The sequence below is a fragment of the Populus nigra genome, chromosome 13, assembly GCF_951802175.1.
Source record: "Populus nigra chromosome 13, ddPopNigr1.1, whole genome shotgun sequence".
NCBI lineage: Eukaryota > Viridiplantae > Streptophyta > Magnoliopsida > Malpighiales > Salicaceae > Populus > Populus nigra.
The window spans coordinates 8,782,137-8,840,216 of NC_084864.1; the positions used below are offsets into that span (position 1 = coordinate 8,782,137).

The 58,080-nt window shown below is 32.2% G+C and overlaps 3 protein-coding genes and 1 pseudogene across 10 annotated transcripts; all 4 read left to right on the plus strand.

The window, feature by feature from the left end:
- The first annotated feature begins 946 nt into the window (after positions 1-946).
- On the plus strand, positions 947-3,409 carry LOC133670411 (uncharacterized). Its single transcript, XM_062090896.1, has 2 exons — positions 947-1,579; positions 2,404-3,409. The coding sequence occupies exons 1-2, from the start codon at positions 1,016-1,018 to the stop codon at positions 3,271-3,273; spliced, it is 1,434 nt and encodes a 477-aa protein (XP_061946880.1). The 5' UTR covers positions 947-1,015; the 3' UTR covers positions 3,274-3,409.
- An 11,073-nt stretch (positions 3,410-14,482) lies between these two features.
- Positions 14,483-21,466, plus strand: LOC133671251 (cleavage and polyadenylation specificity factor subunit 3-I). Of its 7 annotated transcripts, none has more exons than XM_062091959.1 (7): positions 14,483-14,678; positions 15,040-15,187; positions 16,302-16,513; positions 16,678-16,775; positions 18,230-18,275; positions 18,358-18,507; positions 19,712-21,466. In XM_062091959.1, the coding sequence occupies exons 3-7, from the start codon at positions 16,361-16,363 to the stop codon at positions 21,356-21,358; spliced, it is 2,094 nt and encodes a 697-aa protein (XP_061947943.1). In that variant the 5' UTR covers positions 14,483-14,678; positions 15,040-15,187; positions 16,302-16,360; the 3' UTR covers positions 21,359-21,466. The 7 variants fall into 7 exon arrangements, with proteins under 7 accessions (XP_061947943.1, XP_061947945.1, XP_061947942.1 ...); XM_062091961.1 differs by having other exon boundaries at positions 16,346-16,513; XM_062091958.1 differs by lacking the exon at positions 15,040-15,187.
- Positions 21,467-29,699: 8,233 nt separating this feature from the next.
- On the plus strand, positions 29,700-35,245 carry LOC133671426 (cleavage and polyadenylation specificity factor subunit 3-I-like). Of its 2 annotated transcripts, XM_062092197.1 has the most exons (6): positions 29,702-29,843; positions 29,955-30,122; positions 30,287-30,384; positions 31,805-31,850; positions 31,929-32,078; positions 33,487-35,245. In XM_062092197.1, the coding sequence occupies exons 2-6, from the start codon at positions 29,970-29,972 to the stop codon at positions 35,125-35,127; spliced, it is 2,088 nt and encodes a 695-aa protein (XP_061948181.1). In that variant the 5' UTR covers positions 29,702-29,843; positions 29,955-29,969; the 3' UTR covers positions 35,128-35,245. The 2 variants fall into 2 exon arrangements, with proteins under 2 accessions (XP_061948180.1, XP_061948181.1); XM_062092196.1 differs by having other exon boundaries at positions 29,700-30,122.
- Positions 35,246-55,879: 20,634 nt separating this feature from the next.
- Positions 55,880-58,080, plus strand: part of LOC133670955 (cleavage and polyadenylation specificity factor subunit 3-I-like) — an 8,959-nt pseudogene continuing 6,758 nt past the window's right edge.

A 58,080-nucleotide genomic window follows, 5' to 3' on the forward strand; every position in this document is an offset into this window, starting at 1 on the left:
AATCAACTATTGAAGGATAAAATTAAAAAATAAATTTTAATTATACAAAATAATTAAAAATAGCAATTAAAAAAATAACTATCAAAATTAAAATAAAAAAAATATGATTGAATGGTGAAATTGAAACAAAAAATTAATTTAGTAAAAGAACCAAAAAAATCAAAATAATGAGAGTCACAATTGATATAAAAAAAATATTTTGCATGAAGGGTAAAACTGAAAAGAATAATAATTTTAAAGGCAAAAAAAAATTAGAAATCAAAATAATGAGGATCAAATTAGAAATATAATATCATCAATTTGAATTGAATGATGAAATTAAAAACCAATAAAAATTTTACAAAAAAATCAAAGAAAGAAATTAGAAATTCAAAGAAGAAAAACTCAATTAAAGAATATAATATTTTATAAATTGAAATAAAATGAAGAAATTAAAAATAAATAAAATTTTCATAAAAACTCAAGATCAAAAATTAAAAATTAAAATAATAAAAACTAAAATTAAAATATCAACCAGATAGTTAAGCTTTAATTTTCAGGTTATAAAAAAGTTCACTAGTAATAAATAAAAAAATATTTTTAGATGATAAGAAACGCTGCACGGTACAACCGAAAGGCAAGGGTGGCTCCCCGGCGAATCCTCAAGATGCAATTCGGTCCCGATCCAAATCTAGAACACAAAGACGTTGACTATATGACCAACAAGAATATAACTAACTCAATAATTCCTTGAATACAAATCCTAGTCGTTTGTCCTATTAACGACGCGAGTTCGCCCTTCATTCATTCATGGTGTCAGACTCCTCTGATATGATCTTGGTCAGCAAAAACTGTAAAAGTCAAACTTTTTGTTCTTCCATTTTCGACGGCACTCAAGTAATTTAATTTGTAGTACTATATGTATTTAAAAAACCTCCTCTGATCACCCCTGCCCTTGATACTTGTACAGAAAAGAGGAGGCACCCATTTCGTTTTAATTAATCATTAATTTCTCATCTTGATCATAGAGTACGTTATGGAATTCTTCAACCAAGCCAAAGCAGTGAGACTCAAGAGTTACCACGACAAGTACCTTGTTGCAGATGAGGATGGAGAAACTGTTCGGCAGAGCCGCGACGGATCATCACGAAGAGCCCGTTGGACAGTAGAGTTGATTCAAGGCAATAACCATCATATCCGACTAAAAAGTTGTCGTGGAAAGTATCTTACAGCCTCGGAGGAGCCATTGTTGCTAGGCATGGCAGGGAAGAAAGTGGTACAAGACAATATGCCAGTATCTGTAAAGGATACTGCGATTGATTGGGAACCAAGAACTGAAGGGTTTCTTGTCAAGTTAAAGACAAGTAGAGGCAAGTTCTTGCTTGCTAACGGACGCATGCCACCATGGAGAAACTCGGTCACACACGACACCCCACGTAGGACTGTAACACACGATTGGGTACTTTGGGAAGTGGATGTGATGGACATTCTCGAAACTATATTGCCTGCTTCGCAGCTCTCCGGTGCTTCACCGCTTTCCGATATAGGCTCCCAGTTGGTCGTTAGTTTTTCTAGCAGCAGACTTTGTATTGCAAGAGAGGTATGGATTTTAACTATTCACCTTTTAATTTATCTATTTATGCACTATATTTACACCCATGTGTGTTTGAAATTATATAATCTAGTTATTTGATCTTTAAAATTGAATATTTGTTTCTCTCGGGCTTAGTTCTTGGATATTTAGGAAAAAATAACAAAACATGATTGTGTTAATTAAAACTCAAAAGTCAATGTCTTGACCCACTCAACTGATTCACGTAACCATCTATCTAGATGTGCTAATGGTAAACTTCATACGTGCGTGGCTTCTTCTAACTCTTCGGGCCGCCCTAGATGGGAACTTGCGCCTGGCAGCCGCTTGTCTTGTAAGAAAATATTGATATAGTTTCTAAATTACATTAATTTGATCCCTTGAAAACGAGTTTATATATCACTTCCATTCTATGAAGAATTTCCTAGAATATATTTACTGAGTGTTTATCTATATTTTCTAAAAGACAACTAGAAATTTTCTTTCATTCTTCTTTAAGCTGCGTACTCCAATATTAGCTTCCTAATTAATATATTTAGTGAACCTCCTAGTTTCTTGCTTCACTGATTACTAAATTAAGCTTTCCCAACACCTCGCAATCCTCCCAGAAACCGTTAAGAGTTGAGACATGGATTTAAAACCATTAGCTGCTTTGGGTCAGGCATGTATGAAATTAGAGAGAGATGCATGCGATGTTAATCGATTGTTTTCTTTCTTTTCTCTGTATATATGTGTTAAATTCCTTGTCAAATGCATGCATTTAATTTAGACATCTGATTGGCCTGTTTGATTCCACTATATAATGTGGTGATGTGCATGTTATATTGATCCAGAGTGCTATGTATATTTTTGAAAAGGCAACCTCTGTTCGTCTTCGGAGTCACCATGACAAGTATCTTACAGCAGATGATGATGAAGAAACCGTTAGCCAAGAGCGCAATGGGACAGTGAAGAATGCGAAATGGACTGTGGAGATTGTCGGCCATAGCAATGTTATATGTTTGAAAAGTTGTTTTGGCAGATACTTGACAGCCAGTAACTTGCCGTTCTTTCTAGGAATGACAGGCAAGAAAGTGCTGCAAACTTTGCCTGAACGATTGGATTCTTCTGTGGAATGGGAGCCCATCAGGGAAGGCGTCCAGGTTAGGCTCAGGACGCGTTACGGGCAATATTTACGCGCAAATGGAGGCGTGCCACCTTGGAGAAATCATATAACACATGACATTCCTCATAGAACTTTGACGCAGGATTGGATTCTATGGGATGTGGATGTTGTACAGATAAGAGTCCCAGATCCTGCAACTCCGCCAGTACAGCAACAACAACAACCACCTGGTGAACAAAGTCAAACGGCACCGAATTCCGAGGCTAGTTCACCAACGACGTCCCCCAGATTTTTGTGCATGCAGTCCGATGATTCTTTCGAAGGTTCGTCGGTGAAAAATGAAGGCAGGGCCATACATTACCGTGTGGCCATTAATGTAGAAGGTGATGTTGACGAAAATGAAGAACTTTCCTTCACATTTAAGGGAAGCATGGTGGAGGAATTGAAGAATAAGTTGGAAGAAGAGACAGGGCTCATTGATATCCAAGTTTGCTCCAGGAATCCATTGAATGGGAAGATCTATCCCCTTCGCTTACATCTTCCACCAAACAACACAGAAATGCATGTTGTTGTCGTTCCCTCTCCAGGGAGAGGTTAGTTTTATACATATCCTTAATATTTTGTGCTTCATGTACGTGATCAAATTACAATCTCCAGTGTTCATATTGCGATTACTGTATAAAACACAGATTTTAACTATATTTCCCCAAGACAAGCTTGAATTGATTCCTTAAGATTTTCTGCTGCGTTTCCTCTTGGTTGGTGGATGTAAAGTTTTCGGTTGGAGGCAATTCCAAGAGTTATATCAAATCATATTGGGCGACCATGAAGGTAGCAACCATGCGTCTAATGAGAATATAGCAATTTAATTTACCGTGTTTGGAATTGTAGTCTAAATGTATTTTAAAAAAATTATTATTTGTTTTTTATTGTTTTGTTGTCAAAATAATTTTTTAAAATAAATATTATTTTCAAAAAAAAAATTAATGTTGATGTTTAGTAATTTATCTGTGTATTAATTTGGTATGGAGACTGAAATAAGTCTCAGCCTCTCGGCTAAATTTGATATTGGGCCATTGAAAACTAAGCAGGAAGGATAGAGATGTTCAAGCGTGAAGCTCACTTGCCAATTAAAAGGTGCATGTTCTAAAATAGCTTAGACTAGTTACATGCCACGCGCGATACCGCGGGTTAATTATTTTTTATATTTTAAAAATAATCAAGATCTAAAAGTGTTAGGTTTTTTTGTAAAGTTATACCCAAGAGTCTCAAGTTTGGTTGCAACGCCTGACCCAAGAATAATGTTTATAATATTAATAATAACATTAAACTTGGGTTAACCCTTAGCATAAAAGTGTCTGGACCGCAATACCAGACCCAATAGCATTGGACGTCGGTCTGGTTGCAAGGTCGTGTTATAAAAGTGTGATAATTAAATAGATTGGTTAAAAAAAAACCAACAGAAAGAAAAAAAACTAATGAAGAAAAAGAAAAAAAATATGAATTAACTAGGTTAACCCTTCAAACCTGGTTAACTTGTCATACCTTGAATTCGTATCGTGAAAGTTTGATAATTAAAAAGGAAAAAACAAATTAATGGGTTAACCCAGAATTAACTAGGCTAACTTGTCAAACCAGGTTAGCCTGTCAAATCCAGAATCCGTGTCATGAAAGTTTGATAACTAAATAGAAAAAAATTTAACATTAACAATTTAAATTAAAAAAATTAATTAAAAAGAAAAAAACAAAAGGCATCAGCCTTTTCACTGTGCAGTCCATAGTCAAAGGCATAAAAACAACAAAAAAACAAAAAGAAAAACTAAAGGCATCAGTCGAGAACTACTTAGAAAAAAATTTAATATTAATAAACTAAATTAATTAAATAAAATTAATTAAAAAGAAAAAATATAAGAAAAAAACCTCTAAGAAGAAAAAAATACTAAACAGAAAGAAATTTAACATTAACAAACTAAACTAAATGAAAAAAAATAAAAAATAAAAAAAAAGCAAAAAACAAATTATAGGTTAACTCGTCAAATTAGGTTAACCCGTTAAACCCGGAATTCGTGTCATAAATGTCTGGTAACTAAATAAAAAAGTGAAAATTAACAAACTAAACCAAACAAAAAAAAATAATTAAAAAGAAAAAAATCCGGGTTAACTCGTCAAACCATGTTAACCCGTTAAACCCAGAATCTGTGTCATGAAAGTCTGATAACTAAATAAAAAAAAATTAAACATTAACAAACTAAATTAAACAAAAACAATTTATGAAAATAAAAAAAAACAAAAAAAATTGACAGTTAACCCATAATTAACTGGGTTCACCCATGAAATCAGGTTAACCCGTGAAACTCGAGATATGTGTCATGAAAGTTTGATAACTAAATAAAAAAAAATTAACATTAACAAACTAAACTAAATGAAAAAAATCAATTAAAAAGCAAAAAAAAAAATTCTGAGTTAACTTGTCAAACCAGGTTAACTCGTTAAATCCAAAAAACGTGTCATGAAAGTCTGATAACTAAATAAAAAAATTAATATTAATAAACTAAATTAAATTAAAAAAATTTAAAAGAAAAAAACAAAGAAAGAAGCAAAAAAATAATCCCGAAAGGCATAAAAAAAGCTAAAAAAAATGAGACAACTTAAAAAAAAAAACCTAAAGCATCAGTGTTTTACTGTGGACTGCACTGTGTAGTCCACAGTAAAACACTAATCCCTTTTAGTATATGTTACAATTAATTAAAAAGAAAAAAAAGCAAAAAAAAAATTCAGGTTAATTCGTCAAACCCGGAATCCGTGTCATGAAAATCTGATAACTAAATAAAAAAATTAACATTAACAAAAAAATTAAACAAAAAAAATTCATTAAAAGAAAAAAACACAAAGAAAAAAGCAAAAAAAAACTCATAAAAGCTAGAAAACGAAAAAAAAAAAAAAAAAAAGACAGCTCAGCGTTTCACTGTGGACTTGCACAGTGAAACACTGAACAATTTTAGTTTATTATCAATTAACAAACTAAACTAAACGAAAAAAATTAATTAAAAAGAAAAAAAAATTTCAGATTAACTCGCCAAACCAGGTTAACCCGTTAAACCCGGGATCCGTGTCATGAAAGTTTGATAACTAAATAAAAAAATTAACATTAACAAACTAAATTAAATAAAAAAAATTATTAAAACAAAAAATAAAAAAAAATTGACGACCTGTGAAACCAGGTTAACCCGTGAAACCTGAAATATATGTCATGAAAGTCTAATAACTAAATAGAAAAAAAAATTAACATTAACAAACTAAAGTAAACGAAAAAAATTAATTAAAAAGAAAAAAAAAAGCAAAAAAAATAATTTTTGGGTTAACTCGTCAAACCATGTTAACCTGTTAAACCTAGGATCCGTATCATGAAAGTCTGATAACTGAATAAAAAAATTTAACATTAACAAAAAAAATTATTAAAAGAAAAAAAATAAAACCCTAAAAGTGTAAAAAAAATAAAAAAATAAAAAAAATAAAAAAAACAGCTCATCTTTTACTGTGGACTGTACTGTGCAGTCATGTTAACCTGTTAAACCTGGGATCCGTGTCATGAAAATTTGATAACTGAATAAAAAAATTTAACATTAACAAAAAAAATTATTAGAAAAAGAATAAAACCCTAAAAATATATAAAAAAAGAAAACTCATCTTTTACTGTGGACTGCACTGTGCAATCTACAGTAAAAAAAACTGAGCACTTAGTTATAGCTTAATTTGGATCTTGAGCCCTGGTTTTGAATAATCTATCAAACTATAGAGATAAAATGTTAGCCCACAATACAATTACAACATAGGCCGTAGACCCTTATCCAAGACAAACGTAAGATTCCAAATTATAAAGAAGTAGTATAGAATTCTTTGATAGCTTCTATTGAAATCATGTTTTTTAAACATTTAAGAATTTTTTTTATATTTTTAAATTATTTTAATAGATTAATATTTAAAAAAATATTATTTTAATATATTTTCTAATTAAAAAAAATAAAAAGCAATCATTATTATTCTATTAAACATGTAATTTTGTACTTTGCCTTTGCTACTCTCTATTTGCTTTGTTTATGCTAGCTTCTCTCTTTATTTTTTCTTTTTTTCTTCTAAAGGTGTGTGTTTTATGTTAGTTGAGAGAAAATGAACTAGTTAGATTATAGATTTGTTTCTTATAAGTCACCAGTTTGAATTCCATAAATTTTAGGACTAATAGAGACTTATATGGTTGTTAACTTCAGAATCCATAAATTAGTCCAGGTACGCACAAGCTGGCTTGAATATCTATATTAACAAAAAAAAAAGATGCACCTAGTTCGATTAACTTGGAGTTTCTTATTTAATTTTTTTAATAAAAATAGATTGGACTGTAACCCTAGACAACACGCACCCAAGGCTAAGCTCCACTATGTTGATACTGTACAGTTTAAGTATCTGTTTATTTTTTGTATTTCAAAGGAATTTAAAAAAGAAATTATTTTAAATTAATTTTTTATTATTTTTAGATCATTTGATATGTTAATATTAAAAATAATATTTAAAAAATAAAAATATTATTTTGATATATTTTCTAAGTAAAAAGTACTTTAAAAATTATTTGTTACTGCATTTTCAAATACTCATAAACAATGGCTTTTTTAATTTTTCTTTTCATTTTTTGTGTGTTTCGTAAAAAAATTGGATGATGTAAAATAAATTGGCATTGCTAGCCAGTAATTGTACCGTGTGGTCGAAAATGTTGCTTGCTTTACTTGGTTTCGTCAATCCCATGCAATATTTCACTTGTTGTAAGAAGTTTGTGCTTAAGAATTCTCCGCATATATATATATATATTAGATTAGGGTTTACTTGTGAAAAAAAATTCAGTTTTCTAACATAAAAAATTTAATAACTAAAAATTATATATATATATATATATATAAAAGAACACATGTTTTTTAATTCTCTTACTTAGAATATTGGAAAAACACTAAAATGAATATTTTTCAAATTCTTTATTTGATTCATCTAATATTTTATCACAATTTCTTTCAATATTTTCAAATAAGATGTATCAATGCACAATTAAGAAAATAAAATAATAAAAGACAGATAACAATGTTGTTTGGCAACTATTCTTAATATTTTTCTTCGGTCCTGAAAAAAACTGCTCAAAAGCTTAGAGTAATTTCATGTCTCCCTCGAGAGGAAGAAAAAAACATGCATCTTCCCCACCTCCTATACTATTAAGAATAGTGCACTGAAACCATCTAGGTGGTGGCCCAGTGATAAGAGCTTGGGATTAAGGGGTTTGCTCCCTTTTAGGTCTCAGGTTCGAACCCTGTGGTTGCTCATATGATGGTCACTGGAGGCTTACATGGTCGTTAACTTCAGGGCCCGTGGGATTAGTCGAGGTGCGCGTAAGCTGGCCCGGACACCCACGATAATCCAAAAAAAAAAAAAGAATAGTGCACCGAGCCTTCTGGCCCAGCGGCAGAGGCAAGGTTTTCTTGCTTTTGTCACCTGGGTTCGAAACTCAGCGTGCATGTCTGTCATCCCCGCTGTATCTTACATGTCTACTGGGCTTGCAGGGTGTTCAGTGGGTCTGAGAATTAGTTGTGGTGCGTGTAATCTGGCCCGGACACCGCGGGTTACCAAAAAAAAAAGAATAGTGACCCGTTTAACCATCTAGGAGGTGGTCCAGTGGTAAGAGCTTGGGACTAAGAGGCTTGCTCCCTCTGTGGTCTCAGGTTCGAGTCCTGTGGTTGCTCATATGATGGCCACTGGAGGCTTACATGGTCGTTAACTTCAAGGCCCATGAGATTAGTCGAGGTGCGCGCAAGCTGGCCCGAACACCCACGTTAATCAAAAAACAAAAAGAAGAATAGTGACCCGTTAACCATCTAAGTGGTGATCTAGTGATAAAAGTTTGGGATCAAGAGGTTTGCTCCCTTTATGGTCTCAGGTTCGAACCCTATGATTGCTCATATGATGGCCACTGGAGGCTTACATGGTTGTTTACTTCAAGGTCCGTAGGATTAGTCGAAGTACGCGCAAGCTGACCTGAACACCTACATTAAACTAAAAAAAAAAAATTGTGACCCGTTCAATCCAAAAAGAGAGCGGAAAACAGAGAGGAGAAAAGAGGGAGAGAGGAAAGAACCGAAGGAAAGAAAAAAAACGCTGCACCAGCTTAACCACTCACAAAATTCAACCCGAAACACCGCTTTCCAGCCATATACCACCTCTATAACACCTTACACTACCCCCACTTTTCATTCCAGCCGAAAACAGCCACCAAAGACCACCACAAAAGCCATCACTGCCACTGTTTTCTCCCCCCGCCGCAGCTTCTTCATCTCCAGTAACCTCACTCGTGGCTCACCCTCAACAGCTCTCTATTTCTCAAAGCAAGGAAGTTTTTCTTACTGGTTTTGAAGAGCAGCAGCGGCCCTTCAACCTCTCAGCCACCATACTAACAGCTAGCACCAACAGCCTTCAGTTTTATATTTTCAACCGAGAGCATTCTAGGAGGATTTTCCAATAGCCTTTAACGTCTTCCTCAGCAGAAGCCTCCTCATCAATGCAGCCGTGAGCCTCCAGGTACGCTTCCAGCAGTGGCATCTTGTGGAATCAGCTCTGCTTTAGCACTGTGAGCAGCAAGTCTTCAGCTCAGCACCGTGCTCGAGCAGCAGTCCAGCGGCAGCTGCACTTCCTCTCCTCTGCACCAGCACCGTGAGCACAACCTGTCAACGGTGACATATCTATCAACAGCAGTGTATTTTCTTCCAGTAGCAGTGGTCCAGCAACAACAGCTAGTGTCCTCCTCCTCTGCACCAGCATCATGAGGCGGGAGAGCACAATATCACAGTGGCAGCTATCATCACTTCAAATTTTGTGAGGAAAATTTTTAGAAAACTTATGGGTTCCGTTTTTACATGATTTTCTGTCTATCTGCCATGTTTTTGGTTTGCTAAAGAAAAGAAGAAGAAAAATCTTTCCCCCTTTGTGTTTTTGATTGAATAAAAAAAAAGGAAAGAAACCTTGCTTTGTTTTGATTTTTACGCAGTGTTGGATTTCGGTGTAAGATTTCTACGTGAGCTATGGTTGTTGTTCTTTTTTTTTTTTTTTTCCATGCATGGATTCTGGGCACAAGTCACTGCAAGTATATTATATCTACTGCTTTGATCTTTCAAAAGCCAAAAGAGAGTATTAATTGTTGTTTGGGGGTCAAGGCTTGGCTTGGGTCATTTTCTTTTCCTGGGTTAAGTTTTTATTTTAAAGATAGATGGCCCATGCGTTTTTTTTTGCAAGAGGCTGCCATCAATTTTGGGTCGCGTTTGGGCTGAGCCCTTTTATTTCTTAAGGCAGCGTTTTGTTGTGTATGATTTTACAAAGATAAAATTGTATTTTTGAGTTTCCAAGAGCTTGTTTAACAAACATGTCCTAACAGATTTTTTATAGTTTTATTTTACTGATTTTTTTTTGTTTTGTCAAATAAGCTTTAAATTTTTTTAAAAAATCTAAAAAAATTCAAGATCATTTTAAAAAAAATTATGGGTCCATCATGTGTTTTTTTCAATAATTTCACTTAATATCGAGTTGTAAACTTACACTGTAAGATATGAATTTATTATTAAAAAATACATGTTTTTCTTTGAAATTTCAAAAAATTCAAAAAAGAATCAAAACAAGTTCCTCAATTTAAAAATATAAAAAATATATTTTTATTTTAATGCACACGGCCAAATTCTAAAAGTTTTCAATGCAAAATTTATAAAAAAATTACATTTTTATCATGTTTTAAAAAATAAAAAAATAGATATCATAACTAGTTTATGATTATCCATTAGGATTTGACTAAAATTTTAGAAATATCACGAAAAATAATTTGTTTAATATTCGTGATATGAATTTTACAGCATAATACATACTCTTAGTATTAAATATTAGAAATTAGCTGTAGATTTTATTATTTAAAATTACATTGTAAAGTATATCATCAGATATTAAAAATACAGAATAGAAAATAAATGTGATGTTAAAACTTGAATCCTAGAACGATTAGAATTTAACCTGATAATACAAACACTTCCTTGCGATGGAAGATCTGCCTTGAATCTTGGATATGACTAATAAATAGAAATATGAATTAGAAAAACAATCAATCAATAATGTAGCTTACCATGAGTAAGGTATATTGATGGTGATGTGTTTTTCTATTGTATAACTAGTTCGCTTACACAGACTTTCACATATCATTAGGTGTTTTTATAACTGTGATATTAGATTAAAACTCCAGAAAAAAAACTTGTCACTCAATGTCATCCATGCCACAATTGAGTCATCCATGCCACAATAATAACAATGACTCAAAAATTATAGATTGGGTTTACTTGTGAAAAAAAATTCAATTCTCTAAAATAAAAAAAATAAAAAAACAGAGAACATGTTTGCTAACTAGAAATGAATTCTTTATATGTGTGTATATATAAATATATAAAAACACATGTTTTTTAATTATCTTATTTAAATAATTGGAAAAACACTAAAATGAATAATTTTCAAATTCTTCAATAAGGTTCTTATTTGATTCATATAATATTTTATTATAATTTATTTTAATATTTTCAATTTAAGCCAAACAAGATTTGTATTTTATATCTTATATTTTGATTTTTTTTAATTAAATTTCACATTTCTTCATAAATATTAGGTAAGTGTTCTATTTTTATAGTTTTGGTTTCTTATTACATGTTATCATCATGTCGAGTTAAATTACAAAACTAAATGTAATTAAATAGTTAATTTAATTGTGGATTTTTAGATTTATATAACAACAAATACGACAATTCATAGTTGAATCTAAGATTGTTAAAATCGCGAGTTGACTCTTAAAATTTTACGATTTTACGAGTCAACATGTATATAACGTGTCAAATTGGGTTAAAACTTGAAATCGGTCAAACTCATAAAATCGGTCCTGATTTTACGAGTTTGATCGATTTTGATCGATTTCGAGTTTTAACCCGTAAAAGTTAAAACAATTTATTGTTTTCTTGTCTAAGTTCCCTGACACTCCACTACATAGTCTCCACTTTTTAGTCTCCTCTTTTTTTGTTGCTCAAATCTTAAATTTTTAATCTTAGTAGAGTAACACTATCATTAGATGATCTTGGCCTTGAATCTCATGATATATACAATATAATATAATATAATAATATAGTCATAGAACAACACAACAGAAATAGCATTCCGTATATTTACGTGAAAATGATTTTTTAGATATAGATAATGGTATTACGAAAAACTTGTAATTTGTGGTTTTTTCTATTTGAGTATCAACTTCATTGTTTATTTTTTTTTAATTTAAGCACCTCAAGTAACTTTTGTTAGCTTTGTTGTTGGAATGCTAACTTGACAATTAACTCCATGTCACGTGAGCCTACGTTGATTTTTTATTTTATTTTTAGGGGATAATAATATATAAAGTACTTGTATTTTATGATTTTTTTTATTTAAATACTTGTACTAATTTTATTTTATTTAAGTACTTGTACTAATTTTACTTGCACTTTTAATCAACCACGTGTTTATGAATTTATATTATAAAATAATTGATAGTCTATTTGATAGTGTGATTGCGGCTGCTTTTCAAAGTGTTTTGCATGTGAAAATATATCAAAATAATATTTTTTTTTATTTTTAAAAAATTATTTTTGAGATCAACGCATCAAAATAATCCAAAATTTAAAAAAAAATCAGATTTTAACAAAAAAAATAAATTTTTTAGAAAATTCCCAAACAATTTCTAAATGAGTTATCTCAAATACAAGTAGACTACTCCACTCATATATCTGAAATAACCATTATTTTGCTAATATTTAAAATAATAACTATTATTTTTATTTTTTAAAAATTATTTTTGAGATCAACGCATTAAAATGATCCAAAACATAAAAAAAATCAGATTTTAATAAAAAAATAAATTAAAAAATTCCCAAACAATTTCTAAATAAGTTATCTCAACTACAAGTCAAAAAAAAAAATATAATCAACAAAACTAAATAAATAGGCGAGTTTATAAAAATCAGTACATGTCTCCATCTGTCCTTATATAAAAGGAATAGTTTCTAATATATCCTATGTTTTTAATTGTGTCTATTATATTATTGTGTAGTATTTAATTCTTCAATACCGTTCAAGTTTTTCCATTTAAATTAAAAGCATTATATTTTTCATTCTAAAAACTTCCTTGGTTTCTATAATATAAGGATATGATACAAATTTTGTTCAAATTTTATAAAAAAAAACCAAAGAAAAATTAAAATTACACAACCATTAAAATCTTAGAGATTTTTTTTGTTTTTTTAAATCAAAATTATATTATTGTATAGGTCAAGAGAATTTTCATAATAGAAAAAACATAATTATTTAATCTGGATGAAAAAAATAGACACATTTAGAAATAATATCATTGTAAAACCGGCCAAGTGGATTGACTTGGACTCGGGCTATTTGGAGCTTTGACTAGGTTTTTTTTTAATCTGATTTATAATTAGAATGTGGTTTGAAAAAAGTAAGTTTTTAAAAAGTATGGTTAGCTATAGTTAGCTAGATTTAGTTACATGTTTGGTAAAAATTATAATTGAAATTTATGTATAGCAAAAAATATGTATAAAATGTTTGGTTGTTGTGTTTGGGAATATGGTTGCGGTTGTTTTTCAAAGTGTTTTTTTATTTAGAAATGCATTAAAATAATGTTTTTTTTATTTTAATTTTTTTGTGATATCAACGCATCAAAATAATCAGAAAACACCAAAAAAATATTAATTTGAAGTAAAGAAAAAAATAAAAAAAAATTTATATTTTTTCAAAAATGCTTTTGAAATGAAAAAACAATCATGGTTTTACGAAACTCAGTTAATAAAACAAGTAAAAATTGTGTTTCAAACTCAATTTTAGTGAGTTCTGCAGCATAAAACATAGTTTGGTGTGTTACCAAACATCTTACTATGTTTGTTTCATCACAAACATAAAAACCAATATAAAAACAAACGCAATCTTATTCTTTGGCCATGTTTGTTTCCCGGAAAGTGGTTTTCAGAAAATCACTTTCCAAACTTTCCTGTGTTTGTTTTCTATTATGAAAGTTGGTCAATGGAAAATATTTTCTAGTTAAAGAAAAATTTGACCTGGTTTTCAGGAAAGTGTTTTCCTGGAAATTTGGGTAGAAAACACTTTCCGGAAAATTATGAAAAATTTAGAAATATCATATTATTTGCTAATTATATCAAATTTAATCCTCATTCTTTTGTTACTTATTTTATTTGAAATGATTTATGAAATGTTAATTATTATTATTTTAATTTCTTCATCTTTTTTTTTAGATTTGATCTCTATTATTTTGATTATTATTTATTTTATTTGAGATAATTTATGAAATTATATATTTTTTTTCAATTTCATTCTTATTCAAACTTTTAATTTGTAAGATTTGTTTTTCATTATTCTAATAAACTTGAGAAAAATAAAACATTAATAAGTTATTTACCAGCTCATTTTCCATGACATAACCAAATACTAGAAAATATTTTTCAACTTATTTTTTATCATACTACCAAATATCATAATATAATTAATTTTTTCAAAATTTATTTTTTTCAAATTTATTTTTTTTAAAAATACTTTCCAGCAGGATTAAACTTTAATGACCTCGGCGGTCATCCCGGAACTTGAGACCTAACTTATTAATTTTTTCTTAAATGAATAAAACGGCGTAGTTTTGTGGCAGAGATACAAAATTGTTTGAGCTCACTATCAACAATAGCCTCTTGAGCTTCAGACACAGTACCAATCCCTATTTCCCCTTCTTCCCCACTTCCTCTTCACCTTCTCCCCCTGTTTGTTCTTCCATCCCACCTCCTTTGTTCTGTGATAAAAAAACGCGTAACTCAGCGAGCCCGATACTCCCACTCGAGTCGTCGACACTGCTTGCAGGTAAATAGCGATCCTTTGCTCTGTGATCATTTATTTTGCGTGGCTTGAACTTTCATGTTGAGATTGTGCATGTAAAATAGAGTCTGCTTAGCATAAATTAAAAAGAATCAATAGTTCTTAGTTATTAACTCAATGAGGTTAGGTACTTCAAAAGGAACCTTTTTCTTGCTTGTGTTTTTGGTGGTTAAAGCAAAACCGAAAAAAGTTTCGCAACTGATACTTTAATTTCTTTAAAGATAGGGTTCTTTAGTAATACTTTAATTTTTAGTTAGAAACGGAAAAATTAAGTTTTTTTTGTTCAAATACAATATTTCTCAATTTGAAAAACTGAGAGAATGTTTTTGTCTTGTTGGATGAGGAGGGTATGGGTAGATAAATGATTTTGGCTGCTCAAGCATGCCAGCGTGACGGTGGAGCTATAATGGGTTTGAAAGACACAAAGGAGAGGAGTCCAAGGTCATAAACGTAGGATTTTGGAGCATTCTTGTCGTCTAACAATACTAATATAGGTATATGTATACGTATGTTATCTCTCTTTGCCTGCTGCTGCTCCTTCTCTTTGTTTAGTTAGGAGAAATTAAGGATTGATCTTCTTTTTCTGAATCTTACAAACAAGTATAATGCACAAAGCATTTACAGGCGTATTAACTGAATCACTAATTAGTACAGAATTGTCTTTATATAAATATAGTAACCAAACAGAACGATGTGTTTTATGTTAACTTTAGTTGAGGGATATGGTGAATTAGATTTTGCATGACTGCATATGGCCTGGCACCAACATGACCAGAAAGGGTCACCGAAACTGTACATGAGAAGAGTGGGTTCAATGTAGTAGGTCAAGTATCAATGGGAAGAACAGATATTAAGTGGAGTTGGTGCGGCCATATACTATTAATGTAGATTTAATTGGTAGAAACTTGGAAAGAATGGGCATGGGTTGCTTTCAAGGCCCGAGTTAGTTTTTGAAGCCATCTTGTCTGTTTGAGTCAACTATGTCTTTATCTCTGGTGACAAATGCAAAACAGCTTACCTCAGAAAGCACACAAGTCATCAAAACCCTAACAAGACAATCTTCTGTTTTGTTTGTCGAGTCAGTGAAAAATCAATGGTTCTAATCTAGCACCTGAATAGACAATATCAAATTAGCAAAAGGGAAATGCGTTGTCAATCTTGAGATTTATTTGTCCTGTTTATGTCCATCAAAGTGCCAATATAAATGGAAGAGCATTTGAGAAAGCATTCAGACAACACAAATTTGGTTCACCTTGGAATCATAGCTGCCGAATTCACCTTGCATTACTTGAAAAGTGGATTGAAGAATACAAATGTGAGTTTTGAGTCATGTGACTACTTAGGACTGGAACATATGCCATGCTAACCATGATTTGTGTATTTTAATTTGATCCATTAATTAAATCTTCAAGTAAAAGCAAAGAAAACCCCTTGAAACAATGTCTCTGATGTAGCAGAACTCCCATTTCCACCTTATAATTTTAAAAAGTTCGAGCTTGAAGCATAATTGCTATAAACATTTAAGCTTTATGTCAACTTTTGTAAATTGTATTCTTTTATTTTATATAATCATTACAAATCAGAAGCTGAGTGGGTTTAGCTGTATAGGAGTTTTTCTACAGAGACATAAATACAGTTTGGTTTTCGGGCAGCTGAAGAACACAAGAATGGCATCAACAGGGCAATCACAGTCACTAAAAAGAAGGGATGCACCGGTAACAAGAGAAGGAGGGGATCAGCTAACTCTAACCCCTTTAGGTGCTGGAAATGAAGTGGGTCGATCCTGTGTTTACATGTCATTTAAAGGCAAGACAGTATTGGTATTGCTTCCCTCCCTCCTTCCCTCTATGCATTTTGTTGTTTTTCAATTATGCCATTTTATAATAATTTACTATTGGTAATTCTTGATTATGCTGGATCAAATTCAATGAATGTATTTTGTTTATTAATTTATGTTTTTGTTGTCGAATTATGCCAATGTTAGTTTGATTGTGGAATTCATCCGGCTTATTCGGGTATGGCTGCTTTACCTTACTTCGATGAGATTGACCCTTCCACTATTGATGTACTTCTCGTTACACAGTATGTATTTCTTCACCTTCTCTTGCTAATTCTCCTTGCTTGGCTATTGTGTATGTGTATGTTGATTTTCCATTCCATGAGGTAATATTTTGTTTCTCACTATTAGTTTCATAAATGCGAGCTTTTTCTCTCACTGAATGCTCCTTTGATTTGACCTTGCTTGCTTTCTTGTTTGTTCATTTTCTTGTCAAAAGAGATATCTCCTATGATGATGTAGTAAGATTGCATGAAACTTCAGCTGCAAGAGATCAACTTGTCCAAGGAAGAATATGAAATTGCTTCAGAATTAGAGAACACTCAGCTCAGAAGTCAGATATACAATTATTGAGAAAGTTAGTGTTAGGGTATTTTGGTCTCATATTTGGGAAGATTTTATTGTGTGACAATACAAGTTGGGAAGGAGTTTTAATATTTTGAGAAAAACCACATGATGCAGTTCCTTAGGTGCTTGAACTTGCATTATTAGGGTCATTTGATAGGCAGTGGCTAGGTTCTATTCTTAGTTCCCTCATCAGTAGAAGTTAGCAAGACTGTTATATTGCAGCACTTGACAATAATATAAACTGAAACAGTGAAACTTAAACTTGATGCTTTGTCAACGAGAGGGCAGGCTGAACTTTCTTACCTCTATAAAAAGTTATCAGTAGTATTCTTGATGTGTGCTGGGAACTTTTTTACTCTTAACTGGATCTATGCAGCTTTAGAGAACTATAGATGTAATGAGATGCAATGAGATGTCTGATAAAGTGTTGATGGAATTTGAAGTGTCATAGACTTGTAATATCTATATTTTAATTATTCACATGTTCCTTGTTGCAAGAAGACTAGTGATCTTCTAAGAAATAGGTTTGTGCTCGTGAGGTTTATTTGCTTATGATGGGAACCACAATAGAACAGTGCTGAGAGTGCATGTGATTGGGGAGTTAAAGCAATCCATTTTCCAGGTGAAATCATTTAGGAAAATCTTGATTATCTATACTATGTTATAATATTTTTTTTAATGTGATTAAATATCATACTGTTCAACAAGAAAGGAAAACAATAAAAGAATATTGATTATTTCTACTAATTAATTATATTGAATATTAGTGTGATTGCATATCATGCAATTATTCAAAAAATGAAAATATTGAAAATCATTTGATCACATTGGTTGGGTAATAAATATGCTCCATTTGCTGAAATTTCATTTAAGGTGTCAGGAAACTCTACTTAGTTTGTATTGTTTTTTTTTTTCCTTTCTAATTGTTCATAATGATTGAGAATTCTTTCTGATACATTCATGAAGTCATAAGGGTGTCTTGGATTTTTTTTAAACAAATAAAAGCAATACCTTGTTTTCTATATTTGTTCAATTTAGTTTTTGTTATCTGTCATTACTTTTTCAACCAAAATTTTTAGGCCTCTCTAGTATTTTCTCATCATTCATTGGGAGTGATGTTTTCTGCTTGCAGCTTTCACTTGGATCATGCTGCATCCCTGCCTTATTTTCTTGAGAAGGTTTGTTTTTTCTACTGATTTCTACAAAGTTATTGTGCGTATCTTTCACTAGGATCAATCTAACATGTTCACTCTTTATCAGACCACATTCAGAGGTCGAGTTTTCATGACTCATGCGACAAAGGCTATCTACAAGTTGCTTTTGACTGATTATGTAAAAGTGAGCAAAGTTTCAGTGGAAGATATGTTGTTTGATGAGAAAGACATAAACCGCTCAATGGATAAAATCGAGGTTTGTGTTTATGAATTTTTGCATTCTTTTGTTTACATCTATCCACAACCTTTTTGTTCTTCCAGAAACTTTATCTACTTCGTTTACCTTCCATCTAAGCAATAGCTTGGAAATATTTTTATTTATTATATTTAGCTTGGCATGATGTTGTGGTCCTAAAGTGAGGGGATCAGGAATTCAGCTTATTGGTTATTCTTCTTTATCACCTCCTATCCATGTTGAATTAATTGCTCTAGATGAAAGGTCTGCGTCTTCTGGAATTTAAAGTGTTTCAATCTTGCATTTGGTGTTGTGAATTTTGCTTTCTATGGATTTCTTAGCTTTCAGTCTGTTTGAGTTTGCCATTGTAGTTGTTGGCTTCTCATTTGAGGCTTGTATGTTTCGCATGTAAACTGAGGACCAATTTATGTGCATCTGATAATTAAGTTATGCCTTTCTTTTTCCAGAACTGATCAATCTAAGTTCATTCCACACTTAAGTTGCATTTGGAATACTCTATTGCCTGATAAAATCAAAGAGCATATTCAAGTAGTTGAGCTTGACAGCCATGCATCCTTGTTGAACTATGACAGTTTGGGTCATATTATAGTGAGTGCCATTTAACTCTCTCTCTTCCTGCACATGTAAGATCTACTTGATTAGTAATAAGATAACAGTAATTCAAAAGAAGAAGAAGAAGAAGAAGAAGAAGAATCTATATATTTTATTCCCTTGTTTCTTTGAAGAAAGGGTGCTTCTTCCAAAATGGGAGTTGCATATCTTTTTCTCAATACAGCATCTCTTTTTGGTAAGCATTATGCTTGGCATTTTAAGTTGATAAATCTGTCCGTGACCGATCCATGTTAGGTAATGTTTGGGCTGATTAAAAGGTGTTTTTGCAATTATGAAATAAGAAAAATAAGTAGGTATTTAATTTTTGGTAGCATTCTGAAAATACAATCCTATGGAGCCAATTCAAAGTGAGGATTTCTTTTGATTTTTTTTTCATCCTTCCTTGTAGCAAAATCACGATCCTAATCCCTGACCTGACACTTTTGTCAAGGTTGGGTGCATGTGTTTGCATTTTTGTCATTCTGTGTAAGCAGATCTGCTGGTGTTTGCTAGGTCTTATTTTCCTTATTACGGGGTTATTTGTAATGTTCCTTTGTCATCCTCTGTTTAACTTAAGATACCTTCATTTCATTGATGATTTTTGTAATTGCAGGTTATTGACTTCCATCAGACTCTGGATGTTAATGGCATTAAATTTTGGTGCTACACTGCTGGCCATGTCCTTGGTGCTGCCATGTTCATGGTAGATATCGCTGGTGTTCGAGTGCTGTATACTGGAGACTATTCACGTGAAGAAGATCGGCATCTTCGTGCTGCTGAGATGCCACAATTCTCTCCAGACATATGCATAATTGAATCTACCTATGGTGTACAACTCCATCAACCTCGACACCTTCGGGAGAAGCGCTTCACTGATGTTATCCACTCCACCATCTCTCTAGGTGGTCGTGTTCTAATTCCAGCATTTGCCCTTGGCCGAGCTCAAGAACTCCTTTTGATCCTTGATGAGTATTGGGCAAACCATCCTGAGCTTCATAACATTCCCATATATTATGCTTCTCCCCTTGCGAAAAAGTGTATGACTGTTTACCAGACATACATCCTTTCTATGAATGAAAGGATCCGCAATCAGTTTGCGAATTCAAACCCCTTCAAATTCAAGCATATATCACCGTTAAATAGCATTGAAGATTTTACTGATGTAGGGCCATCTGTGGTTATGGCAAGTCCTGGAGGACTGCAGAGCGGGTTGTCAAGGCAGTTGTTTGATATGTGGTGTTCTGATAAGAAAAATGCTTGTGTTTTACCTGGATATGTTGTTGAAGGGACCCTAGCTAAGACAATCATTAATGAACCAAAGGAGGTACAGCTCATGAATGGACTAACTGCACCACTCAACATGCAGGTCCATTACATCTCCTTCTCTGCCCATGCAGATTATGCTCAGACAAGTACATTTTTGAAAGAGCTCATGCCTCCTAACATTATTCTTGTTCATGGAGAAGCCAATGAAATGGGAAGGCTCAAACAGAAACTTATCACAGAGTTTGCTGATGGCAATACCAAGATAATCACCCCAAAGAATTGCCAGTCTGTTGAGATGTATTTCAACTCTGAAAAAATGGCAAAAACAATTGGAAAGCTAGCTGAAAGGACCCCGGATGTTGGTGAAACTGTCAGTGGTATACTGGTGAAGAAGGGCTTCACTTATCAAATCATGGCACCTGGAGATCTCCATGTCTTCTCACAACTATCAACTGGAACTATTACTCAGAGGATTACCATTCCTTTTTCTGGTGCATTTGGTGTGATAAAGCACAGGCTTGAGCAGATTTATGAGAGTGTGGAGTCTGGAACTGACGAGGAGTCTGGGTATCCAACATTGCAAGTGCATGAGCTGGTAACAGTGAAACAAGAGTCTGATAGACATATTTCACTTCATTGGACTGCTGACCCCATAAGTGATATGGTGTCTGATTCAATTGTAGCTTTGGTTTTGAACATCAGCCGGGAGGTTCCTAAGGTAATTGTCGAGTCAGAGGACATAAAATCTGAGGAAGAAAATGAGAAAAAAGCAGATAAAGTGATTTATGCCCTCCTTGTTTCACTTTTTGGTGATGTGAAACTTGGAGAGAACGGGAAGCTGGTCATACGTGTCGATGGGAATGTGGCAGAGCTTGACAAACAGAGTGGGGATGTTGAGGGTGAGAATGAAGGTCTCAAGGAACGAGTTAGGACAGCATTTAGGCGAATTCAAAGTGCTGTGAGGCCAATCCCGCGCCCGCTCCCTTCATCTTAGCTTTTCTCTTTCCTTTTCCTTCTTGTTTCAACGTGTTTCTGACCTTCGAGAATAGATTTTGTTTCTATTGAGCACTAATTTCTAATTTATCCTCTGTTTCCGTAGTAATTTTATGTTTGAATGCACTAATTTCTATTGTGCCTTAATGATTTTTCTCATTGCTGTAGTTTGGACTTATCCTACCAAGGGATAGTTCGATTTCAAATTAGTGCCTTAAAAAATCAGTCTCTAAAAATATAATTGAATATTGGCTGCATGCGAGTTGTAAATAGTCAGATTTCTAACCATTTTTTCCATGCGAGAATTGCTGTCGTGACTTGATTTTATTCTTGAAATGCAGGACTAATTGCTAGTTCAGTCAGATTATAAATCCGCGCTTCAAAAAAATGAGTGTCAGATTTGTAACCATTGTTTCCATGCGAGTGTTGCTTTCATAACTTGATTTTATTCTTGAAGTTCAATTGACGGTTTAAATTATGGGATTGATTGCTAACATCTCTGGTAATAGGAATCTGTGATTGGATTATTTTACCAGCTTAGCTGAGAGAGAAAGGGGGGGGGGGGGGGGGGGGAGAGAGAGAAAGCAATGCCATAGACAAAGAATCAGAGTCGGGGAAGATACACGCGTCATCTAGTCAGGTAGGCACCGATTAGAGGAGTCCATCACTGCCATGGAAGCTACTATACGGTCATGTATCTTGGCTGCGCATGCTGTAAAAAATTTTCTGGAGCCCCATACACTTCCAGTTTAATACTTTAAATAATATTATATAATTAGTAGTTTAATAATTTAAATAATATTATAATTAGTAAAAGTTTAACAACCCCTTTTTCAATTCAATAATTACCAAAAAAACCAAAAGAAAATACCTAAATATCATTGCACATTTGATTTTTTTTCTTTTTTTGTTTTGTTTGTCTTCAAGAGGTAAGTTCATTGTATAATTATAGCTGAAATACTAAAAATACCTCCAAATGATAGGTATATATTATTTTTCTGTAAGGGTAAAAAAACCATTATATTGTGCTAAAAATTTATGTGAAGACCTATTATCTGTTAATGAATTCAGCAATGCCAATTGAATCCCTGTGAAAATATAAAACACCCTCGAAAGCAATATTTTTAAGTTTTGTGAAGAAGAGCTTAGACGTCATAACATTATTACAATCTACAGTATTATAAGTCTAAGACCACAGTTAATTAATAATGCCTTTTAGTTTTTTTTTATAATGATTTAATTATCGTATTCTATTTCGTATTTTATTTTCCTAAGATTTTGATAATGGTTTGTATGATTTGATATTTACGGAGAGGGATTCAAACTTTTGCATGCTATGAATCCTATTTTTATGGTCAATCGAAATTGTAGCTTGCCTTTAAATAGTTAAATTTATGAATGCATCCAGTAGTGTGCATGATAAAACACACACCTATATAATGTTTTCTCATTGGTTCAAGGTGTCACATTTTTTCCCCGACATATATAGCCTTAACATGAGCATCAACAAGCTATAGTGAGCTGGATTTCCACAACACTTACTTGAAGAACATCCAAAGAGTTTAATGAAGAAGAACAATAATGTATAGTACGCTATCCAATTACAGTAATGAGTTAGAAAAGAGAAAAGAAAGAGGAAGAAAGAGACGAGAGAGGAGGGAGAGAAAAAACTAATTTCATCATAATTTTTTCCAGTAAAAAATGTTGTTACATATAAGGTACCGTTGTTTAACAATACTATTTCTTTAATCTAGGCCAACCTATGGCAACAATTATAACTAATAAATAAAAATAAAACACTACATTGAAGATGAAATAAATGAAACTTAAAATAAGGACAAAACATTGTGTTGAAGTGGTAAGTGAAATGTTATGTTTTTCCTTGTATTTCTAATTAAAATTATTATGATTTTTTTTCGAATCAATCAACTTTAACTCCTTTTTTCGGGCATCTTCTTTCTTCAGTAATGCACATAACAATTCTTCAGTAATCAATCAACTCTAACTCTTTTTTTTGGGCATCTTCTTTCTTCAGTAATGCACATAACAATTCTTCCTTTATAAAAATACCTTCGTTCTCAAGGGGAAATGTTGGAAACCTCAAAGAGAACTCTTCAAGGAACTCCTACGTGGCTTCAACTGGAGGTGAATTCTTCCATAAGATCAGGGCCTGAGTGGTTGCACGATTATGATGCTTCACCATTCTTCTATTCAATATTGCTTGAGGTTAGGGTGTTAGGCTATCATGTAGTTTAGGTAAATCATCGTATACTCTTTTACACCCTACATGCTTCTTTAATTGTGATACATGAAAAACCGAGTGGATTATGACAATAAGAGCAGGCATAGTTTGTAAGCTATTGTCCCAATACGTTCAATTACCTGATATGGATCATAGAATTTAGGTGATAGTTTGTGTGATTCTCTTGTAATCACTGACCTCTGTTTGTACAATTGTAGTTTAAGATAAACCCAATTACCCACAACAAACACCCTTTCATTTATTTTCTTGTTAGCCTGTTGGATCATCCTATATTGTGTCACCTTGAGATTAGTTTTGATAGATTTCAGCATGTCTTTCTTTTATATGAGAAGTGCATCCATAACTTCAATACTAGAATCCTTTGGCAAGTAAATAATATGAATAGAAGGCATATGACCGTAAAGTATTTCATATAGTGTAGATTTAATAGAAGCATGATAATGTGTATTGTACCACTATTCAACTAAGAATAACCATATGGACCATTGACTAGGATTAACACCTGACATGCACCTCAAGTAGTTTTCTAGGCATTTGTTGGTTGCTTCTGTTTGCCTATTAATCTGGGATGATATGTAGTAAAGACATACAATTCAACCCCTTATTGGGCAAATAGATGCTTCCAAAATTGATTTAGAAACACTGGGTCCCTATCACTGATGCAACCATATTATTCAATAGTTTTACCCACATTTACCTAGTATTTTACCTATGTTTTATATATAAAATACCTGGATATTACTTGTTTTATGTTTTGAAGGTACTTTTGGATATAAGATTAAAAAAGAAATAAATTGGAGACAATTCAGACCATGTTCCAGCCTGTGTCGAACATTGACAAATTGACCTCCGATCGATGTTTTGTGTAGAGTTTGAGCTCTAGAGGTCGAAATGAAGTGATTATAGTTCCATTAAAAAGATAACATCCATACTTTTCTATACATATATGGCAAGAAAAATAATAAAAAAAAGAGCATGGAAAACGCAGTCTTCAAAGACAAATCTTGCATTCAGCCATTCGACTTGAATATCTTAAGTTAGAGAAGTCCATTTAATATAAACTCAATTGTTTTGGATTTCTGACTCGAAGACCTACTAGCTTACTAAGTTTCAGTAGAAAAAAGAGCTCATATGAGAACGATATGATTTTTTTAAGACAACTCATAAATTTTACCAGCAGACAAGTTTTGTGAAAAAACAAGTCCAATTTACTTCCCAAACATTCAAACCAACATCCAAATCTTTATTTGGAAAATTTAACTTCTCTAAGTCCAAATTCAAAGCTTAAAGATTTTATGCAAGATTTTTTTTTTTAGAAAAATAGTTATTGCACTACTTAAATGTAAATTGTCTACGTAGAAAAGAACCTTTTTGCAGGGAAGTAGGGATTAAAGTTTCCTATCAAATAAAAAAAAAAGAGAGAAAGGAAGGGAGGGGCGAACAAAAAGAGAAGAAAAACTCCACCATTTCCTTCTATACCCGAAATCATGTATTCATCTTTTCTTTTAATTATTTTCGATAGATATGTAAGGCTAAGTTTTTTTTCTTGGTTGTAAGGACATAAAAACCTTTGTATTTCAAGAATTGTGAGATCTATTTTACCTTTTCTTTTTAGTTTATATGGTGAGTATGTTTATTTTTCTATGCTTATTTCCTATGATTGCTTAGTTTGATTGTTAGAGCGAACTCTAATTATTCTAACCAATCTATTGCTAAATTTGCTATTAAAACTAGAGTTATGATATCTAAACTTGTGAAGCAACTAAGTTTAATAATTCTAGCAAATCTATGTTATTAATCTTAGAAAAAATATTCGATCAAATCAAACATAGACTACAAACAGTTATGTTGTCTAGATTTATCAACCTATCTAGTTCTTAAGGTTGCCATTGAATTAAATTACTAGTACGGACACTGTGGTTGTTTAATGGTTATGGTTAGTTACACTGTAGATCGGTTAACTAACTAATATTAAGAAAAGATAAATATTCAGAATATAAATTGATGTATCGTTTCAATGATCAGTTTTGATTTCCGTAGGTGGACGTTTACTTGAGACCAATGTTTTCTTTCTTGATAAGTTTCAGATTTATTTAATTTAGCTTGATTGTTTTATTCAGTTTACTATAACATAGCCTAGATAACCTCAACCCCCCAAATTTCATATCATCTAGCATAAAAACCTGAACTAGATCTTCCTTGTGGGATTAAACCTTTTACATGCTTATGCTATCTTGTTTATTTACGCTAGGGTAATTAATTTGTGTGACCACGACATCGTAACAGTCAAATCATAGATTAAAACCCATGTAAATTTATACACATTTTTCATGAAAACAGTAGCCGTAATAACAACAGAATGGGGGGGTGTGTTATGGCTACGAAATGAACATACTTACCAAGTTTATCCACCATCATATAAATAACATCCTTACCATTAGACTTAAGGAGGCCTTCAATTAAATCCATGCTTATGTCATTAAAAGGAGAATAACAATAGAATTGGAGGGGGGTGTGCTATGACTACGAAATGAACATATTTACCAAGTCTATCCACCATCATATAAATAACATCCTTACCATTAGACTTAAGGAGGCCTTCAATTAAATCTATGTTTATGTCATTGAAAGGAGCTTATGGAATAGGAAGGGGCTGCAGTAATATTAGGCCGAGGACATTCTCTGTTTTGTTCCTTTGGCATACACTGCATTCCTTCATATATTGCCTGATGTGTTTATGTTGCTTTTTCCATTAAAATAAACTCCCAACTCTTTTAACAGTAGCACTAACCTTAGAGTGACCTTTTATATATGAATCACGATACATATCAATAAGTTTCTTTTGTAGCCTAGGATCATAACTAACTACTATTTTACCCTTCCTGTTTAGGTTTCCATTCTCCTATTTATAGTAAGGGTGAGAGTTGGGATCCTTACATATATCTTGAATGACCCCTTGTGTATTGCTATCCTTTTCCTATGATGCTTTAATATGATTGATTATGGTGGTAAAAAAAATGATAATACTGCTATAGTAAACATTTATTCTTTAAGATTCCTGGATAAGGTATCAAAATCAATGTTATCTTTGCTCTTATTGTATTCAATTTCAAAATCCAAGCCTAATAGTTTGGAAATCTATAAGTGTTGAGAAATGAATGTGACCTTTTGTTCTATTAGATACTTTAAACTGACATGATCTATTCGAACCTTGAAATACCTGCCTATAGGTAGTGTCTCTATTTAGAGATTACATAAAGTATAGCCATCATTTCCTTTTTGTAGGTAGATAGAATTTATTGTTTTAAACCCAGAGATTTGCTAATGTAGTTGAATAATGTCTTTATTGCATCAACACTACCCCAATTCCACTTCCCGAAGCATCTTTTTCTATAACAAACACCTTGTTTAAATAAGGTAAGGCCAAGACTGGAGGCTGAGTCATTAACTTTTTTAGCTTCTTAAAAGCTTTTATGTTGTACATAAATGCATCATTCCTTGTCAATTGTGTCAATGGTTTATAAATTAAGCTATAACCCTTGATAAATTTCTTGTAATAACCAGTAAGGATAAGAAAACTACGCAATTGTTTGATATTTCAAGGTTCAGGCTAGTCAACTATTGTTTTGATCTTTTTAGGGTCAGTAAAAAATTCATCTTCAGTTATTATAAATCATAAATTTTATTAAGTACTTCTTGAATACTTGATTCATCAAATTTTGTAGTAGGGACATTAATTAGGCCAAAGGACATTACCAGAAACTCATAATGTCCATTGTGAGTCTTGAATGCTGTTTCAAAAATATCTTATCTTACCATTCTAACCTAATAATAACTAGATCTCATATCCACCTTGGAAAACACTATTGTACCAACCAATTCTTCTAATAGCTCATTTACTAAGGGTATAAGAAGCTTGACCTTAATGGTTAGTTTATTAAGGTTCTATAGTCAACACAAAGCCTTTATGAACGGAAATGAATTGTTGCTTGGCTAAATAATCCCTGATTCCAATACAAACCTCTTTCCATGTTATTTTAATTCTTATTTTTCAATTTTTTGATTAATATTTTTTTTGTGTTATTTTACTTTGTTCATTTTGTAAAAGAGAGAAAAAAGAAACAAAAGAAAAAGAAAAAAGAAAGCACTCTCTAACACATTTTAGGCAATCACTGTCCACCAAAACATCTCCTCCAGCCTCTTTCCCTTCCAAAAGCAGAAATCACGACCGCGTCACCAGTAACCGTAGCTGCTACAACTGATGACACGCGCTCCAAATGAGCCAAATATATCTTGTCCACAGAAGCACAACAACGTGGAGCTATAATGGGTTTGAAAGATGCAAAGGAGAGGAGTCGAAGGTCATAAAAGTAGGAGTTTGGTATATACTTGTCTTCTAACAACACTAATATAGGTACATATATAGGTATGTTATCTCTCTTTTCTTGCTGCTGCTGCTCTTTCTCTTGGTTTATTTGGGAGAAATTAAAGAATACTCTTTCTTTTCTGAATCTTACATGTTAGCATAATGAACAAAACATCTATAAGCAGATTAACTCAACCACTAATGTGTTTAGTATATAATTGTCTTTTTTTTTTATGGAAACCAAATAGATCGTTGTTTTAGGTTAACTTCAGCTGTAAGTTGCATGACAGGATGCGTACTCCTTGATTTGTTCTTTTTATTTTTTTATTTTTGGATCAGTAGCTTTGCTCTTTTTTTTTTCCAGGAGATGTGGTAAATTAGATTTTGCAAGACTGCATATGGCTAGCACCAACATGACCAAAAAGGGTCGTCGAAATTGTACATAAGAAGGATGGGTTTAATGTAGTAGTAGGTCAAGTATCAATGATAAGAACATATAAGTTCATATTTACTAAATAATTAGCAATGTGGTAAAAATTATTTTTTAAATTATTTTTTGTTGAAAATATATTAAAATAATTTTTTTTAACATTTAAATACATCAAAATAATTTAAAAATATAAAAAAAATTGTATTTTTTTTAAAAAACTTTTTTAAAAAAACATGGCCTATCGTTTTGCCATGCACATATTTAAGTGGTGCAGCCTTGAAAAGAAAGGGTACGAGTTGCTTTCAAGGCCCGAGTTGGTATTTAAAGCCATCTTGTCTGTTTGAATCAACCGTGTTTATCTCATCTCTCTCTGTGTTTCCCCTTCGTCATGTGACTACTTAGGACCATAGTTATTAAACCCGGCCTGGGGGTTGACCCGGCCAAGGGGCCGGGTCCCGGGTTTCATGGGTCAACCCGGGTCAACTCGGGTCAACTCGGATTAACCTGGAAAAATTAAAAAAAAATTAAAATTTTAATATTTCATATGAAAAAATCCATGTAAATATAGATTATACATATTATGAAGTTTAAAAGAATATTTTAAAAAGTTTTTTATCTCACATTGAAAAAACATAACTTTTTCCTTGGAAACATAAAGTATATATACTAATAGGTTTCAAATCCCACATTGAAAAAACATAACTTTTTTCATGGGAATATAAAGTATATATATGAAAGGACTTCAAATCCCACATTGAAAAGATATTATGTTATCATTTTAAGTTGAAGTATTTAAACCAAAAGGTTTTTTATCCCGCATCGAAAAAACATGATTTTTTTCTTGGGAACATAGAGTATATATACTAATGAGTTTTAAATCCCACTTCGAAAAAATATAACTTTTTTCATGGGAACATGGAGTATATTTATGAAAGGGTTTCAAATCCCACATTGAAAAAATACTATGTTATCCTTTTAAATTGAAGTATTTAAATCAAAAGGTTTTTTATCCCACATTGAAAAAACATGACTTTTTTCTTGGGAACATATAGTATATATACTAATGGGTTTCAAATTCCACATTTTTTTTTAAAAAAAACCGGGTCTTGTCCGGGTTCATCCAGGTTTGGCCGGGCTGTTGCCACATCCGGTCTTTTACTAAACCCGGACCGGTCCAGCCACCGGGTCGACCCGCCGGGCCGGGCCGGGTTTAATAACAGTGCTTAGGACTTGAACTCAGGCCGAGCTAACCATGATTGCTGTATGTTAATTTGATCCATTAATTAAATCTTCAAGTAAAAGCTAGGAAAACCCCTTGAAACACTGTCTCTGATGTAGCGGAACTCCCATATCCACCTTATAATTTTAAAACAGTTCGAGCTTGAAGCATAATCCCTATAAACATTATAAGCTTTCTATCAACTTTTGTAAGTTGTATTCTCTTATTTTATATAATCATTACAAATCTGCAGCTGAGTGGGTTTAGCTGTATAGGAGTTTTTCTACAGAGACATAAATACAGTTTGGTTTTCGGGCAGCTGAAGAACACAAGAATGGCATCAACAGGGCAATCACAGTCACTAAAAAGAAGGGATGCACCGGTAACAAGAGAAGGAGGGGATCAGCTAATTCTAACCCCTTTAGGTGCTGGAAATGAAGTGGGTCGATCCTGTGTTTACATGTCATTTAAAGGCAAGACTGTATTGGTATTGCTTCCCTCCCTCCTTCCCTCTATGCATTTTGTTGTTTTTCAATTATGCCATTTTATACTAATTTACTATTGGTAATTCTTGATTACGTTCGATCAAATTCAATGAATGTATTTTGTTTATTAATTTATGTTTTTGTTGTCGAATTATGCCAATGTTAGTTTGATTGTGGAATTCATCTGGCTTATTCGGGTATGGCTGCTTTACCTTACTTCGATGAGATTGACCCTTCCACTATTGATGTACTTCTCGTTACACAGTATGTATTTCTTCACCTTCTCTTGCTAATTCTCCTTGCTTGGCTATTGTATATATGTATATTGATTTTCCATTCCATGAGGTAATACTTTGTTTCCCACTATTAGTTTCGTAAATGCTAGTTTTTTCTCTCACTAATGCTCCCTTGATTTGACCTTGCTTGCTTTCTTGTTTGTTCATTTTCTTGTCAAAAGAGTACTCTGAAGAGATATCTCCTATGATGATGTAGTAAGATTGCATGAAATTTTTAGCTGCGAGAGATCAACTTGTCCAAGGAAGAACATGAAATTGTTTCAGAATTAGAGAACTCAGAAGTCAGATATACAAGTATTGAGAAAGTTAGTGTTAGGGTATTTTGGTCTAATATTTGGGAACATTTCATTTTGACAATACAAGTTGGGAAGGAGTTTAAATATTGTGAGAAAAACCGCATGATGCAGTTCCTTAGGTGCTTGAACTAGCATTATCAGGGTCATTTGATTGGCAGTGGCTAGGTTCCTCATCAGTAGAAGTTAGCCAAGTCTGTTATAATGCTGGACTTGACAATAATATAAACCGAAACAGTGAAACTTAAACTTGATGCTTTGTCAACAAGAGAGGGCAGCCTGAACTTTCTTACCTCTATAAAATATTATCAGTAGTATTCTTGATGTGTGCTGGGAACTTTTTACTCTTAACTGGATCTATGCAATTATAGAGAAGTATAGATGTAATGAGATGTCTGATAAAGTTTTGTTGGAATTTGAAGTGTCATAGACTCTTGATAACTATATTTTAATTATTCACATGCTCCTTGTTGCAAGAAGATGAGTGATCTTCTAAGAAATAGGTTTGTGCTCGTGAGGTTTATTGCTTATGATGGGAACCACAATAGAACAGTGCTGAAAATGCATGCAATTGGGGAGTGAAAGCAATCCATTTTCCGGCTGAAGAAATCATTTAGGAAAATCTTGATTATCTATGCTATATTATAATATATATTATTTTTTTAATGTGATTAATATCATAAAGTGTTCAACAAGAAAGCAAAACAATAAAAGAATATAAATTATTTCTACTATTTAATTATGTTGAATATTAGTGTGATTGCATATTATGCAATGATTCAAAAAATGAAAATATTGAAAAATCATTGTATCACATTGGTTGGGAAATAAATATGCTCCATTTGCTGAAATTTCATTTAAGGTGTCAGGAAACTCTACTTAGTTTCTTTTTTTTTTTTTAGAATTCTTTCTGTTACACTAATGAAGTCATAAGGGCCTCTTGGATTTTTTTTTAAAACAAATAAAATCAATACTGTGTTTTCTATATTTGTTCAATTTAGTTTTTGTTATCTATCGTTACTTTTTCAATCAAAATTTTTAGGCCTCTCTAGTATTTTCTCATCAATCATTGGGAGTGATGCTTTCTGCTTGCAGCTTTCACTTGGATCATGCTGCATCCCTACCTTATTTTCTTGAGAAGGTTTGTTTTTTTAACTGATTTCTACCAAGTTATTGTATCTTTCACGAGGATCAAACTAACATGTTCACTCTTTATTAGACCACATTCAGAGGTCGAGTTTTCATGACTCATGCGACAAAGGCTATCTACAAGTTGCTTTTGACTGATTATGTAAAAGTGAGCAAAGTTTCAGTGGAAGATATGTTGTTTGATGAGAAAGACATAAACCGCTCAATGGATAAAATCGAGGTTTGTGTTTATGAATTTTTGCATTCTTTTGTTTGCATCTATACGCAACCTTTTTGTCTTCCAGAAACTTGATCTACTTCGTTTACCTTGCATCTAAGCAATAGCTTGGAAATATTTTTGTTTATTATATTTAGCTTGGCATGATTTTGTGGTCCCAAAGTCAGGGGCTCAGGAATTCAGCTTTTTGGTTAGTCTTCTTTATCACCTCCTGTCCATGTTGAATTAATTGCTCTAGATGAAAGGTCGGCGTCTTCTGGAATTTAAAGTGTTTCAATCTTGCATTTGGTGTTGTGAATTTTGCTTTCTATGGATTTCTTAGCTTTCAGTCTGTTTGAGTTTGGCATTGTTAGTTGTTGGCTTCTCATTTGAGGTTTGCATGTTTCGCTTAGAAACTTAGGACCAATTTATATGCATCTGATAATTAAGTTATGCCTTTCTTTTTCCAGTACTGATCAATCTAAGTTGATTCCACACTTAAGTTGCTTTGGAATACTCTATTGCCTGACTAATCAAAGAGCATATTCAAGTAGTTGTGGTTGACAGCCATGTATCTTTTTTGAACTATGAGAGTTTGGGTCATATTATAGCGAGTGCCATCTCACTCTCTATCTTCCTGCACATGTAAGATTTTAGTGATTAGTAATAAGATAACAGCAATTCAACAACAAAAAGATAAAGATAAAGATAAAGATAAAGATAAAGGAAAATTTTGTCAGCCAAGTGGGAACCTTCTGGTAGGCATACAGGGCCCCTGCCCTAGTACAGTTAAGCAGAAAGGTTTGGTAACAACTGGATGAAAATTTATTTATTTTTTCCCTTGTTTGTTCGAAGAAAGGGTGCTTGTTCCAAAATGGTAGTTGCTTATCTTTTTCGCAACATAGCATCTCTTTTGGTAAGCATTATGCTATGCTTGCCATTTTAAGTTGATAAATCTGTCCGTGACCGATCCATATGAGGTAATGTTTGGGCTTATTAAAAGATGTTTTCACAATTATGAAATAATAATAAAAAGTAGGTATTTAAGTTTTGGTAGCATTCTGAAAATACAATCCTATGGAGCCAATTCAAAGCGAGGATTTCTTTTTTCTTTTGATTTTATTTCCATCCTGTAGCACAATCACGATCCATGAGTGCAAGTGGTCAAAACCATTGAGAGATTGCAGAGGGAAAGAGAGGATATCACTTTTTATATATTTTTCTTTTCATACATGGACTGTTAATTCTAATCCCTGACACTTTTGTCAAGGTTGGGTGCATGTGTTTGCATTTTTGTCTTTTTTTGTGAGCAGATCTGCTGGTGTTTGCCAGGTCTTATTTTCCTTATGATGGCCTAGCTTGTAATCTTCCTTTGTCATCCTCTGTTTAACTTAAGAATCCTTCATTTTATTAATGATTTTTGTAATTGCAGGTTATTGACTTCCATCAGACTGTGGATGTTAATGGCATTAAATTTTGGTGCTACACTGCTGGCCATGTCCTTGGGGCTGCCATGTTCATGGTAGATATTGCCGGTGTTCGAGTGCTGTATACTGGAGACTATTCGCGTGAAGAAGATCGGCATCTTCGTGCTGCCGAGATGCCACAATTCTCTCCAGACATATGCATAATTGAATCTACCTATGGTGTCCAACTCCATCAACCTCGACACATTCGGGAGAAGCGCTTCACTGATGTTATCCACTCCACCATCTCTCTAGGTGGTCGTGTTCTAATTCCAGCATTTGCCCTTGGCCGAGCTCAAGAACTCCTTTTGATCCTTGATGAGTATTGGTCAAACCATCCCGAGCTTCATAACATTCCCGTATATTATGCTTCTCCCCTTGCGAAAAAGTGTATGACTGTTTACCAGACATACATCCTTTCTATGAATGAAAGGATCCGCAATCAGTTTGCGGATTCAAACCCCTTCAAATTCAAGCATATATCACCGTTAAATAGCATTGAAGATTTTACTGATGTAGGGCCATCTGTGGTTATGGCAACTCCTGGAGGACTGCAGAGCGGTTTGTCAAGGCAGTTGTTTGATATGTGGTGCTCTGATAAGAAAAATGCTTGTGTTATACCTGGATTTCTTGTTGAAGGGACCTTAGCTAAGACAATCATTAATGAACCAAAGGAGGTACAGCTCATGAATGGACTGACTGCACCACTCAACATGCAGGTCCATTACATCTCCTTCTCTGCCCATGCAGATTATGCTCAGACAAGTACATTTTTGAAAGAGCTCATGCCTCCTAACATTATTCTTGTTCATGGAGAAGCCAATGAAATGGGAAGGCTCAAACAGAAACTTATCACAGAGTTTACTGACGGAAACACCAAGATAATCACCCCAAAGAATTGCCAGTCTGTTGAGATGTATTTCAACTCTGAAAAAATGGCAAAAACCACTGGAAAGCTGGCTGAAAGGACCCCGGATGTTGGTGAAACTGTCAGTGGTATACTGGTGAAGAAGGGCTTCACTTATCAAATCATGGCACCTGAAGATCTCCATGTCTTCTCACAACTATCAACTGGAAATATTACTCAGAGGATTACCATTCCTTTTTCTGGTGCATTTGGTGTGATAAAGCACAGGCTTGAGCAGATTTATGAGAGTGTGGAGTCTGGAACTGACGAGGAGTCTGGGTCTCCAACATTGCAAGTGCATGAGCTGGTAACAGTGAAACAAGAGTCTGATAGACATATTTCACTTCATTGGACTGCTGACCCCGTAAGTGATATGGTGTCTGATTCAATTGTAGCTTTGGTTTTGAACATCAGCCGGGAGGTTCCTAAGGTAATTGTCGAGTCAGAGGACATAAAATCTGAGGAAGAAAATGAGAAAAAAGCAGATAAAGTGATTTATGCCTTCCTTGTTTCACTTTTTGGAGATGTGAAACTTGGAGAGAACGGGAAACTGGTCATAAGTGTTGATGGGAATGTAGCAGAGCTTGACAAACAGAGTGGGGATGTTGAGGGTGAGAATGAAGGTCTCAAGGAACGAGTTAGGACAGCATTTAGGCGAATTCAAAGTGCTGTGAGGCCAATCCCGCTCCCTGCATCTTAGCTTTTCTCTTTCCTTTTCCTTGTTGTTTCAAAATGTTTCTGACCTTCGAGAATAGATTTTGTTTCCGCAGTAATTTTATGTTTGAATGCATCCTGCCTTGAGGTTGCCTATTATTTTATTCTCGTGCCTTAATGATTTTGCTCGTTGCTGTAGTTTGGACTTATCCTACCAAGGGATAGTTAGATTTCAAATTAGTGCTTTAAAAAATCAGTTTCTAAAAATATAATTGAATATTTGCTGCATGCAAGTTGTAAATAGTCAGATTTCTAACCTTTTTTTCCATGTGAGAATTGCTGTCGTGACATTATTTTATTCTTGAAATGCAGGATTAATTGCTAGTTCAGTCAGATTCTAAATGTGCGCTTCAAAAAAATCAGTTTCTAATATTATGATTGAATGCTGGTTGCCTATAAGTTGTAAATAGTCAGATTTGTAACCATTGTTTCCATGCGAGTGTTGCTTTCATAACTTGATTTTATTCTTGAAGTTCAATTGACGGTTTAAATTATGGGATTGATTGCTACGTCTCTGGTAATAGGAATCTGTGATTGGGTTATTTTACCAGCTTAGATGAGAGAGAAAAGGAGAGAGAGAGAAAGAGAAAGCAATGCCATTAACGATAAATCAGAGGTGAAAAAGAAACAAGTGATACATGGTCAAGTAGGTACCGACTAGAGGAGTCCATCGCCCTCTTGGAAGCCACTATTTGGTCATGTATTTTGACCGGGCAAGTTGCTAAAAGTTTTCTGAAGCCCAACGCACCTTTATTTCAATAATTTAAATAATATTATAAAATTAATAAAAGATGCAACAACTCTTTTTTCAATTCAATAATTATCCAAAAAAACCAAAAGGAAAATACATAATTGTCATTGCACACCTTATTCCTTTTTTTTTTTTTTTTTGTCTTCAAGAGGTAAGTTCATGAATTCATTGTATAATTAAAGCTGAAACGCTAAAAATACTTCCAAATAATAGGTATATATCATTTTTCTGTAAGGGTAAAAAAGCCATTATATTGTGCTAAAAAAATTATGTGAAGACCAATCCTCCCTTAATGAATTCAGCAATACAAAACACTCTCAAAAGCAACATTAAGTATTGTGAAGAAGAGCTTAGACATCATAACAATGTTCCAATCTACAATGCTATGAGTCTAATGGCCAAGTTAAACACTCATGCCTTTTAGTTTTTTTTTATATATATATATAATGATTTAGTTATTGCATTCTATTTTGTATTTTGTTTTCCTAAGATTTTGATAATGGTTTATATGATTTGATATTTATGGGGAGGGATTCAAACTTTTGCATGCTAAGAATCCTATTTTTATGGTCAATCGGAACTGTAGCTTGCCTTTGAATAGTTAAATTTATAAATGCATCTAATAGTGTGCATGATAATACACACACCCACATACCATTTTCTCATGGTTCAAGGTGTCATATTATTTCTTTTTTCCGAGATATATAGCCCTAATATGAGCATCAACAAGTTGTAGTAAGCTGGATTTCCACATTACTTACTTGAAGAGCATTAAGGGGAAGATCAATATCGTATAATATGCTATCCATTAGCAGAAATGAGTTAAAAGAGAGAAGAAGAAAGAGGAAGAAAGAGATGAGAGAGGAGGGAGAGAAAGAAACTAATTTCACCATAATTTTTTCCAATAAAAAATGTTGTTATATATAAGGTATTGTTGTTTACCAGTACTATTCCTTTAATCTAGGCCAACTTGTGGCAACTATTATAACTAATAAATAAAAATAAAAAACTACGTTGAAGATGGGATAATGAAACTTAAAATAAGAACAAAACATTCTGTTGAAGTGGGTAAGTGAAATGTTGTGTTTTCCCTTGTCTTTCTAATTAAAATTGTAATGATTATTTTTTTGAATCAATCAACCATAACTCCTTCTTTTTCATCTTTTTTCTTGAGTAATGCACATAACAGTTCTTCCTCTATAAAAATACCTTTTTCCTTAAGGGGAAATATTGGAAACCTTAGAGAGAACTCTTCAAGGAACTCCTATGCGGCTTCAACTGGAGATGAATTCTTTCATAAGATTAGGACCTGAGTGGTTGCACGATTGTGATGCTTCACCATTCTTCTATTCAATATTGCTTAAAGTTAAGGTGTTAAGAGCTTCACCATTCTTCTATTCAATATTGCTTAAAGTTAAGGTGTTAAGATAACATACAGTTTAGGTATATCTTCATATACTCTTTTACACCTCACATGCTTCTTTAATTGTGATAGATGGAAAACTAGGTGGATTGTGGCAATAGGGGTAGGCATAGCTTGTAAGCCATTGTCCTAATACGTTCAATTACCTGATATGAATTGTAGAATTTATATGATAGTTTGTGTGATTCTTTTGTAACTACTGACCTCTGTCTGTACAGTTATAGCTTAATATAAACCCAGTTTCCCATAACAAACACCCTTTTATTTATTTTCTTGTTAGCCTGTTGGATTATCCTATGTTGTGCCAGCTTGAGATTAGTTTTGATAGATTTCAACATATCTTCCCTTTATATGAGAAACGCATCTACAACTTCAATATTAGAATCCTTTAGCAAGTAAAGAATATGAATATAAGGCATATGACCGTAAAGTATTTCATATAGTGTAGATTTAATAAAAGTATGAATAGAAGGATAACTATCCGGACCATTGACTAGGATTAGTACCTGACATGCACCTCAAGTAGTTTTTAGGCATTTATTGATTGCTTCTATTTGCCCATTAGTCTGGGGATGCTAGGCAGTAAATAAATGCAATTCAACCCCTTATTGGGCAAATAGATGTTTCCAAAACTGACTTAGAAAAACTGGGTCCCTGTCACTAATGCAACCATATTATTCGATAGTTGTAATAATATTTGCTTAGTATTTTGCCTAAGTTTTATATATAAAATGCTTTGATATTCTTTGTTTTATGTTTTGAAGGCACTTGTGGATGTAAGTTTAAAAAAGAAAATTGGAGACAATTCAGACCATGTTCCAGCCTATGTCGAACATTGACAAGTTTGACCTTCGATCAATATTTTATATGGAGCTTAAGCTTTAGAGGTCAAAATGAAGTGATTCTAGTAGCATTAGAAAGCTAATATCCATACTTTTCCATTCAAAAATGGCAAGAAAAATAAAAAAAGAAAGAGCATGGAAATCGTAGCCTTTAAAGACAAATCTCACATTCTATTAGTGTTGATTTTCGGCCATTTCGACTTAAATATCTTGAGTTAGAAAAGTCCATTTGATGCAAACTCAATTATTTTAGATTCCTAACTCGAAGACCTATCAACCTACCAAGTTTTAAAAGAAAAAAAGCTCATACGAGAGAGATATAATTTTTCTAAGACGACTCATAAATTCTGCCAACAGACAAGTTTTGTGAAGAAACAAGTCTAATTTACTTTCCAAACATCCAAGCTAACATCAAAGTCTTTATTTTAGCAATTTAACTTCTCCAAGTCAAAAGTCAAAGTTTAAAGATTTTATGCAAGAATTTTTTTTTTTAGAAAAATAGTTATTACATTACCTAAATGTAAATTGTCTACTTAGCAAAGGACTATTTTGTAGGAAAGTAGAGATTATGGTTTCCTATCAAATAAAAAGAAAGAGAGAAAGGAAGGGAAGGGCAACCAGAAAAAGAAGAAATACCCAAAATCATGTATTCATCTTTTCTCTTGATTATTTTTTGATAGACATGCAAGGCTAAATTATTTTTCTTGGTTGTAAGGATACAAAAACCTTTGAATTTCAAGAACTATGAGATCTATTTTACCTTTTCTTTTCAGTTTATATGATGGTTTTCCCTATGCCTATTTCCTATGATTGCTTAGTTAGATTGTTAGAGCGGACTCTAAGTTATTATTCTAACCAATTCATTGTTAGGTTTGCTATCAAAACTGGAGTTGTGATATCTAAACTTATGAAGCAACTAAGTTTAATAATTATAGCAAATCTATGCAATTAATCTTAGAAAAAATATTCAATCAAATCAAACATAGACTGCAAATAGTTATGTTGTCTAGATTTATCAACCTATCTAGTTCTTAAGGCTGCCATTGAATTAAATTACTAGTGCGGACACTGTGGTTATTTAATGGTTAGGATTAGTTACATTGCGGATTGGTTAACTAACTAATGTTAAGAAAATATAAATATTCAGAATATAAATTGATGTATCGTTTCTATGATTAATTTTGATTTCCGTAGGTGAACCTTTACTTGAGATCAAGATTTTCTCTCTTAATAAGTTTTAGATTTATTTAATTTAGCTTGATTATTTTATTTAGTTTACCATATCATAGATTAGATAACCTCAAAACCCCTCTAATTTCATATCATCTAGCATAAAAACTTGAACTAGATCTTCCTCATGGGATCAACCATTTGCTTGCTCTATAATATCTAGTTTATTTAAGCTATGATAATTAATTTATGTAACCGTGACAGCGCAATAATCACTGACAATTATAGATGAGAACCCATGTAATTTATACATATTTTTCATGAAAACAGTAGTTACAATAACAACAAAGTGGGGGTGTGCTATGACTATGAAATGAACATACTTATCAAATATATCTATCATCGCATAAATAATATTCTTACCATTAGACTTAAAGAGGCCTTCAATAAAATCCATACTTATGTTATTAAAATAAGCTTGTGGAATGGGAAAGGGTTGCAGTAATTAATATTAGGCTGAGGACATTCTCTGTTTTGTTCCTTTGGTATACCCTATATTCCTTTATATACTGCCTGATGTGTTTATATTGCCTTTTCTAGTAAAATAAACTCCCAACTCTTTTAATAGTAGCACCAACCCTAGAGTAACCCCTTATAGATGAATCATGATACATATCAATAAGTTTCTTGTGTAGCCTAGGGTTATAACTAACTACTATTTTACCTTTTCCTGTTTAGGTGACCATTCTTCCATTTATAGTAAGGATACAGTTAGTATCCTTATATATATCCTGAATGATCCCTTGTGTATTGCTATCCTTTTTCCATGATGCCTTAATCTGATCGATTAGGGTGGTAGAAACTGATAATACTGTCATAGTAAACAATTATTCCTTAAGATTCCTATACAAGGTATCAAAATCGGTGTTATCTTTGCTCTTATTGTATTCAATTTCAAAATCCAAGCCTAATAGTTTGGAAAACCATAAGTGTTGAGAAAAGAATGTGATCTTTTATTCCATTAGATACTTCAAATTGACATGATTTGTTCGAACCTTGAAATACCTACCTCATAGGTAGTGTCTCTATTTAAAGATTGTATGAAGTATAGCCATCATTTCCTTTTCTTAGGTATACAGAATTTGTTGTCTTAAACTCAAGGATTTGCTAATGTAGCCGAATAATGTCCTTCTTGCATTAACACTACCCTAATTCTTAGGTATACAAAATTTGTTGTTTTAAACCCAAGGATTTGCTAATGTAGTCGAATAATGTCCTTCTTGCATTAACACTACCCTAATTCCTCTTCCTGAAGCATCTGTTTCTTTAATAAACACCTTGTTTAAGTAAGGTAAGGCCAAGACTAGAGGCTGAGTCATTATCTCCTTTAGCTTCTTAAAAGCTTTTATGTTTTAGATAAATGCATCATTTCTTATCAACTGTGTCAATGGTTTATAAATTAAACTATAACCCTTGACAAATTTCCTGTAATAACTAGTAAGGCCAAGAAAACTATGCAATTGTTTGATATTTCAAGGTTCAGGCTAGTCAACTATTGTTTTGATCTTTTTAGGGACAATAAAAAATCAATCTTCAGTTATTATAAATCCCAAATACTTTACATGTTTACTGCCAAATATGCACTTACTTTACTTAGCAACTAGTTGATGTATTTTCATCAATTCAAATATTGTCTTCAAATATATGTCAACAAAAAACACTAACATAAATTTTCTTAAGTACTTTTTGATTACTTGATTCATTAAACTTTGGAATCTAGCAGGGGCATTAATTTGGCCAAAATGCATTACAAGAAACTTATAGTGTCCATTGTGAGTCTTGAATGTTGTTTTAAAAACATTTTGTCTTACCACTCTAACCAAATAATAACCAGATCTCATATCCACCTTGAAAAACACTATTGCATCAACCAACTTTTCTAATAGCTCATCTACTAAGTGTATAAGGAGCTTGTCCTTAATGGTTAGTTTATTAGGGGCTCTATAGTCAACACAAAGCCTTTATGAATAATTATTCTTTTTAACCAAGATCATTAAAGAAGCAAAAGGGTTGTTGCTAGGCTAAATAATCCTTGATTCCAATATTTCAGCAACCATTTTCTCCACTGGATCCTTCTGTATTTCAAAATACTTGTATGGCCTTAAGTTGATAGGTTGAGCTCTCTCTTTAAGTGGTATAGTGTGATCATGACCTCTAGTAGGAGGTAACCTTATTAGTTCATTGAATATCTCTTTGTAGTTTTTTAATAGATCTTCTAAGGCAACAATCCTCTCCTCAACAAGAGATGGTGTGGATAACATGGAACACACCATGTTATCAACATCTTTTAGGATCCTCAAGCTACAAAAACTTACCTCTATAAATTCTAATGGACTATCCAATAAGCCACTCAACTGCTCAAACTTAATAATTTATAGTTGAGCAACTCTATCTTCTTTAAGCACCACTTCTTTACCTTGCCAAGTAAAAGACATTCACAGCTCCTTGTAATTGATATTATATTACCTAACACAACTAGTCATTGAAAACCAAGAACCATGTCATAATTGTTTAGATCAATAATGAAAACATTTGGCACAAATTTTTCTCCCTGTATTTTCCATTTGAAGTTCCTATATATTATAGTACAGCATATAGTTCCATCATTTTTTACCTCATCTGTTAAGGGTTTGATTGATATCATGTCATATTGTCTTTGCTGATTTAGTATTTAAGAAATCATCAGTACTACCTGAGTCAATCATGATGAACACTAAGTGTTTATCTCTTCTGCCATTGATCCTTAAGGTATGGAATCCCACTGTTTTTTCCAATACATTGAGGGGAATAAATTGAGTAATGGTTTCTGAATTATTTTTCTCCACTTTATTCTTAACATCTTTATTGTCTTTTTTATTTTCTATTATGCTCAATGAATATAGTTTCTTATTTTTACATTTAAGCCTAAGTGTAAACCTGTCACCACACTAGGAACATAGGCCTATGAATATGTTGAGTGTTTATCTTTATCATGTGTTTATATTTTTTAGCCTGATCCTTGGTAATAGATTATAGAGAATCCTCCATTCATTTTAAATATTGGGATCCAGTTTTAGAAGACATTTCATCGATCCGAAAACAAGGAACTTTGATACCACTTGTAGTGAGTTGGATTTCCACATCTCCTACTTGTAGAGCATCTAAAGAGTTTAGTGAAGAAGAACGTTAAGGTACAATATGCTATCTAATGGCAACAATGAGCTAGAAGAGAGAAAAAGAAAGAGGAAGAAATAGATGAGAGAGAAGGGAGAGAAAAAAAACTAATTCATCATACTTTTTTCCACTAGTCTCTACAGCAAAAAAATATTTTTTACTTATAAGGTATTATTGTCTAACAATACTATTCCTTTAATCTAGGTCAGTATGTGGCAAAAATTATAACTAGCAAACAATAATAAAACACTATATTGAAGATGAGCTAAATGAAATTTAAAATAAGGACAAAACATTGTGTTGAGGCGAGTTAATGAAATACTATGTTTTCTTTTATCTTTCTGATTAAAATTGTAATGATTGTTTTTATTTTTTATTTTTTATCAATCAACCCCAACCCCTCTTTTCATGCATGTTTTTCTTCAATACTGCACATAACACAAGCATGGTAACACTTCCATGAGAGTATGATTGATTTTATAGGAAAATAGAGATAGCTCATCTTTGATATGTCAATATTGGCCAAGCACCATAACATCAAATCCCAATGATCCATTTCTTACTGCAAAACCAATCGCTTTTAGTTATTGTCAAATTTTGGTCATGCTTTTTTTCACTACTTTTTTCTTGTAGGATTAATGACTTCAGTTGTCACCAAAATTATTGTGACATCTTTTGGTACATTTTGCTTTTGTAATGCTTCCCTTCCTAATTCTCCTCTCTCTACTCTATAGGCCGTTAGAGGGGGAAAAACAAATATATTATCATAAATGATGAAGAATCAAACACCAAAATTACAAGAATACATGGTCATATCTAGAACCCTCAAAACTCACTCCTAAACTTTACACACTCGCTCCAAGACACTTCTTGTACCTAACAACATGATCTCTGAAAAAAATCTAAAATCTTTAATTCAGGATTGTTTTTAGTGGCTTCTAGCCTTTTACTAATTTAGCGTTTCTTATAATATTAGCTGTTAGGTTGGTTTTGGTTTTGGCTTATTAAGAAAATACAACAAAGTGTGATAGTAAAAAATATTGATGGTGTGGTGGTTTTGAGGTACCATTACTTCCTCACCTAACTTAAAATAGCATGTTCTCTCAAAAGTGTAATGTATTGTGTGTGAAGGCACAAATCCATATCCAATATACATATGTATGACAGTTATGGAATAAAATGCATTTAAAGTAAAATGAAAAGGTAAACAAGCATAATAAACAAGGATAAAAATTAAAGACAAAAGACAAAGCTTAGTTTTAAATTCTCCAGTGGAGTCGCCATTTTGTCACACCCGACATTGCAATGACTCGTCGTCTTTCCTAAAAAAGGGAAAGAATGGTCTCTTATATTGAGATGAGGGATAAAGTCTAAGATTATGTGAAATGAGTCATCGCTTAATATTATAGTCACTAGAAAACTCTAACTAGTTTGTAGAGTTTTAAGGCAAGAGACTAGTTATGTTAAAAAGAATATATTATCATCCAAAAGCATCATACTTGAGGTAAGTTGCATTGTTGACCTTGTATTTTCTTTCTAAGAGTCTATTATGCAAATTCCACCAATAGTCCATATATATAGATGATAGCTATAGCAAGTAAACCCTAATGGATGCTTAGTGTAAGCCTAACCATTTTAAAGTCTAGTTCATTTTTGCAACTCCTCGTTGTTATCTTTTGATGACACTTAGTCAATTAACATGTTTAAATTGGTTACGCATGTTCACAACCTGGGACTAATGGTCTATCAAGTCATGCTAATGAATAACCAATGGGCATATATTGGGTTCAATGAACTTAACTCAAATTCTAGAAAGGGTCGATGAATGATATCTTATTAGGGTCAATCTATCCTATAATACCTAAATTCACTTGTTATATGACTGAATGAAGGTTTTATGCTCCAATCCTATCCAAATAGTGACTACTATGAGTTCATCTACTTTGGTTAGGATCTAGTGACATGATGGTCCATCTTTGGACTAGAATCTTGATGACGACTTTTTTGGGGTTCATATGCCATTCGGTGTGTTGTTTAACATTTAACTTTTGAGTTTCATTTTTGTTTTTGGTTACCTGTCATCAATGTTAGTACATAGTAAGTGGAAAACCTCATTCCCATTGTATTTATTAAACATGTATTTGTGAAAATTATTTAAAAACCAATACTCCTATTTGTTTTGGTGAATATTAAGTGTAGAGACCTTAAAATTCATTTTATTACCTTAAAAAAATAAAAAGTGTTGCTTATTTTATAGTCGAAAGCCATGGCACGTGTAGAGTTTATGTACCTTGAACACTAAAAGTGAACAATAAAATATTTTTGAGAAAATCCACAGAAGAGCTACTCTCCTTTAATACTTAAGGTAATGGCCCATATAAATTTCATTTACCTAAGATATGTAGACTGAATAACAAAAATAATTTGGATACAATTCTTAGAAATAAAGTTTGGTTACATATTTTTTTTTAAGTGTTGAATGTCAATCCAATAGGCCTTTTTGTTGTGGGTCAAAACTCAATAGGCTGTAAACTTGTTTCAAGGCCCAAAATGCATAAGTGATTTTCATGCCTTTTAGATTGAAAACTAAAAGTAAATAATTTGGAACTCTTTACTCATTTTAGATAGATTCATTTTTTGGATAAAAGATTAGTGTTGTAATATATGGATGATCAAGGACACACAAAAAATACAAGATGCCAACTAATTTAAAAGTCTTGATTAAATGCAGTTTTTTTAAAACAAAGGGAAAAAAACAATTTATAATTCATAATATTTTCTAGAAAATATATAGATATTATAAAAGACCTAGTTTAGTTGGTTTGGGTTAACTCTAAAAAATTAGAAATGCAAAAATATAGATATCCAGACAAGCCAAGCATCATTCATAACTACTAAAAAGGTACATCACCCTAAATGAGTCCATGTAGTTTGACCAACTAAGAAATGCATAGCCATAACAAGGAAAACAAATAAAAGATGTACTCAGACTCATATGATAATAAACATCAATACATCAGGCCATATTTTTCCCCACATAGTCCATCAAAAGTGAGCTCTTAGATTTACAGACTAATTTATTAGGCTTAAGACAAGTTAATCATCGCTAGGGACAATATATGTATTTAAAAGACCATATAACAAAAACCCACAATAACCCAAACATACATTAAAAACACATATATGAACACATACATGTCAAAGAACTAAAAAGTACAAACATCAAACGAAATGATATCAATAAAGACAGAGATATACCTAGACCAAAGGTTGATAGTTGAATGGACAAGGAAATGAATACTTAGGTTTCAAAAAATAATTAGATTTAGGTCTAAAAACTTTGATAAGACCCATAGATTAATTAAACCAAATGCCTCAAAAGACCTTAAAACTTGTGTCTTTATTTTTAAATTCTGAAAGAATCTTTCAAAAGTGCCTCTCATAAAACATATTTCTCTATATAAGACCTTTCTATCTAATTCTCTCATTATTCCTCTTATACCTTAAAAGAACTCCTATTAATAGTAGGGAATGGGGACTGACTTTACATAGGGTTTAAGACAAAACCAACCATAGGATTACAATAACCAAATCTGATCATTCACAGGATATAATAAAAAAAGATGTGCAAGGCTAGCTAGGGAAGTATGAGATCAAAATGCTTTATGCAAACAACCTAAACTCAGTGATAAAGTTGTGACAAAGTCTAGGATCGAAATTGATAATCACAATCTAGAGACTCTCTTTGTTGCGATGTCACGATCGCATAAATTAATTACCCTAACTTAAAACATACAAGATAGTATAGAGCAAGTAAGGGGTCGATCCCATAATGAAGGTTTAGTTCAGATTTTTATGCTATATGTTATATAATTGGGGGGTTTGATTTGCAATGATCTAAACTATGGTAGAAATTACACTAACAAACAAAATCAATTGAAACTAAAATATATCAAGAAAACAAACCTTGGTTGCAAGCATATATCCACCAATAGAAATCAGAACCAATCCTTGAAACGAAACTTCAATTTATATTCTGCATTTTTTATCTTTTCTTAATGTTGGTTAATTAACGGATCCGTCGTATAACTAACCCTAACCAACAAACAATCACAGTGTCCGCACTAATGATTTAATCCAATGGAAGCCTTAAGATCTAGATAAATTCATTAATCTTAACAACCAAGTTGTCAGCTTGTGTTGCTTTGATCGAATGTTCTCCCTAAGTTTAATAATGTAGTTTTGCTACAATTATCAAGCTTAGTTGCTTCACAAGTTTATATACCACAACTCCGATTTTGATATCAAACTTAGCAATAGATTGTTCATAATAATAACTTAGAGTCCGCTCTAGCAATTAAGATAAACAATCATAGGAAATATGCATAGGAAAACAAACATACTCATTCATATTACAAACTGAAAATAAATGGAAGAATAAATCTCACAGTTCTTGAAATCTGAAGGTTTTTGCATCCTTGCAACCAAGAAAACGAGTTTAGCCTTGCATATCTATTGAACAACTACTTTTAAAGATGGAAGAATACATGATTTATGATTTGTAGAGGGGAGAGTTTGTATTTCTTCTCTTATGGCTGCCACCCTTCTTTCTTTGATTCTACTGCACTCTCTCCCCGTCTCTTTTGGCTCTCTTAATAACATAAACTTAGCTGCCTATTTATACACAAATTGTAAGTAAGAAAAATCAAAGTTCAAGTGTGAATATCAAGAGATGATGGTAGTGTGAAGGCGGCTGGCGGCTGGTTTGTGGTTGGTGATTTGAGGTTGGAAAAATTATCATGTCCAATTAAAGCTTGGAAACTTTTGTTAAGTTAATTAAAAAATATTTTTTTGGATTTTTTTTATGTTTTTAAAAGTATTTTTTGGCTATTTTTGAAAAATAAATTAGGGGTAAAATGGGTTATAACATGTACAATATGTACGCTGAATATACGGCATAAGAGACATAACATTCTATTTAAAAAAAACTTAATAACCATTTTAATGAAAAAATATCACTTTGTCCCTAGAAAAATATCACATTTATTATTTCAATATAATTTTAAAATTTATACAATCAAATCCCTACTTAGTTTTTCTAGGTCTAGAATTGTATAAGCCACTATATAAAATACATTATAGTCTTTAATTTTTAAAATCTGTTTAAAATCAGGTCTTACTTAATTAATCATTCCAATTTATTTTTTATTAATTATTCTTAATATGCATGATCCATTAGGTTTCTAATATGTCGGCCTAAATATAAATCACAATCCTAAATAAAATAAGATTAAATAAATTAAATAATTTAACTTATTATCAATTTAACAATTGATTGATTTATATTTGAATATCAAACGAACCATCTAACAACATGTCATAACCCCTCAAATATTCGATAAGTTATGTGTGATTTGACTTACCTTTCAGTGACCAGTTTCTCAGTGTAGTTATTATCACTTTATCAAGAATGTTTTGATTTAGACATTGAGCATGAAGTGCATCTGCACTATCAAATCACATTTATTCTCAACACCATAATAATTTATTATTGAATAAGATTTGAAACTCTTTTCAAATGTCATTCCACCTTACATAAGGATTTCACGATCAATAATATTTGAGAATATGTGAAATATTTTCCTAATTCATATATATATATATATATATATATATATATATATATATATATATATTTGTTATTCTTGATTAAGACAATGTGTAGTCAGAATTAAAATATAGTATTCTCTATATACAATAACTTAATGGTGTCTAAGGATCGCTTACATAATTGTCACATAAGCCTTTTTATAGATATAAGAGATATCTTTATATGTAATCCTCACGCAGGTTAATTTAGTGTACATGTCATTTAATAAGTGCCTATATATTAGTTTCTAATATCCTTTATACCTCAACTTATGAGTACAACAATTTTCTTTCATAAATAAAACAACAGAATATGTATCGGTCTCAACAATTTTACTTAATGTCTAATCTTAATAGAGCATTAACCAGGAACATTTAGAAACAATGCTTTGATGTAATAGAAATTATCATAGTTATAACTGATTTATAATTTTATTTTCAAAGAATTTTTGTCTCAAGAACTTTATTTTTACTCTAGATTCATTAATCTTACATAAATAAATATTAAAGATAAAGAATGCCTTTATTAATAATAAATATATTTTGCATGAACAAAGTTAGTGTCATGTGTAACCAACTAATTGCTATAGGATATATACACTAACATGTTGTGTTCTTCATTTCCATTTAGAGAGCCCTCATTTTAGTATTAGAGAGATTTACATGTTGATTATAAGATGCTCTTTCAGTAATAATCATGGTTGGTTGGGTGGATTTCTCATAAGTGGTTATAACCATTGTATAATGCTGTTAAATCCATAAAATAGACATGTGTATGGTTATGTATGGGATACAAATGCACTAAAGTGATCATCTATGGTAAGTGATGATGACCTTATTAGAACCAATGAGAACATAAGGGATTGCATAGAGACACTAGGGGTGTGTCTAGACTCTTAGTATCCCCATACAATTCTATATTGTAGTAGGGAGTTAGATGATAAAGGCCCATCTCGAAGCATGTTTATCATGTTTGATCTATCAAAATCTAGGAAGATGGTGGATTATCAAGCTTTTCATGTCTAAGAAGTTGGCCTCTTTCCATTACTTGTAATGATTATTTGTTTAGCGTACCAGTGATGAGTTTATTTGTGTTTTTCTTTAAAGACGTGTTTAATGACTTTTGGAATAAATTATGAATCTATTTTTCATGAAGAGTGTCAATCTGTATATTGTCAATTAAAATTATTGTGGACTAACCAATGATGAGGCAACAATTACCATTATCAAACAAAATAGAGACTAAAGATCTTATATTCTTAATAAGGGTTATTTGTTCTAAAAGCATATTAGTTTTAAGGAAGAAAAAAATTACAAAATCTTAAAGTGCAGAAAAATAAATAAAGCAACAAGGATAAAATATAAATAAATGAAAGTAATAAAAACCTTTTAGAAAAAAAAACAATAATAAATTTAAGGAATGTAAATATATAGGGGTGATCATCATTTACATTATTATTCGACCCTATTTATACTATTACACTGTTTGAATCCTACTTACAAAAGTAATCCTAATCCTATACATATATTGGTATAATATAAAGAGGCTTATTAAATTCCTTTTCTATTGATCATCCTTAGCTAATTTTTGACTTCTGATTAGTTATTTTAAGGACTAAGAACTCTGAATATGACTATATCCTCTAGTTGTGCACACGTTCAAACCTTGTTGTTTGACTGCTTCTTTTTTATCTATCATGACTTCTGATCAAATAGTCATTTGCTCCTTCAGCTCTAATAGTTGATAAAAGACTCTTCTAGCTCGGTTGATTAAGGTGTCTTAACAAACCCGGGTGAAACCCCATCTCTTTTAAACATTTCTCTTCTAAATGACATATTTTGAATTTGAATAAAGAGATAAAATCTCTCACACGAGCAGCAACAGGCAAAAGAGAATAAACATTCACCTTTGCTCATCTTCTCCTTTTTTTTCCTTCATTGAACATGCTTCTTCTTTCTAACCCACTACTACTGATGTAATTAGGAAACTCATAAGATATAATTGCATGGCTTGTAAAGGTGTTCTTGTTAAATTCAATCTATATTTCATTGGAAAAGCTAACTAGAAGCAATTAATTTTAGGGTGCTTGTAGGGGAGTTCTTGATGACTCAGACTGTGGAAAGTTGGAATCAACTTACTACACATCTACAGAATTCCAGTAACATTTTTAACTCTAGTAATAGATCAAGTTTGATTTTGTTTTAAATTCCTTGTTTTTTTTATTTATATTCATTAATTAAGGGATTGACCTTGATGTACATATTTTATTTGATTGCTCTGGACACAGTCCGAGTATGTCTTTCCTTGGATTTTTTCTAGTACTTGAAATCTTAGGAGGTTCTCGTTTTCTTCTCTTTTGATTTGCAATTTTCATATATCCCACTCTTTTGGCACGCGAAGGTTTTTTTATTAAAGATTGATTTTTAATACGTACACTATTTTTGAATTGTTGTGTTCATGTTATTTATTAAAATATGTGAATTTAAGCTTATTTAGACCCATTATATCTTCATGGTTTTTTTATATGGCTTATAATTTTTTTATGTATATATAATTTTCATGGTTGACTTGAGTTGAATCACCTAATTCATAACTTGATTGTTATGTCGATTAATCTCTAAATGGGATTTAAAAACTATGCTTATAACTCGATCAATTCTTTCACCATTGAATTAAGCTCTCTATTCAATGGTGCTTATTCAATGTTATCTTTATTTTTCAATTTTTTTACTAATATTTTTTGTGTTCCTACCCCCACCTCGGTAGCAATGGCAGCAACTGTCATCAGGCATCAGCATCTCATTGTCCACCAAAACATCTCATCCAGCCTCCTTCCCTTTTAGAAGCCGAAATCACAACCGCGCCACTAATAATCACAGCTGTTGCAATCGACGATACGCGCTCCAAACGAGCCAAGGATATCTTGTCCACATAAGCACAACAACGTGATGATGAAGCTAAAGTGGGTTTGAAAGACGCAAAGGAGAGGAGTCGAAGGTTATAAAAGTAGGAGTTTGGTATATTCTTGTCTTCTAACAATACTAATATAGCTACGTGTATAGGTATGTTATCTCTCTTTGCTTGCTGCTGCTGCTCTTTCTCTTGGTTTATTTGGAAGAACTTAAGGAATACTCTTCTTTTTCTTAATCTTACATGCTACTATAATGCACAAAACATTTACATGCAGATTAACTGAATCATTAATGTATTTAGTACATAATTGTCTTCTTCTTTTTTATAGAAACCAGATAGACCGTTGTTTTAAGTTAACTTCAGCTATAAGTTGTGTGACAGGATGCATACTCCTTGATTTGTTCTTTTTATTTTTATTTTTGGATCAGTAGCTCTGCCCTTTTTTTTCTAGAAGATGTGGTAAATTAGATTTTGCAAGATTGCATATGGCTGACACCAATATAACCAAAAAGGGTCGCCGAAAATGTACATAAGAAGGGTGGGTTCAATGTAATAGTAATTCAAGTATCAATAATAAGAACATATAAGTTCATATGCTATTTACTTAGTATTTGGTATTGTGGTAAGGATTATTTTTTAAATTGTTTTTTTTTTTTGGAAATGCATCAAAATAATTTTTTTAATTTATTTTTTAAAATTTATTTTTAACATTAAGCATATCAAAATAATTTAAAAACATAAAAAAAATTAAAAATTTTGGAAAAAACATGGCCTAACACGTTGCTAAACATAATTTTAAGTGGTAGAACCTTGGAAAGAAGGGGTATGGGTTGCTTTCAAGGACCGAGTTGGTTTTTGAAGACATCTTGTTTGTTTGAATCAACCAACTTACCTTAGAAAGCACACAAGTCATCAAACCCCTAACAAGAAAATCTTCTGTTTTGTTTGTCGAGTCATTGAAAAATCAATGGTTCTAATCTAGCACTTGAATACACAATCTCAAGTTAGCAAAATGGAAATGCTTTGTACTTGAGATTTATTTGTCCTGGTCATGTCCATCAAAGTGCCAATATAAATGAAAGAAGATTTGAGAAAGCATTCCGATAACACAAATTCAGTTCACCTTGGAATCACAACTGTTAAATACCATTTATTAATTAAAAAGTGAATTGAAGAATATAAATGCAAGTTTTGAGTTATGTGACTACCATTATCAAATAAAATGGAGACTTTAAATCTTATACTCTTAGTAAGGGTTATCTGTTCTAAAAGCACATAGTCATTTGCTCCTTTAACTCTCATAGTTGATAAAAGACTCTTCTAGCCCGGTTAGACCTAGTTGACTCATCAAACCCAGGTGAGACCCCACCTCTTTTAACCATTTCTCTTCTAAACGACACATTTTGAATTTGAATAAAGGGATAAAAATCTAAAACACAAGCAGCACCATGCAAAAAACAATAAACATTCACCTTTCCTCATCTTCTTCTTTTTCCTTCATTGAACATGCTTCTTCTTTCTAACCCATTAATACTAATGTAATTGGGAAGCTCATAAGATACAATTACATGGCTCGTAACGATGTTCTTGCTAAATTTCATCTACATTTCATTGTAAAAGTTAACTAGAAGCAACTAATTTTAGAATGCTCGTAGAGAAGTTTTTGATGGCTCAGACTTTGGAAAATTGGAGTCAACTTACTACACATCTGCAGAATTCTAGTAACCTTTTTAACTCTAATAACATATCAGGTTTGGTTTTGTTTTCAATTCCTTATTTTTTTTCTTATTTATATTCATTAATTAAGGGATTGACCTTGATGTGCATATTTTATCTAATTGCTCTAGACATAGTACAAGGATGTCTTTCCTTGGATTTTTTCTAATACTTTAAATCTTAGGAGGTTCTCGTTTTCTTTTCTCTTGATTTGCAATTTTCATGTATCCCACTTTTTTGACATGTAAAGGTCTTTTATTAAAGATTGATTTTTAATGCATACACTACTTTTAAATTGTTGTGTGCATGTTATTTATTAAAATATTTGAATTTAAGCTTATTTAGACCCACTATATCTTCATGGTTTTCTTATATGGTTTATAATGTGTATGTGTGTGTAATTTTCAGAGTTGACTTGAGTTGAATTACCTAACTCATAACTTGACTATTGTGTCAGTTGATCCTGAGTTGTGTTTAAAAATTATACTTATAACTCAATTAAGTTTTTCATCATTGATGACTTCAGCTCTTTGTTTGGTGATGCTTATTCAATGTTATCATGTTTGTATATTTTAAATAAATATAAAAACTAAGCTGAAAAAAATTGTTTAATTCTTATTTTTCAATTTTTTAACTAATATTTTTTTGTGTTATTTTACTCCGTCCCTTTTGTAAAAGAGAGAGAAAAAAGGAAAAAGAAAGCACTCTCTAGCACCTTTTAGACAGGCGCGACACATTCTATGAAAAGAAACTCAGAAGGAGAAAAAATCCAACCACCCCCTATAGACAACAACTGCCATCAGCATCTCACTATCCATCAAAACATCTCCTCCAACCTCTTTCTTGTCCACAAGCTGGAATCACGAGTAACCGCAGTTGCTATAATTGACGACACGCACTCCAAACGAGCTAAGGATATCTTGTCCACAGAAGCACAATAGCGTGACAGTGGAACTATAATGGGTTTGAAAGACGCAAAGAAGAGGAGTTGAAGGTCATAAAAGTAGGAGTTTAGTATATTCTTGTCTTCTAACAATACTAATATAGGTTAGGTATGTTATCTCTCTTTGCTTGCTGCTCCTACATGGTTTATTTGGGATATATTAAAGAATGCTCTTCTTTTTCTGAATCTTACATGCTAGTATAATGCACAAAACATTTACAGGGAGATTAACTGAATCATTAATGTGTTTAGTATAAAAGACCGTTGTTTTAGGTTAACTTCAGCTATAAGTTGTGTGACATGATGCGTGCTTCTTGATTTATTCTTTTTCTTTTTCTTTTTCTTTTTTTTTGGATCAATAGCTTTGCTATTTTTATTCTGGGAGATATGGTAAATTAGATTTTGCAAGATTGCATATGGCTGGCACTAACATGACCAAAAAGGGTCATCAAAACTGTACATGAGAATGGTGGGTTCAATGTAGTAAGAGATCAAGTATCAATGATAAGAACATATAAGTGGAGTCAGTGCGTTCATATGCTATTAATGTAGATTTATGTTGTGTTATTGTGATAAAGATTGATTTTCAAATTGTTTTTTACTTGGAAATGTATTAAAATAATATATTTTTTATTTTTTAAATTTATTTTTAACATCAGTATATCAAAATGATCTAAAAATAAAAAAAATCAAAAAATTTTCATGGCCCAGCCGCGTTGCCAAACATACATTTAAGTGGTAGAACTTTGGAAAGAAGGGCTATGGGTTTCTTTCAAGGCCCGAGTTGGTTTTTGAAGCCATCTTGTCTGTTTGAATCAACTGTGTCTTATCTCTTGTGATAAATGCAAAATCAACTTACCTCAGAAAGCTCACAAGTCATTAAACCCCTAACAAGACAATCTTTTGTTTTGTTTGTCGAGTCAATGAAAAATCAATGGTTCTAATTTAGCACTTGAATAGACAATCTCTAGTTAACACAAGGTAAATGGTTTGTCAATTTTAAGATTTATTTTTCATGTTAATGTCCATCAAAGTGCCAATATAAATGGAAGAGCATTTGAGAAAGCATTCCGATAACACAAATTCAGTTCATCTTGGAATCATAGCTGTCAAATACCATACATTACTCAAAAAGTGAATTAAAGAATACAAATGCGAGTTTTGAGTTATCTGACTAATTAGGACTTGAATATATGTCGTGCTAAGCATGATTTGTGTATTTTCATTTGATTCATTAATTAAGTTTTTACTTTTTTACTGAAAAGTAGTTTTCTTTCAGCAAGTGGTTTTTTTAGAAAGTTAATTTTTAGAAAGTAAATTATTTTTCGATATTTGGTAGTTTTCATGGAAAATAAGTTGAAAAACACTTTCCAGTGTTTGGTTATGTTATGAAAAATGAGCTGAAAAATAGCTTATTAATGTTTTATTTTTTTTTTAATTTATTAAAATAAAGAAAAACAAATCTTACAAATTAAAAAGTTGAATAAGAATGAAATTGAAAAAAAAATCTAATTTCATAAATTATCTCAAATAAAATAAATAATAATCAAAATAATTGATATCAAATCTAACAAAAATAAAATTAAAAGATGATGAAATTAAAATAATAAAATAAAAATTTCATAAATTATTTCAAATAAAATAAGGAACAATCAAAAGAACGAGGATCAAATTTGATAGGTAAAAATTTCAATTAAAAAAATAATAAGAGAAGCAAATAATAATCATAAAAATGAGAAACAAAGTTAATATAAAAATCAAATAAATCAATTTTAAGGGATGAAATTAAAAAAAAATCAATCAAAATATATATCAGTCAAAAGTTTAAGGATCAAATTTGATATAATTAGCAAATAATATAATATTTTTATTTTTTTCATAATTTCTAAAAAGTATTTTCGTCCAAAATAAAAAAAAATATTTTCTTGAAAATCAATCTAAATTTTACTTTAACAGAAAAATATTTTTTATCCATTAATTTTTTCTAATCATAAATAAACATGTGAAAATTTAAAAAATAATAAAAACATTTTCTGGGCAAACACAGCTGAATCTTCAAGTAAAAGCAAAGAAAACCCCTTGAAACAATGTGTAGAGGAACTCCCATTCACCTTATAATTTAAAAAAGTTCGAGCTTGAAGCATAATCGCTATAAACATTATAAGCTTTACGTCAACTATTGTAAGTTGTATTCTCTTATTTTATATAATCATTACAAATCAGCAGCTGAGTGGGTTTAGCTGTATAGGAGTTTTTCTACAGAGACATAAATACAGTTTGGTTTTGGGGCAGCTAAAGAACACAAGAATGGCATCAACAGGGCAATCACAGTCACTAAAAAGAAGGGATGCACCAGTAACAAGAGAAGGAGGGGATCAGCTAACTCTAACCCCTTTAGGTGCTGGAAATGAAGTGGGTCGATCCTGTGTTTACATGTCATTTAAAGGCAAGACTGTACTGGTATTGCTTCCCTCCATCCTTCCCTCTATGCATTTTGTTGTTTTTCAATTATGCCATTTTATACTGATTTACTATTGGTAATTTTTGTTTACGCTGGATCAAATTCAATGAATTTATTTTGTTTATTAATTTATGTTTTTGTTGTCGAATTATGCCAATGTTAGTTTGATTGTGGAATTCATCCGGCTTATTCGGGTATGGCTGCTTTGCCTTACTTCGATGAGATTGACCCTTCCACTATTGATGTACTTCTCGTTACACAGTATGTATTTCATCACCTTCTCTTGCTAATTCTCCGTGCTTGCCTATTGTATATGTGTATATTGATTTTCCATTCCATGAGGCAATATTTTGTTTCTCACTATTAGTTTCGTAAATGCTAGTTTTTTCTCTCACTGAATGCTCCTTTGATTTGACCTTGCTTGCTTTCTTGTTTGTTCATTTTCTTGTCAAAAGAGATATCTCCTATGATGATGTAGTAACATTGCATGAAATTTTTAGCTGCGAGAGATCAACTTGTCCAAGGAAGAGCATGAAATTGTTTCAGAATTAGAGAACACTCAGCGCAGAAGTCAGATATACAAGTATTGAGAAAGTTAATGTTAGGGTATTTTGGTCTAATATTTGGGAAGATTTTATTGTGACAATACAAGTTGGGAAGGAGTTTAAATATTGTGAGAAAAACCGCATGATGCAGTTCCTTAGGTGCTTGAACTTGCATTATCAGGGCCATTTGATAGGCAGTGGCTAGGTTCCTCATCAGTAGAAGTTAGCCAAGTCTGTTATAATGCTGGACTTGACAATAATATAAATTGAAACAGTGAAACTTAAACTTGATGCTTTGTGGGCAGCCTGAACTTTCTTACCTCTATAAAAAATTATCAGTAGTATTTTTGATTTGTGCTGGGAACTTTTTACTCTTAACTGGATCTATGCAATTGTAGAGAAGTATAGATGTAATGAGATTTCTGATAAATTTTTGTTGGAATTTAAAGTGTCATAGACTCATGATATCTATATTTTAATTATTCACATGCTCCTTGTTGCAAGAAGATGAGTGATCTTCTAAGAAATAGGTTTGTGCTCGTTATAGAGAAAGATAAGAAGCAGATAAAACGTAATGACTCCACACACTTTTTAATTTACATTTGCATGTATAAATACAGGATTGAAGAGCTTATTAAGCCTGAAGTTCTGCTATTCTATAACTGACTACAAGCTGTGAATTATGAGTTGTACATGATTCAAACATTCAAATTAAACATAAGGAGTTGATTCTGTTGGATAAGGATTTTATGGAGGAGCTGATGCTGTTAGATGAGTAATTTGTGGAAGAGTAATAACTTTTCTTATATGCCCCCGCAAGATGGAGGTACCATCAGTAACACGAATCTTGGATCTTAAGGTTTGAAAACAGTGGCGTGGAAGAGGCTTCGTAAGTATGTCTGCAAGCTGGTCTAAAGTGTGAACATGATTGACAGTAATGTGACCTTTCTGGACAAGATCACGAAAAAAGAAGAAGGTCGATTTCGGTATGTTTCATGCGAGTGTGTTGTACTGGATTTAAGCTGAAATGAGTTGCACCAATGTTATCATAAAATACTTGGGGAGGATTTTGTAGATGTAAGCCAAGTTCTGTGATTAAGGAGTGAAGCCAAACTGTTTCAGAAGTGGCAGCAGCTAATGCACGAAATTCAGCTTCTGTAGAGGAACGCGATACAGCTCTTTGTAGCTGGTTTGACAACTGGACTAAATGTCTGGGAATAATCAAGACCTAGTCTTTGGTGGAAGCCTTTGGCAACTAGACGAGCTTTGTATCTGCTGATGGTTTCATCAGGGTTTCTTTTCGTTCGAAAGA

What these genes read in the sequence shown, in the direction of transcription:
- LOC133670411 (XM_062090896.1), top strand. Translation starts at nt 1,016, where the DNA reads ATGGAATTCTTCAACCAAGCCAAAGCAGTGAGACTCAAGAGTTACCAC. An exon ending in GACTTTGTATTGCAAGAGAG is followed by an intron (nt 1,580 to 2,403) that starts GTATGGATTTTA and finishes ATATTGATCCAG; the next exon opens with AGTGCTATGTATATTTTTGA.
- LOC133671251 (XM_062091959.1), top strand. Translation starts at nt 16,361, where the DNA reads ATGGCATCAACAGGGCAATCACAGTCACTAAAAAGAAGGGATGCACCG. An exon ending in GATGTACTTCTCGTTACACA is followed by an intron (nt 16,776 to 18,229) that starts GTATGTATTTCT and finishes TTCTGCTTGCAG; the next exon opens with CTTTCACTTGGATCATGCTG. An exon ending in TGCCTTATTTTCTTGAGAAG is followed by an intron (nt 18,276 to 18,357) that starts GTTTGTTTTTTC and finishes ACTCTTTATCAG; the next exon opens with ACCACATTCAGAGGTCGAGT.
- LOC133671426 (XM_062092196.1), top strand. Translation starts at nt 29,970, where the DNA reads ATGGCATCAACAGGGCAATCACAGTCACTAAAAAGAAGGGATGCACCG. An exon ending in TTAAAGGCAAGACTGTATTG is followed by an intron (nt 30,123 to 30,286) that starts GTATTGCTTCCC and finishes TGCCAATGTTAG; the next exon opens with TTTGATTGTGGAATTCATCT. An exon ending in GCTCAATGGATAAAATCGAG is followed by an intron (nt 32,079 to 33,486) that starts GTTTGTGTTTAT and finishes TTGTAATTGCAG; the next exon opens with GTTATTGACTTCCATCAGAC.